General features: G+C 42.7%; 2 protein-coding genes and 1 long non-coding RNA gene across 3 annotated transcripts; all 3 read right to left on the bottom strand.

Annotated features, from left to right (window-relative positions):
• Positions 1 to 7,267: 7,267 nt before the first annotated feature.
• Positions 7,268 to 18,007, bottom strand: LOC139538007 (uncharacterized). The gene is made up of 15 exons (XM_071339932.1): positions 18,004 to 18,007; positions 17,737 to 17,796; positions 17,086 to 17,520; positions 16,866 to 16,982; positions 16,734 to 16,766; positions 16,580 to 16,636; positions 15,941 to 16,468; positions 15,435 to 15,833; positions 15,029 to 15,349; positions 14,868 to 14,900; positions 14,423 to 14,785; positions 13,695 to 13,754; positions 12,420 to 12,461; positions 11,921 to 11,986; positions 7,268 to 7,539 (listed from the first exon to the last, which is right to left on the bottom strand). Exons 1-15 carry the CDS (start codon positions 18,005 to 18,007, stop codon positions 7,493 to 7,495), a joined length of 2,565 nt encoding a protein of 854 aa, XP_071196033.1. The 3' UTR covers positions 7,268 to 7,492.
• A 5,568-nt stretch (positions 18,008 to 23,575) lies between these two features.
• Positions 23,576 to 28,197, bottom strand: LOC139536806 (uncharacterized). Its single transcript, XR_011667398.1, has 5 exons — positions 28,095 to 28,197; positions 27,725 to 27,904; positions 23,944 to 24,006; positions 23,701 to 23,766; positions 23,576 to 23,611 (listed from the first exon to the last, which is right to left on the bottom strand). It is a non-coding gene; the product is annotated as an uncharacterized lncRNA (long non-coding RNA).
• Positions 28,198 to 28,577: 380 nt separating this feature from the next.
• Positions 28,578 to 50,340, bottom strand: LOC139538006 (elastin-like). The gene is made up of 21 exons (XM_071339931.1): positions 50,079 to 50,340; positions 49,958 to 49,984; positions 49,549 to 49,794; positions 49,163 to 49,261; positions 43,926 to 44,240; positions 43,664 to 43,744; positions 43,494 to 43,541; positions 43,267 to 43,329; positions 43,126 to 43,176; positions 39,909 to 39,971; positions 38,657 to 38,707; positions 37,775 to 38,185; positions 37,337 to 37,363; positions 34,638 to 35,108; positions 34,055 to 34,087; positions 33,602 to 33,925; positions 29,904 to 29,936; positions 29,515 to 29,781; positions 29,127 to 29,213; positions 28,937 to 28,966; positions 28,578 to 28,750 (listed from the first exon to the last, which is right to left on the bottom strand). The coding sequence occupies exons 1-21, from the start codon at positions 50,338 to 50,340 to the stop codon at positions 28,578 to 28,580; spliced, it is 3,162 nt and encodes a 1,053-aa protein (XP_071196032.1).
• Positions 50,341 to 53,633: the final 3,293 nt, after the last annotated feature.

Here is a 53,633-nt window from a genome sequence, read left to right as displayed (position 1 = left end):
CCTTTTCCCTATACATTTTTAGTCGTTGTTCTGAACCCATTGCTCGCAAGTCGTCATTACATTCATATCTATTCTTCAGAACCGAAAAGCTGCGCCACGAGTCTTGATTGTTGATCAATGTCCAGTTATCAGCATTGGCGCGCAAAGGCGGGCCTATCCAGATTAGTGAACAGAAACAACTTGTTTTGTTCCCTCCAGTTTTGCCTAGCAAAACTAGAGTAGGACTACATTTATCATCCATATAAAATACAGTTTAGCAATCTACTACTGATTCATGATCATTTTCATGTTTCAGATAGGCCCAGTTTGGGTGGCTATATGTCTAAAGATAAGCAGCTGTAACATCGCACTGCCTTCAATATTATGGGATGATGATGTAACATATTCTGGCAAATGTATTATGATATTTGTGAGGACGAAAAGGGCTACCAGGCTGGCAACAAGCACTCTGCAGGCAGGTTGCCCTCCAACGTGATGGCACGCTTTCCATCCGATCCTGCAACCTCTGCTAAAAGTAGGCCATATGATTTAGCTTGCTCTGGACTCCAGAGATGTGACATCATATATCCCTACTAACATGAATGACTTTCAGTTATGACTGAAATGACAGGCAATGTTTGGAGTTGGTTTGGATATAGTAATGGTAGGCTACAGTATTTCCTGCAATCTTCTATTTTGACTGGAATTGTGTTGGTTATTGTTAAGTGGTGAATTTATTCCATTTCAAAATACTTTTTTAAAATTGCCACCATCGTTTGGTCTACCATTTATTTTACAATTCAGAAGGACTGTTTTGAGGTAAAGGCGCCGAATTTGGAACCAAGTTTATTTTATGGACCCTGGAAGATGTAGATTTGGAACCCCCACAGATTTGGCGCCTGGGGGTCGTGGCAGACTGTACCACTATTTTACAAACCATTAATCTACAAAATGTTATTGCCTTTTAAAAGTAAAATATGTATTGCCTATACTACTTGCCCTGGAACTCCTGAAAACCAAAAGATTTGACATTAACACACAGTATATTTCAGTGAGTACAGAGGGAAACACAGCAGTCATGTAGGCCACTTTTTTTATTTTTTATTCTAGGATAAGTGTAGCAGAGTCGAGTTAAAACACTCTGGTGATGAAGTAGCCCTGCATACAACTTAAAACCACCCTTGGCCAAAGACTGACTATTTCTTTGGTCTAATGGTTAAGAAGTTTGGTTCTGTTTATGTACTGTACATGTGCACCTCACTCAGGTTTCAACTCAGGTTGCATAGCCTTAACTTAGGTATGGAATACTATGTGATACGTGTGTGTGTAACAGTATATAAAGTATGCTAATGTACTGGTGTGAAGGATTTTGGGCTGTGGTCAAAAATACTTAAGTAGTAATTTAAAGTATTTTTCACTTAAGTATTTTGGGGGGGGTATCTGTACATTACTATTTATATTTGGGGAACTTTTACTTTTACTAAACTACATTCCGAAAGAAAATAATGTACTTTTTACTCCATACATTTTCCCTGACACCCAAAGGTACTCGTTACATTTTGACAGGAAAATTGTCTGATCTGGCAGACTCACTAAACACAAATACTTTGTTTGTAAATTATGTCCGAGTGTTGGAGTGTGCCCCTGGCTATCTGTCAATTGTCAAACTTGAGTAAGAGTATACATCTTTTCAAATTCCTGTTTAGCACATGACCTCATGTGAATCTTTAAAGAGATGGGTGGGGCTGGCTTAGGAGGGTGTGAACAATGCTGAATGGGTGTAGACAAAGGAGAACTCTCTAGTAGGTACCAAAACATTCAAACGCCCTTTTCTTAAAAGTGAGTTTACAAGTGTATCAATTTTCAAAGCAATACCAAGAGAATACCAAGACTGTGCAAAGCTGTCATCAAGCTAAAGTGTGGCTACTTTGAAGAATCTAAAATATATTTTGATTACCACATGATTCCATTAGTGTCATTTCATAGTTTTGATGTCTTCAGTATTATTCTACCATCTAGAAAATAATACAAATAAAGTGTGTCCAAACTTTTGACTGGTAATGTATACTGGGGTTCTGTTAATGCTACACATAGCCCCAGGCTGTAACTCAGGGTTACAGTGGTGGTATAGCATGCCAGGCCAGCAGAGGAACACTTATGGTTAATGCTGGGAGCAGAATGTCATATGCCTTGGTAGGAGGGGTGTACCTGTTTCCTCTTGTTGTGCAAAAAAAGCAGAGAGTCACTAGAGAGGTGTGTGTGTGTGCGTGTGTTGGAAAAGGTTAGACTCACAACACAACATTCAGGTAATTTCTTTATTTAAAAACCGTGTACTGTGTAAAAAAAAAAAAAAGTGCATCATTCTCTTCTAAGGTAAAACACCAATGTTGTTTGTCTGTCTGGGCTTAAGGATATAAACACTAGAGCCCATAGATGATAACTCAAGATTACAAAGTTTCATTAAACATGTAACCTCAGGTAACACTAGCATTACAGAGCATTCAAAGACAATGTAAAAAAAATTAAGCACTTCATTTTTTTAAATCAGAAGAGTAGACATTGTTGAAATTGTAGGTTAAACACTACAAAAATGTTTTAGCATTTTTTTCTTCATAATTTAAAAAGCTAAAGTAAACAAATAGTTTAAGTTCAGAGTGAAAAGACTTGAACTGCATCAGTGTTAAACCGAAGTTACAAGACGCCTGTCAACGGTGTGAAATTTGCTTGCGAGAGGCGAGCGTCAATTCACATATACTGCGTAGCGTATGCCAACGTAATCGTCATGATAATCCATAATAAACTGTTGTATTTGTTATGTTCGCTATATAGCACCTGGGAACTATTTTTGTGTGTTCCTTTTGACTCATCGTAGATGTCCTATGGGAGCCACCGTACCTGCCTGCACAGGCTAAATAATTGTTATTCATGAACATGAGGAGAGTTGTAGCTAATATACCCGAGCAGTCTATAAGGAATTTAGCTAGTCTTGTTCTTCCTACATAATATTATTCTCTCTTGAAATCATAGTTCCTCGAGTTTCCCAGCCGTAGTCTGCCAAGGCCTGGGGTCTCCAAGCAGGTCGAACATGAGCTACCAGTAGGTAGTAGCTCACCTATGAGTAGCTCACCAAACAATTCTGAAAGCATATGTAATTTTTCATGTGTTCCATCGCAAACTGCCATAAACAAATCTCCCAAGTATCCGACACTGCAAGCTCCCAGCTACTGTCTAATCAACACAATCCTGACGTTATCCCACCCCTGGTTAGCCACTATTGGCTTAAAAAAATAAAACCTTACACAATATCTGCCAATTCATTTCCGGTAGTATTGCCCGTCTGTCTACTGTATATGGTGTGGCGCGTTTGTCTATCACTCCGTGTGTAGCCAGTTGATGCGATAACCGTCTTGTGGGCTGACAGAAATGCTTTCCCTATGACGTTCTCAATTAAATGTTAACTGCAAAGTAGGCTTCCCTGGCATAAGTTTATCATACGTATATATATTGTAATGAAACAGGCAAGGAGCAGGTCTCGAACCCTCGACCTCCTAGCCCGAGGTCCGGCGCGCTATCGACTGTGCCGCAAAAGCATGCTCGAGCGGCAGAGTCGATTTCCGCGCTTATAAACCCAGGGTCGTTACACTACTCCCTCCTTTCAAAGAGCGCGTCCTCGCGCTAGCTTGCGACTTTACGTCTTACAGGAACGCGCTCACCGGCCAAGCACACGCACTGTCGTGGATGCAAGGTCCGATCACTTCTGACACCAATGTAATGAAACAGGCAAGGAGCAGGTCTCGAACCCTCGACCTCCTAGCCCGAGGTCCGGCGCGCTATCGACTGTGCCGCAAAAGCATGCTCGAGCGGCAGAGTCGATTTCCGCGCTTATAAACCCAGGGTCGTTACAATATCATTTGTATCTATTTGTTATTTACTAACTTTGCCATGAAATGAGCAGCAGCAGCAGTACACAACCATCACTAGACGGCACATTCCTTACTCGCTAGATGCACAATAAAGGGGAAATCTATTTGCCCCCCCCAAAAAAAAATAATGTGATTTAACCATTGACATGGACTCAGAACAAACAACTTTGTTGTTTCTCTATGAACAATTGTAATTTTGAGAGTAAAATCAAAAACAATCTTAAACCAGAAAACATAAAACAGAGAAAACGTATTTTGGGAAATTGAAAACATAATTTTGTAGAAAAAAAATCTGACTATAGGTCTCCCCTTAGAGTTGTTTATTAATCATTATTTTACCAGGTATATTGACAGAAAACAGTGCACTACTTTCTCTTATACACTAAGGACCTGAGGAAGAGTTGAATGGGAGAGGAGAAGAGAAGCGTCATGTTACATTGTCTTTTAAGTAACTCAGGCTAGAAAAGGTTGGAGACCCCTGGCCTAGGCTATATGCCTGTGATCGAAATCCTATGCCATTGTTTTCAAATATGTATTGGCAGTTAAACGTATCAACACTAAATAGGCACTTTTTAACTATACATTTCACATTTCCAGACATAACGATGCAAACAGTCTATTTTCTGGCAATTTATTTGCAAATTTTACCAGCATTGCTTCGTGTAGATGTGTAGAGAAATAGACTTGCTTTCTAATTTGATGTGCAATGACGCCGTTGAAGCCCATCTGTTGTCTCTCATTCACTCCCATGCATTCTGTTTCCTGCGTGAATTCACGCGCGTAAAAAACGTGTATCGTTTAATTTGGGCTTTTGTCAACAATTTAGTTTTAGTGACTTGACTAACTGAGTACTGGTAACTTACAAAAATGTGTTGCTTTAATTTAATGAGTCAAGGCAATCAGTTTTCTCAAATAATTTGAGTTAACAGAATTATGTTTTATGGTGATAGGTCTGAAAACAGGCCAATCTGTGGCGATGAGCATGATTATAATATTCGTTTTAATCAACTGCAAATGTACATGTAGGTACTGTTGCTCTCAGTAAAGACAAGATGAGGATTTTAAACAAAGAAAATATACGTTTGCACATTTTCAGTCATCTCAACTATGGCTGTACGAACACAGTCATATCGGTGTGAATAAGTATTCAAAACACTCACAGCAATTCAGTGTTATACAGCCATTCAGAAAGATGTTGATAATATTTCAGGCAAGTGGCTTATTAAAACCTTACTATATACAGTGGGGAGAACAAGTATTTGATACACTGACAATTTTGCAGGTTTTCCTACTTACAAAGCATGTAGAGGTCTGTAATTTTTATCATAGGTACACTTCAACTGTGAGAGAAGGAATCTAAAACAAAAATCCAGAAAATCACATTGTATGATTTTTAATTAATTAATTTGCATTTTATTGCATGACATAAGTATTTGATACATCAGAAAAGCAGAACTGAATATTTGGTACAGAAACCTTAGTTTGCAATTACAGAGATCATACGTTTCCTGTAGTTCTTGACCAGGTTTGCACACACTGCAGCAGGGATTTTGGCCCACTCCTCCATACAGACCTTCTCCAGATCCTTCAGGTTTCGGGGTTGTCGCTGGGCAATACGGACTTTCGGCTCCCTCCAAAGATTTTCTATTGGGTTCAGGTCTGGAGACTGGCTAGGCCACTCCAGGACCTTGAGATGCTTCTTACGGAGCCACTCCTTAGTTGCCCTGGCTGTGTGTTTCGGGTCGTTGTCATGCTGGAAGACCCAGCCACGACCCATCTTCAATGCTCTTACTGAGGGAAGGAGGTTGTTGGTCAAGATCTCGCGATACATGGCCCCATCCATCCTCCCTTCAATACGGTGCAGTCGTCCTGTCCCCTTTGCAGAAAAGCATCCCCAAAGAATGATGTTTCCACCTCCATGCTTCACGGTTGGGATGGTGTTCTTGGGGTTGTACTCATCCTTCTATTCCTCCAAACACGGCGAGTGGAGTTTAGAGCAAAAAGCTCTATTTTTGTCTCATCAGACCACATGACCTTCTCCCATTCCTCCTCTGGATCATCCAGATGGTCATTGGCAAACTTCAGACGGGCCTGAACATGCGCTGGCTTGAGCAGGGGGACCTTGCGTGCGCTGCAGGATTTTAATCCATGACGGCGTAGTGTGTTACTAATGGTTTTCTTTGAGACTGTGGTCCCAGCTCTCTTCAGGTCATTGACCAGGTCCTGCCGTGTAGTTCTGGGCTGATCCCTCACATTCCTCATGATCATTGATGCCCCACGAGGTGAGATCTTGCATGGAGCCCCAGACCGAGGGTGATTGACCGTCATCTTGAACTTCTTCCATTTTCTAATAATTGTGCCAACAGTTGTTGCCTTCTCACCAAGCTGCTTGGCTATTGTCCTGTAGCCCATCCCAGCCTTGTACAGGTCTACAATTTATCCCTGATGTCCTTACACAGCTCTCTGGTCTTGGCCATTGTGGAGAGGTTGGAGTCTGTTTGATTGAGTGTGTGGACAGGTGTCTTTTATACAGGTAACGAGTTCAAACAGGTGCAGTTAATACAGGTAATGAGTGGAGAACAGGAGGGCTTCTTAAAGAAAAACTAACAGGTCTGTGAGAGCCGGAATTCTTACTGGTTGGTAGGTGATCAAATACTTATGTCATGCAATAAAATGCTAATTAATTACTTAAAAATCATACAATGTGATTTTCTGGATTTTTGTTTTAGATTCCGTCTCTCACAGTTGAAGTGTACCTATGATAAAAATGACAGACCTCTACATGCTTTGTAAGTAGGAAAACCTGCAAAATCGGCAGTGTATCAAATACTTGTTCTCCCCACTGTATATTCTGTAAAGGCATTATAAACGACTGCATATAAGATCTTAAAACCTTTACTAATGGCTCTAAGGGCAATAAGCTCCCTTTTTTTTGAGAACTGCTGAAAGTAGAAGCAGAGTTAGAACATGAGCGTTGCTGTGGACACACACTGCTTTTGAGGGTTCAGGGTAAACACAGTTCTAAATAAAAAATGGTGGTTGTAAAATGACCACTCTAAAGATATCTCCTATGTTTTTAACTTATAGCAGCAGTGTGTGTATATATCTCAAGATGCCTTGGGCCAGATTTAGTAAATGTTTGCAACTAAACGACTTGAACAAAAACTAGGTGTGTTGAAAAGTGCAGGTGCAAATGTTGAGTAAGTCTGGGCCTGTGTGTCAATAGCATAGCGTCATAGAGGGATGTTAGTCACATTAATCAGAAAACAGACAGTTTAGTCAGCATACAGACAGGTCTAGAGGCACTCCGTTGTGGGACGCCTTAGTATCAGTGTTTTAAACAAACATGATTCGTGGGGGGGGGGTAAAGGGGTACACAGGAGGGGCTAAAGGGGTACAGGTGAGGAACAATAAACACATGATCACAGTTTCAGAATAAAAGATCAAACAGGCTCTGGTTTTGCCATTGTCCAAGATTCACACTTTAAAAGAAAAAAAGGGACATATTAGTAGTTGAAAATCAGTACATTCTGGAGTCATGCAGTAGCACCACAATGTTGTTGATGAGGTCACTTCTTTTTGCTGCTCTCTCACTTCCTCCTCCGTCCGCAGTATTTACCCTGGCAGTCGGCGCCCCCTGAAGGACCATTCACAGCACAGCATCTCAGGGCCATTTGATCAAATTACATACAATCAAATAAGAATATTTACAGTACAGCAAGGGTGGAACAACATGTATAATGCACAGTGGTGTCCGAAATTACTGACAAGGGCCCCAGGACCAGTGGAAGCAAAATAGCCCCATAACTTCAATGATCCACCACCATATTTGTCTGTTGATATGGGGTTCTTGGACAACACCTACTCATTCAAGGGTTTTTCTTTATTTTTACTATTTTCTACATTGTAGAACAATAGTGAAGACATCAAAACTATGAAATAACACACGTGGAATCATGTAGTAACCAAAAAAGTGTTAAACAAATTAAAATATATTTGAGAATCTTCAAAGTAGCCACCCTTTGCCTTGATGACAGCTTTGCACACTTTTGGCATTCTCTCAACCAGCTTCACCAGGTAGTCACCTGGAATGCATTTCAATTAACAGGTGAGCCTTGCTAAAAGTTAATTTGTGGAATTTCTTTCCTTCTTAATGTGTTTGAGCCTATCAGTTGTGTTGTGACAAGGTAGGGGTGGTATACAGAAGATAGCCCTATTTGGTAAAAGACCAAGTCCATATGTCAAGAAGAGCTCAAATTAACAAAGAGAAACGACAGTCCATCATTACTTTAAGACATGAAGGTCAGTCAATGCAGAACATTTCAAGAACTTTGAAAGTTTCTTCAAGTACATTTGCAAAACCCATCAAGCGCTATGATGAAACTGGCTCTCATGAGTACCACCACAGGAAAGCAAGACCCAGAGTTACCACTGCTGCAGAGGATAAGTTCATTAGTTACCAGCCTCAGAAATTGCAGCCCAAATAAATTCTTCATAGAGTTCAAGTAACAGACACATCTCAACATCAACAGTTCAGAGGTGACTGCGTGAAACAGGCATTTTTATTGAGCCTTTATTTAACAAGGCAGTTAAAAACAAATTCTTATTTAGAACCCTAACAACGCTGGGCCAATTGTGCGCTGTCCTATGGGACTACCAATCACGGCCAGTTGTGATACAGCCTGGAATCTAACCAGGGTCTGTAGTGACGCCTCCAGCACTGAGATAAAGAGCCTTAGATCGCTGAACCACTCGGGAGACCTTTATGGTTGAATTGCTGCAAAGAATCCACTACTAAAGGCCACCAATAAGAAGAAGTGACTTGCTTGGATAAAGAAACACAAGCAGCGGACATTAGACCGGTGGAAATCTGTCCTTTGGTCTGATGAGTCAGAATTTGAGATTTTTGGTTCCAACCGCCGTGTTTTTGTGAGACGCAGAGTAGGTGACTGGATGATCTCTGCATGTGTGGTTCCCACCATTAAGCATGGAGGAGGAAGTGTGATGGTGTGGGGGTGCTTTGCTGGTGACACTGTCAGTGATTTATTTAGAATTCGAGGCACACTTAACCAGCATGGCTACCACAGCATTCTGCAGCGATACGCCATCCCATTTGGTTTGGGCTTAGTGGGACTATCATTTGATTTTCAACAGGACAATGTCCCAACACACCTCCAGGCTGTGTAAGGGCTATTTGACCAAGAAGGATTGTGATGAGTGCTGCATCAAATGACCTGGCCTCCACAATCCCCCGACCTCAACCCAATTGAGATGGTTTGGGATGAGTTGGACCATAGAGGGAAGGAAAAGCAGCTAACAAGTGCTCAGCATATGTAGCATACCAGCTGAAGTTGGTTGAGAGAATGCCGAGTGTGCAAAGCTGTCATCAAGGCAACATTAAAATATATTTAGATTGGTTTGCTTTTTTGGTTACTACATTCCATATGTGTTATTTCATAGTTTTGTGTGTCCAAACCTTTGACTGGTACTGTACATATAAAACATTTTGTACAAAAGAAATCACTTATGTTGGCCCGCCGGCCACTTGTTGCCGACCACTGCTCTACCCTTCCCTGCCCCGCCCCTACACACCTTAGTTAAAAACAGGCAGTAGTGCGGACACATAACAGTACAGTACATTGTTTATCAACCATTTCTGTACTAGTGACTGGCGAGACATTGTCCTCATCTTTTTTTAACCAGCTCATTTTTAAAAACAAATACAATGTGCAAAAACACTACTGGCGATACAACTCACCGCTATAACTGTGCCTCGGCTCTAGCCATTTCGTTTCCCTCCCTGTTGTGCTGTCTATCTGTCTCAGCATCTTCTCTGCTGTAGCTCTGTGCTTCTTTTTGTTCTCTGTCTGTCAGCCTGTCTGCTTAAGCCGTATACGTTATAAAAGCCAAGCTAATGACTTAAGGCCGGTTTATACTTGGTCTAACGACATGTCTGTAAGACAATTAGAATGCGAGTCAAACTCTGGTGGAATGTCTGTAGGCCGTCGCTGCAACTGTCGGTTTCCTTGTCGCACAGGCATTAAAAAAGTTTATGTCTCTGTGACTGTCACAAGGTTGTTGCCATGGTTACCGGACATCCACAGCAACCAGACCAAATCCTCCTGTGACCAAACAATGCAGGAGTTCTAAAATTCTCTAAAATAATTACCTACTGTTATTTATTCACACTGTGGCAGTAAGCTATTTTCTGTAAGCTCGCCATTACCTTGTAAATAATGTTGTGGATTTATTTGCCTGTAATAACGAATAAAAAGTAGCTTAAGTCGTCAGCTATACTCATAGTCATTATTTGAACTGGCTAGCCAGCTAGCTAGCTAGCTAGCTAACTAGTTAGAAATTAACCAAAGCATTGTTTAGAAAATTGCTTTTAGTTGCCTGGCTTACATTTACATTACATTTAAGTCATTTAGCAGACGCTCTTATCCAGAGCGACTTACAAATTGGTGCATTCACCTTATGATATCCAGTGGAACAACCACTTTACAATAGTGCATCTAACTCTTTTAAGGGGGGGGGGGTTAGAAGGATTACTTTATCCTATCCTAGGTATTCCTTAAAGAGGTGGGGTTTCAGGTGTCTCCGGAAGGTGGTGATTGACTCCGCTGACCTGGCGTCGTGAGGGAGTTTGTTCCACCATTGGGGTGCCAGAGCAGCGAACAGTTTTGACTGGGCTGAGCGGGAACTGTACTTCCTCAGAGGTAGGGAGGCGAGCAGGCCAGAGGTGGATGAACGCAGTGCCCTTGTTTGGGTGTAGGGCCTGATCAGAGCCTGAAGGTACGGAGGTGCCGTTCCCCTCACAGCTCCGTAGGCAAGCACCATGGTCTTGTAGCGGATGCGAGCTTCAACTGGAAGCCAGTGGAGAGAGCGGAGGAGCGGGGTGACGTGAGAGAACTTGGCTTGCTAGGTTGACATTTACTAAATGAATTTGGTTCAGAAGTAAGTTGTTTAATCTTTTCCAGCGCGTGCGCTCCATCCATATCTCAAAGCCATATCAAATATCTTGGTTGTATTAAATTGTTATTAAGCTGAATAGTGAGAGTTGAGAAATTATACATACAGAAAGCTGAGACTCTGCTATCTTTGACAGGGAGACGAAGCTTCCAAAGGTGTGTTTTTCCCGCAATTGCATTTTGAAATGTTTTACGATCAGGACACATTTTTCTCTCAAGTGCATTGGGGAAGAGGAGAGTGGTTCGCTTATCACAGCAGCATACTCCAGCATATCAGGCACAGGGGCAGACACTTTCATTACAGGAATCATGAGGATAATGCCCTTTACTGTTAGCCATGAAGTTGAGTGAGGTTACAATATAGAATGTGCTCTTTCTACGTTTATAGGCACCCTTCCTGTTTTTTACGATTCATGATCTTGGCCGTCTAACTAATGATGGAGTCGGAGCAGGTCTCTTTGCTGATGTCGCATTTGACTTTTAATGTTAGTTTGCGTGACTTCAGCTCAGCCTATCAGAAAACCGTGCTGGTCCATCTTGGTAGGGGGGCTGGCCGTTGCCCACTGATCAGCCAAAGGCTTATTATATAAACTGAGAAATTGCAAAAAAGTTGTCAAAAGAAATGGCCCAAAAAACTGTTCCAAGGCCCACGGGCCGCCAGCCATGTCACCTTTTTTTTCTTTTTTTAGTTCACCTTTATTTAACTAGGCAAGTCAGTTAAGAACAAATTCTTATTTACAATGACGGCCTAGGAACAGTGGGTCAATTGCCTTTTTCAGGGGCAGAACGACAGATGTTTTAAATGTTGGATTTTTCTATAAAACAAATATGGTGGTGGATCTTTGAAGTTATCGGGCTATTTTGCTTCCACTGATCCTGGGGTCCTTGTTAAGGTCAACAGCATCATGAACTTTACCCAGTACCAGGACATTTTCCCCCAAAAACTTGGTCACCTCTGCCACCTCTTTATCAAGTAGGTAAATAATGTTGGACCCCACTGTATATTATTTATAACACAAGACATTGTGCTTTTGTGTTGTTGTTTACCTCTGTAGCTTCGTGCTCCCAGGAAGCCTTGCATGGCTGTGTATTTGGCTGCCTTCTGTGCCTTCGCTGGAAGAGTAAGATAAGACAAGGATGTTCATCTATTTAAACCATATGTGTCCAGTACAGCTCAGGAATGCCAGAAACATGTCTATTTCATGTATCAGGGGTTGTGCCATAAGGTCAAGTAGTTTTGACTAAATTCATCACTAAGCAAAATGAGACCAAGTCCCTAAAAGACAAAAAAATTGCAAACGATTTGCGAGTCCTTGAGCTGATCTTGTGTTTCATTTACAGTAGTAGTATGTTAATCATTCTGACTCAGTGAGGTGTCAAGCTAATCAAGATTAACATGTGTTAATTAACTGTAAGCAAGCGTGAGTGTGTGTTTGCATGCATTTAAACATCCAATCAAGCGTGTGTGCATATGCGAGCATGCATACATGTGCATTTGAGCATCAGGACAGTAATTGATTATAATATGTGAAGCGGAATGTCTTACATTTTTGCCCTGCTTGTCCCGCTTCTCCTACTCCGTAGCCTCCTAGAGGAGAAGAAAAATAACAGGAAATAGACAAACCCACATCAGTCATAATAAACAGCTGATCATTCCTACTAAACTGACTATTTAATATGTTCATTTTTTGTCAGGCATTTGTTAACATAATAAATAAAGGACTGACATCTCTGCAACATCAACGTTTATAAAACCCAAAGACTTTGACTCTCAGAAAATTGTATACTAAAGCTTTTCCAACATCTTTTTTCATACCATGGGAGAACATCGTGAATATAAAACTCATGTGAGAGGTCTCTTTGGGTGAATCTCGATAGTAAAACTCCTGAACATCTTCTAGCATACACAGTGGAGGATTATACTTAGAACTATTGAGAAAAAGTGCATTGATATGGTTTTGCAACAATGTTTTACGACACCTTGGCTGTTATTTAGATATATCACTATTGACTATTTTGAAGCAGAGATTAATTGGTATTTGTGAATTGACATTGTAGTCTCGGTCCTGATTTATGTGCTCTACATCACCTCTGGCCGCATGGCAAATGGCCCAATACAATGCCCCAAGGTCAGTCAGCCCTTCACTGTCAAGAGGCCAAATTCTCTCTCTACAGTATCCAGAGGACTTACCATTGGAATGTGTGATACAATAATACTAAGGATTAATGTTTGGTATCTATCTGAAACTTGTTCACTGAGGGTAACTCTGATGCTATATGGATGTATGATCTCTGTGGTAACTTGTATATGTTCAGTGTGCACACTCGACACCATACGCAAGGATCTCTTTTGTCCTCTCGGGAATTAGCGCTCTCCCTCACCCCCTTAGGTGATCACATATACAGTAACTTCAGAAAGTGTTCATACCCCTTGACTTATTCCACATTTTGTTGTGTTACAGCCTGAATTCAAAATTCATTCGATTTTTTTTTCTCACCCACTTACACACAATACCCCATAATGACAAAGTGAAAACATGTTTTTAGAAATGTTTGCAAATGTATTGAACATAAAATACAGAAGTCTCTCATTTACATTAGTATTCACACCCATGACTCAATACTTAGAAGCCCCTTTGGCGGCCATTACAGCTTTAAGTCGTCTTGGAAATGCCTGTATGAGCTTTGCACATCTGGATTTGGGGATTTTCTCCCATTCTTCCTTGCAGATTTTCTCAAGCTCTGTTAAGTTAGACCCCCCCTTGGTCATTCACCTTGTACCTACCAGGTACACCCTATATTTACACCCCAGGTAACTCACCTGGTACTCCTCCTCTTCGCCCGGTAGCTCCAGCTCCAGGTACCCCACCAGCTCCACCACCTGGAGAACAGGTACAGGTGTGTTAGGGTGTGTGTAAGATAGAGGGGAGTTCAACAAGGGTGCTGTTTGCAGTGAACAATTTCAGTTGAACAATTTGAATTAACATTCCAAAATGTTACGGTAAAGCTGCAAATAGCGAATCTTAGTATGGATTACTTTGACTTTTTACCAGCAATATTCAAAGTGCAAATTACTTTGCTATTATTACTGCGTAGAAACCCTACACAGCCACATTATTATTTGTATCAGCAGTTTAAACCCGAAACAGATACTTACGTTCGCCAAACATTGACCTTCCCATATCAAATACATGGTAAATATAAAGAATTGTCCCAAAAATATATTTCCAAATGTATGTATTACAAATATATTTACGTTTCAAAATTGCCAAAGAAATACCTTATTTGGCTAAATGTTTATAATTCACACGTATCCTAAAATGCATCACTGTTACATACAAAACAAATGGAATGTTTCCCTTCTTAAACGCACCTATGGACTAACACAGGTAAACTGGACACACCTGAAGAACAGCTTGATTGTAAATTCAAAAGCGCCAGAAGGCTAGTGAAAAAGGTAAGCAGGTGTCTAGTTATCATCAGTTGTAGCTATACCAAGACCCTGGACAGTTAACTACAGAGGGGATACAAGTATGTTTTCTTCCACACCTGGTCCAAAGAGAGCTCCACCGAAGGAGGAGGAGCCATAACCTGATTTGTTTGGCTTCGCTGCACCCTGTCCAGCTCCACCTGGTCCATAACCACCAGGCCCAGTCCCGTAGCCACCTGGTACGGCCCCAACTCCTCCCTGGCCAAGTCCAGTTCCAGCACCCCCTCCTGGTCCATAACCACCAACAGTTCCACCACCAGGTCCAAATCCAGCTCCAGGACCATAACCACCAGGGACTCCTCTACCTCCACCAAGCACAGATCCAGGCACTCCTCCCTGGCCTAGTCCAGTCCCTGCTCCCCCTCCTGGCACACTTCCCTGGCCAGCTGCTTGTCCTCCTCCAATGGTACCACTTAGCATACCTGTCAGTGGAAGAACTTCATCAGCAAAAAGATTATTCCTTGCGAGAATTAAATGGAACATCTAAAAATATTATATACTCACCATATTTACGAGCTTTTGCATTTGCGTCATACCCTGCAATACAAAACAGGTATCACAAATTGTTTGCTCTAAAGTTCACTTTTCTGAGTGGAGAGGTGTATAAATAAATACAAAGAGATGATCTCCATTGATCCACACTTAAAAGCAGTCATTTTCAGTACCTCTAGCTCCAGTTCCCTGTCCGGCACCAGCTCCAAGTGGTCCATAGCCAGCTGGTCCGGCCCCGGCTCTTCCCTGACCAAGTTCGGTCCCAGCACCACCTCCTGGTCCATAACCACCATGAGTTCCAATGCCAGGTCCATACCCAGCACCCGGACCACCACCACCACCAAGCCCAGATCCAGGCACTCCCCCATGGCCTAGCCCAGTACCTGCTCCCCCTCCAGGCACTCCTCCCTGACCTAGCCCAGTCCTTGCTCCCCCTCCTGGCACTCTTCCCTGGCCAGCTGCTTGTCCCCCTCCAAGGGAACCACTTAGCATACCTGTCAGTGGAAGAACTTCATCAGAACAACGATTATTATTCTTTGAAGAGAATTAATGGAACATCTAAAAAGATTATGTACTCACCATATTTATGAGATCCAGCTCCACCTGGTCCATAGCCACCAGGTCCAGCCCCATAACCTCCAGGACCAGCTCCGCCAGGACCAAGACCAGCCCCATAACCTCCAGGCCCAGCACCATAGCCACCAGGTCCAGCCCCATAACCTCCAGGACCAAGACCAGCCCCAGGCCCATAACCTCCAGGCCCAGCACCATAGCCACCAGGTCCGGCCTCTGCTCCACCTGGTCTGACCCCAGCTCCTCCCGGCACTGCTCCACCTGGTCCATAACCTTGAGGTCCGGCACCATATCCACCTTGCCCGGCCCCAGCCCCACCTAGTCCGGCCCCGGTTCCTCCTGGTCCATAACCAACTGGTCCGCCACCATAACCACCAAGCCCAGCTCCAACAGCTCTCCCATAGCCTGAAACAGAGGGGACAGTGAATTCACAGACACTAGGATACATTTTTATTTTCACACATGATGTAAATGTGACATTAAAAATGTATGTGACAATGTTTCTGCCATACTTTTAGGTGGTTTTCCAGTGCCAGTTCCTGTACCAGTTCCAGCACCTGTGGGGTATCTGCTACCAACTCCACCTGGTACATAGCCACCTGGTCCAGCTCCACCTTGACCTCCACCTAGACCTCCTCCTTGACCTCCTCCTTGACCTCCTCCTTGACCTCCACCTTGACCTCCACCTTGACCTCCACCTTGACCTCCACCTACTCCTCCTGGTCCTGCTCCTATGGCACCCAGGCTGCCAGCTCCACCCAGACCTCCACCAACACCACCGGCTCCAGCACCTCCAGTCTTGTATGGCTTGGATCCATATCCTCCAGGCCCAGTCCCAGTCCCGTAACCACCTGGCCCAGCTCCATAGCTACCTGGCCCACCTCCATAGCCGCCTGGACCAGCACCATAACCGCCTGGACCAGCACCATAACCACCGGGTCCAGTGCCATATCCTCCAGGACTAGCTCCGTATCCGCCTGGTCTGGCACCATATCCTCCAGGACCTCGTCCTCCTGCTCCAAATTGGCCAGCACCATATCCTAAGTGGAGGAGAGAGAAATGACATGGATGAGCCTGTGCAGATATTTTTTTTTAGAAGAGATACAAACACAGAAATACATGCAGACAGCTGAAAGAATGCTCAAAGGTACCTTTGCCTGGCTTCCCTGAGCCCAGTCCTTCTCTAGCCCCAGTTGGGTAACGTAGACCTGAGAAACCAAGCCTGTGATTAATGCTCTAATAAAATTAACATTGTGTGTGTGCGCGCGCGCCTTTCAGACTGACAGGGCAGTAACTTTAACATACCTCCACCTGGCAGGACTCCACCAGCTCCGTAGCCTGCAGAGAGAATAATTACCATAATGAAGACAACCAGGACAATCATCTTGTTGTGGTGTTGAGTTTAAACCAGAAGACTTGTTTGAAGTCATGGCTTACTTTTTCCTGGTTTGGGGGTTCCAGCTCCTACATCACCGGCACCACCAGTCCCAGGGACCAGAGCTGCTCCTCCAGCACCTCCTGCACCCAGACTGCCAGCTCCACCTGCTCCATAACCTAAAGTTGCAGAGACCAACAGATCATTAGTGTCATCTTAATCATCACTTCGTTGACAGTGACAGCCCTATATAGTCTTGTTATAGTAGCTTTTAAACTGTACCTTTGGGTGGTTTGTCACTCCTGCCTGGTCCTGCACCTCCTCCAACTCCTCCAGGTTCTACTCCTGCTCCTCCACCTCCTGAACCTCCAGCTCCCCCTGCACCGTTAGGACTTCCTCCCACTCTAACTGCACCAGCGTCTTTCCCCCCTGCTCCTCCCGGTCCTCCTCCTCCTTTACCATCACCATCTCTTCCTACACCACCAGATCCACTGCCTGCTCCTCCTGGTCCTCCTCCTCCTCCTCTACCATCACCATCTCTTCCTACACCACCAGATCCACTGCCTGCTCCTCCTGCACCATCAGGACCTCCACCAACACCTCTTGCTCCTCCTCCTGCATCTCCCTCTCCTTCACCAGGTGTATCTCCTCTTGGAGCCTTCAGAGGTTTAGCTCCAGGTAGAGTCCCCCCTCCAGTGATATCACCGTTAGCAGCACCTGTAGAACCAATCAGGCGACATAGGTTTCAGACCCAAACCTTGCCAGACAGATCGATGTGGAACACAGAATACCACAATCGTAACTGCTGCAATTGTCTCTTGTTAATAACCTTTCTTTTAACAGTTTCATTCAGACAGTCTTAGCTGATATTTCATGTTTTAAGTTTTACAGGAGATTGTTTTGGTGAAATCATGTACATGATGAAACCATCACCTGCTTGTCTTTCGTTAGAGGGTTTTCCGCCGGCACCAATACCGATGCCTGTTCCCGAACCTAATGAAGATAAAGGACTTAAAATGACATCACCTGTACACACAGCATAACTGTTAATCAAGCACTACTGAAGGCTACAGGGGCGGAGCTTGATTTGGCATCTACAGTACCTTCAGAAAGTATTCAAACCAATTCACTTATTCCACATTTCGGTTTTGTTACAATCTGAATTAAAATGGATTAAAAAAATCAATCAATCAATCTCACCCATCTACACACAATACCCCATAATGACAAAGTGAAAACATGTTATAAAACATGTTTCTCTTTTACATAAGTATTCACACCCCTGAGTCAATGCTTTGTAGAAGCACCTTTGGCAGCGATTACAGCTGTGAGTCTTTCTGGGTATGCCTCTTTCAACCCCTGGATTGTGCCACTTTTAACATTATTCTTTTCAAAACTCTTTAAGCTCTGTCAAATTGGTTATTGATCATTGCTAGACAACCATTTTCAGGTCTTGCCATAGATTTTCAAGTAGATTTAAGTCAAAACTGTAACTCGACTACTCAGGAACATTCACTATCTTCTTGGTAAGAAACTCCAGTGTAGATTTGGCCTTGTGTTTTGTGTTATTGTCCTACTGAAAAGTGAATTAATCTCCTAGTGTCTGGTAGAAAGCAGACTTAACCAAGTGTTCCTCTAGGATTTTGCCTGTGCTTAGCTCCATTTCCTTTCTTTTTTCCAGAAAACTCCCCAATCCTTAACGATTACAAGCATACCCATAACATGATGCAGCCACCACTAGCTTGAAAATATGTAGAGTGGTACTCAGTAATGTGTTTTGGATTTGCCCCAAACATAACACTTTGTATTCAGGAAAAAAAGTTAATTGCTTTGCCACATTTTTTGCAGTATTACTTTAGTGCCTTGTTGCAAACAGGAATATTTTATTCTGTACAGTCTGCCTTCTGTTCACTATGTCAATTAGGTTTGTATTGTGGAGTAATGTTGCTAATCTATGCTCAGTTTTCTCCTATCACAACCATTAAACTCTAACTCTTTTTAAAATCACCATTGGCTTCATGGTAAAATCCCTGAGCAGTTTCCTTCCTCTCCAGCAACTGAGTTAAGAAGTTTTCCTATATCTGTAGTAACTGGGTTGGTACACCATCCAAAGTGTAATTAATAAGTATACTATGCTCAAAAGGATACGCAATATTTTTACCCATCTACCAATAGGTGCCATTCTTTGCGAGGCATTGGAATACCTCCCTAGTCTTTGTGGTTGAATCTGTGTTTGAAATTCACTGCTCGACGGAGATCTTACAGAGATGCGGTAGTCATTTTAAAAATCATGTTAAAAACTATTATTGCTACTTTTAAGTGACTTGTTAAGCACATTTTTACTCTTAAACTTATTTAGGCTTGCCATAACAAAAGGGTTGAATAATTATTGACTCAAGATAGTTTTTCATTTTTCATTAATTTGTAAAAATGTCAAAAAACATAAATCCACGTTGACATTATGGAGTATTGTGTGTAGGCCAGTGGGGAAAAAATCTCTATGTAATCTGTTGGCTATTACATTGTAGCTACAGTGTTTAGATTATAACTGGAGGTAAATCAGACACTTGCACATATATATACTAGGATTAATTTGTTTCTAATATATGTTAATAAGTATTGGTGGTTACGTTGTACAGGTACATTGTTATTGTTTAATTTGTTTAAGAAATAACACAACTGCTTAAAGCAAGTTAGATACAGTACGCTCTTATTTGTCATGGGTAATCAGATTGTTGATTAGTTTTCGGGTGCAAGCGCAAAGTATTTTGGTTTTACAATTCCAAATGGCTGAGACAGCCATGCAGTAATAGAATCATCCAGAAATTGTACCTGCATTAGCCCTAGACCAGGCAGGGTTAGATCACAACAATCACCATGTTAAAGTCCTGGACTAAGTGTTGGACATCACTTTTAACTCTTATCTTGAACAATGATGAGCATCTGGAAAATGAATTATTAATTATGTAAGCAGAAATCTTTGATTATAAAAGGGCTTATCTTTGCACTGGCAATGTATTATTATTAGTAGTAGTTGTAGTAAAACTGCAAACAAGCAGACCATCAGCGAACCAAGCAGCTTGTTTCCTTCTTGAAGCTATTAGTGGCGAATTCCGCCCAGTTCAGGCATACCTATATCAATGTCACATACTGCACTGGACTGACATGTTATGGTTAGCCCCAGTCACTACTGTACTGGCCTGGCATGTTATGACAAGCTCCAGTCACTACTGTACTGGCCTGGCATGTTATGACAAGCTCCAGTCACATACTGTACTGGCCTGGCATGTTATGACAAGCTCCAGTCACATACTGTACTGGACTGACATGTTATGGTAAGCTCCAGTCACATACTGTACTGGCCTGGCATGTTATGACAAGCTCCAGTCACATACTGTAGTGGACTGACATGTTATGGTTAGCTCCAGTCACTACTGTACTGGCCTGGCATGTTATGGCAAGCTCCAGTCACTACTGTACTGGCCTGGCGTGTTGTGACAAGCTCCAGTAACATACTGCACTGACATGTTATGGTAAGCTCCAGTCACATACTGTACTGGACTGACATGTTATGGTTAGCTCCAGTCACATACTGTACTGGCCTGAAGTGCTATGGTAAGCTCCAGTCACATACTGTACTGGCCTGAAATGCTATGGTAAGCTCCAGTCACATACTGTACTGGACTGACATGTTATGGTAAGCTCCAGTCACATACTGTACTGACATGTTATGGTAAGCTCCAGTCACATACTGTACTGGCCTGGCATGTTATGACAAGCTCCAGTCACATACTGTACTGACATGTTATGGTTAGCTCCAGTCACATACTGTACTGGCCTGAAGTGCTATGGTAAGCTCCAGTCACATACTGTACTGGCCTGAAATGCTATGGTAAGCTCCAGTCACATACTGTACTGGACTGACATGTTATGACAAGCTCCAGTAACATACTGCACTGACATGTTATGGTAAGCTCCAGTCACATACTGTACTGGCCTGGCATGTTATGGTTAGCCCCAGTCACTACTGTACTGGCCTGGCGTGTTATGACAAGCTCCAGTAACATACTGCACTGACATGTTATGGTAAGCTCCAGTCACATACTGTACTGGACTGACATGTTATGGTAAGCTCCAGTCACATACTGTACTGGCCTGGCATGTTATGACAAGCTCCAGTCACATACTGTAGTGGACTGACATGTTATGGTTAGCTCCAGTCACTACTGTACTGGCCTGGCATGTTATGGCAAGCTCCAGTCACTACTGTACTGGCCTGGCGTGTTGTGACAAGCTCCAGTAACATACTGCACTGACATGTTATGGTAAGCTCCAGTCACATACTGTACTGGACTGACATGTTATGGTTAGCTCCAGTCACATACTGTACTGGCCTGAAGTGCTATGGTAAGCTCCAGTCACATACTGTACTGGCCTGAAATGCTATGGTAAGCTCCAGTCACATACTGTACTGGACTGACATGTTATGGTAAGCTCCAGTCACATACTGTACTGACATGTTATGGTAAGCTCCAGTCACATACTGTACTGGCCTGGCATGTTATGACAAGCTCCAGTCACATACTGTACTGACATGTTATGGTTAGCTCCAGTCACATACTGTACTGGCCTGAAATGCTATGGTAAGCTCCAGTCACATACTGTACTGGACTGACATGTTATGGTTAGCTCCAGTCACATACTGTACTGGCCTGGCATGTTATGACAAGCTCCAGTCACATACTGTACTGGCCTGAAATGCTATGGTAAGCTCCAGTCACATACTGTACTGGCCTGAAATGCTATGGTAAGCTCCAGTCACATACTGTACTGGACTGACATGTTATGGTTAGCTCCAGTCACATACTGTACTGGCCTGGCATGTTATGACAAGCTCCAGTCACATACTGTACTGGCCTGAAATGCTATGGTAAGCTCCAGTCACATACTGTACTGGCCTGAAATGCTATGGTAAGCTCCAGTCACATACTGTACTGGCCTGAAATGCTATGGTAAGCTCCAGTCACATACTGTACTGGCCTGAAATGCTATGGTAAGCTCCAGTCACATACTGTACTGGACTGACATGTTATGTCAATGTCCAGTCATATGCTAATGACAATATCATGGCAAATTATGACCAGGTTCCAGTCACATACAGTACTGGCCTGTCAAGGCACAGAGCCTTCATTCACCTCCATCTTTACCACCAGAACCGATACCCAACCCAATACCACCATCGCCACCGACGCCCGACACCAATACCCGCACCAACACCAGTACCAGAACCAAACCCCACACTAATCGCATCACCAGATAAACCTGACCCAGAACCAGCAGAACCAGAACTAGAACCAGTGGAATCAGAACCATCAGAACCTGATGAAGAGACCAAAGGTTGAAAGAGATGAACCTGTTGTCAATGAGGTCATCACTCTGGAGGTACTTTCATGCTCCTCCCATGTCTTCTGAGTGTTGTAGAAAGACAAATAATCTACATTCAGTTTCAAACAGCCAATTCGACTGGATCAAACAGACTTATTTAGCAACGCTAGTTAAAACTCCACCTTTTCTCTTTGTATATTAGACAGTATGTTAGACGAGCATCATGTCCAAAGATATCAATATACAGACACACACACAGTGGTGGAAAGAGTACAAAATTGTCATAATTGAGTAAAGTAGATACCTTAATAGCAGAATGAAATGAAAAAAATAGGTATAAGTTTACAAATATGTGGTTATTCTATTTCTCACCTCCAGAGGGAACTCCTACCCCATCTGCAGCTCAAGAGAGTGAGAGTGAGAGGGAGAGGGGGGGAGAGGGAGAGGAAGCCGGATGGAGTGAGAGACAAATAAAGAGAGAGAAAGAAAGAGAAATAATACCTTAAGTCACATATGAATGCAACAGATATCAATAATTAAAAGGCTGTTAGTACATATGTATATTGATATCACAATTAACACAAAGACAACTGATACTCACCAACTCCAGCCCCAGCTGTATAAGACAAGACATGAAAGATAGTATTAGACTTCATGTAATGGTGACACAGACATCAAGATAATATCAATGCACCACATACTCACCACTGGGTTGAACAACACCAGCCGCAGCTGTATAAGACACAAGAATTTCAGATGTTGGCCAATGAAACCACACCTTATTGAATTCAGGATTAGCATATCATACGTATAGATAACGTCAGATTCTTAAATCACTTACTTTCTGGCACTGCAACTCCACCTACGGAACCAAATGGAAACATACATTTTATAAGTGAAACAATACTATGTACTGTACATCTGTTACATAATAGTGATAAAAGTTAGCATGAAAAGGGTTGAGAGCTAGATGCATATTGCCTTACTGGGTGAATCAAGGGCTGTGTCACTAATGATAATAGCGATGCCTGTTGCCAAAAGAGACAACAAGAGAACAATGACTATGGTCCTTGCAATATGCTGTAGAAGACAAAAGGGATGCGTGCCAAATTGCTCCCTATTCCAGGGCTCTGGTCAAAGTAGTGCCTGGTCAAAAGTAGTGAACTATGGTGGGAATAGGGTGCGGAAAGCACACAAAGTATTATGGTATCATGTGTGCACATGAAGCCAGACAAAAACCAACTATTGGTACACATCACTGCCAATGAGATTGCAGAGAGGATGCAGTGTTGTTGGGGATGAAGCAAAGGTAACTTTAACACAAACAGTGCTCGTTAACAGATGCAGTAGAGACCTATTACATTCTCTCTAAAAGATCAGATGAACACACCTGGGATTGTTGTCCCTCCGAGCTCCGATTTATCTGTTAAACAGAAATGCATGTGTTCACACATACAACTAAAGCCCAAGACTGGGACTAGGGATGTTTGATCGGGTAGTTATCAGAAATACCTGGTTTTCCTCCAATGATAGGGATTCCTGTGTCTCCCACCCCTCCTCCAGCTGTGAGGCCGGTACCTGTCATGAGATGATAAAGGTGTTATAAGAATTATATAATGTCAAAAACATCACCTTAGACAGTATGCTTCTTCTCTAAAACCACTGTTGCACTGAAGTCAATGGCTAAATCTTGGTTGGCCAGAAATTGTTAGAATGGTTTTAGCAATAGGATTTGGCCTATCCCACCACACCCACCATCTCCTGGGCCACCAGAACTTCCAGATCCTTCTAGAACCCCACCGGCACCACCAGGCTCACCTGGTGGAACAAAGTAACTACAGGTAACAGCCAAAATAGAGGAAACACCAACATAAAGCGTATTAATAGGGCGTTGGGCCAGAACAGCTTCAATGCACTTTGGCATAGATTCTACAAGTGTCTGGAACTCTATTGGAGGGATTCAACACTATGGTGTTGATGGTGTTGGAAAACTCTGTCTCAGGCACCACTCTAGAATCTCCCATAAGTGTTTAATTGGGTTGAGGTCTGATGACTGAGACAGCCCTGGCATATGGTTTACATTGTTTTGATGCTCATCAAATCGTTTAGTGACTACTCATGCCCTGTGAATAGCTTTGGTAGCCAAAATAATAACCTACCCAGCATTTTTATACATGATGGGATGCTCATTGCTGAACTGATTCAAGAACCACACCTGTGTGGAACCACATACTTGCTTTCAATATACGTTGCATCCCTCATTTACTCAAGTGTTTCCATTGTTTTGGCAGTTACCTGTACTATGAAAACTGGGAATGTTTCAAATATTAATGGAACGAATGACACATGCAGTGACATTCCCAGTGTGACATAGCAAACAAAAAGGGAGAAAAGTGTTTATATTGGACATCCTAGATATTATTTAAACATCCATTGCAAAGTTATGGCATGTGTAACCATGCATTTACTGTAACTGTTAATGAAAACCTTCTCCAACAGACCAAATGTAAATATCTAAATTCCACGGAGGCACCATCCAGAGTACCTCCAATACTGTTACCTCTGTCCACATAAACCTAGGCAACATCCCAAATGGTACCCTATTCCCTACATAGCACTACTTTTGACCAGAGCTCTGTGGGCCATGGGCAAAGGTAGTGCACTATAAACTGTAGGTTCTCTCCCCAACCCTAATTTAGCGCACCTGATTCTAATAATTAGCAGTTTGATAAACTGAATCCGGTTAGTTACAACTGGGGTTGAAATGAAAACCTACAGGAAGGTAGCTTTCAAGCCCTAATATAGTGCCTTCAGAAAGTTTTCAGACATCTTTACTTTTTCCAAATTTTGTTGTTACAGTCTGAATTTAAAATGGATTAAATTGATTTGTTTGTTTTCTACATTTTTACAAATTAATTAAAAATGAAAAGCTGAAATGTCTTGAAACAATTGTATTTAACCCCTTCGTTATGGACTCGCTCTGTGTGCATTATTTTTGAATGACTACTTTTTTTTTTCTCCCTTGTCTCTCTTTGGGGAGGCAGGTAGCCTAGTGGTTAGATCGTTGGACTAGTAACCGAAAGGTTGCAAGATCGAATCCCCGAGCTGACAAGGTCAAATCTGTCATTCTGCCCCTGAACAAGGCAGTTAACCCACTGTGTAATAATCATGGTGTTTAATCAGCTGCTTGATATGCCACACCTGTCAGATGGATGGATTATCTTGGCAAATGAGAAATGCTCACTAACAGGGATGTAAACAAATTTGTGCACAATATCTGAAAGAAATAAGCTTCTGGAAAATCTATTAAATTTCTGCTGATGAAACATTGGACCAATAATTTACATTTACGTTTATATTTTTGTTCACTGTAAATAGTGTGCCAACTTTTTTTGCTAGAAATATGCAAATGTTTAATGGCAAACAGTTCAGAGGTTCTTTTCTGCCAAAAACTTGTGGCAATCATATTTAGAACCATAGAAGAAAAATATATTGGAATTGGAAACCTAGTGAACTAGCTTTCTACCAAAGTTGTGCCTGATAACTTGTTAATAAATTGTCCTAATAAACCTAAAACTCGTTAGGTATTTGATGCCTGGTTAGCATTGTCATGTTTTTATGGTATAGAGTGAAACACATTTTGTTACTGGGTAGCTACCTAACGGCTAGCGCTTAGCTAGCTAAAGTTGGCTATTATAACTAGCTAACTAATGATTCGATTGATATCTTAAAGACATATTTTTAGATGAAGACGTTGCTGTCTTTAAATACCAATATGGTAGCGTCACTGTTCAGTAACGTTAGCATGTTTATTAGCTAGCACAACAACTAAGGTAGCAACTATATGAGTTGACATCTAAACAAAACTACTATTTTGCGGGTTGGATCCCCTTTCCCTACCCATGGTGTTGGAAGAGGCTGCATTGGGAGGGGGATGCATCAACACCCTGGAAAGATTTTTGTGGTACACTAAGACTTTTTTTTATTGATAAATATGTGTATTGTCTTCAAGCTTGATAAGGTAAGAAAATGCATGTATTGTTCTCAAACGCCTATACATTCATTCTTTGTAACAATTAGATCTTTCGTTGCTTTAAACTAGGAGCTCTCTCTCTCTCTCTTTCTAGAAGCAATCCGTTACCAGGCAAAAAGACAGATTGAAGCTTTCAAACGGAGGAAAGCGAAATATGTGTGCACCAGGTCAAGACTTCCTTGATGTAACTGAAATATAATTAATTTTGGAAAAATAATATAAATAGCCATATTAGGCATAACTCAATTTTATGTTGCTTTTCTTCCACACAAGCCTTATACACCCAAATCAGGAATAAGAGACAGCTAGTAGACAACTGGCTCTTCATCACGACGTTCATTAGTTTGAATCAATTGTGTTGAGGCTTGGCTGGAGAAAAAGCTTGTATACTGTGGCTCTCTAGGAACGATTTAGCCACACATTTAAGATTTAGTAGGCCTAAGTCCCACTTTATGCTAGCTACATCGTTTGTCTATATAGAATTTATACAAGGCAGAAACATTGTTTCCTTGCTGAAAAATATTTAGAATATCTGTTTCAGTTAGAAGGAAAGCAACATCAAGGCAACTTTGTTACAGCTCAACCAGTTTTTCCAAAGCCTAACCCACCCATTAGCTGGTGAGTCTACCTCTTATTAAGATGTCAAAATATGAAATGTTTTAGGTACTTGTTTTCTATCTTAATTTTGTTTTGTGTTCTCTGATTGTTCCAGTGCATGCATTCAACAAGCTTTGGATGAAGGACTCCAAAGTTCACTTAAAAAGGCAATAGTTCTGACCTGGGTTTGATTTTGTTTTAATTGTTTAAATTGTGTTTATTCTCTTTTAAACACATTGGTTGAAAACTTATCGCTCAGTTATATACTGTCCTAAGTTTAACATCCCTACAGTGTTCACATTTCTCTCATGTAAATGTTGTAGCTATGTGAAAGCATTAAATAAACAATGTATTTGGGAAATATTCAGTCTTTGCTCTTTTCTTCATTAGCATGCTGATGATTTCAAGGTTAATATTGTAACACTTGGCATTATGTTTTAATTGTAGGATAGATAAGAATTTGATTGGATTTATTTGTATATGTTAAGACATTGAATACATGTTGTTTAGTTTACTCTATGAGAAACAAGTTCATTTAAAGCTATGTGTGGTTGGTTTTATGTAAATAAGACATTTCAATGTGAAGTCATCATAAATCTAATCTAATTTGCATATTCAGAATGAGTTTGAAACAAACTTGCAACAAACAGTGTTCTCCACAAGTTTCCCAGAATTGTTTGCCAGATGTTCACGTCGTCGCAAATTTGGCACAACAGTTTAGTGAAAATATTATTTTCTGTAAGGGCATGCAGCAGGTAAAGAGAGATGAATAGATGCCAGAACCAGTTCAAACAGGATTATTCAGTTGAAATGAATTGAAATTAAGTCGACTCAAACTTTGACCCATAAAGATTTGAAATTAAGTTAACTCAAACTTTGACCTATAACTCAGATTATGTACCCTACCTCCTGCTCCTGTGCCTGCTCCTCCTGCGCCTGTCCTGTCTCCTCCTGCTCCTGTCACATTGCCATCTCCTCCTGCTCCTGTGCCTGCTCCTCCTGCGCCTGTCCTGTCTCCTCCTGCTCCTGTCACAGTGCCATCTCCTCCTGCTCCTGTGCCAGGGCCAGGTGTAGGTCCTGCACCTCCTAAGTAACAATAGAAATAAGTCATCATCATCCTCCTCCTCGTCATCATCAGACCGGATAACGAAGGATAGACCCTCATCGTATTTATCAGGTTTGCTTCCAGCTCCACTAGGCACACCTGCAAAACAGATAAACCATAAGGTCTGCCCCTTCCTAGACTCTATCCCTAACAGTACCAACTTGACCTTACCTCCAGCACCTGTCCCAGCTCCGGTCCCAGCCCCTGTTTTTGTCTCAGCCCCTGCACCTCCAGCTGCCCCAGCACCAAGGGCCCCTCCTGCCCCACCTGGTCCTAGAAAAATAAACAAAGGCAGTTCATATGTCTGCATCTTTCCATCTGAGAGAGATGATGGGAAATGCAGCAGCAAGGTAGAGTAGGGGTAATGGGGAACAGCTTCACTTGAATGCAACAGTGCAGTATTCTGGAAAACAAAACCCATTCTCACCGTATTTGTCTGCCTTAAATCCAGATCCAGTACCGTAGCCTGCAGATCCCAACCAAACACACAGAGACCAGTGTCAGACATCAGAACATACTGATACAATACACTTACCCATTGGTCTTTCTCTATACTTATAAAGTACATTTCATGTACTTACCAACTTGTCTTCTATGTAAAGTAAAGGTCAGTGAAATGACCCAAACTAACCCATCTATATCCTCTCCACCCTCTCAGCTCTCCTCACACTTACCCCTTTTCCCCCAGGGAGAACCCCTGTACCCTCCTGGAAGCCCACCTGGCACCCTTCCTGATCCTGCTCCGCCCCCGGGTCCATAGCCACCTGGTCCGGCTCCATAGCCACCTGGTCCGGCTCCATAGCCACCTGGTCCGGCTCCATAGCCACCTTTGTATACAGAGTGTGTTAATATTTGGATGTGACGATATTGTATCATCTGTTTTGCTGGAATGTGGTGTTGCAGTGTGATTATATGTACACTTTTCAGTTGCTACTTAAATTGTGGTAGTGCAATAAGTAGCTTTGAGAGGAAAAGTCGATATTGGTGCTAAATAATAGGCAATATTTTCTCACCTGGTCCATAGCCACCTGGTACCCCTCCGACTAAGGAAGTAAGAGGTAATCCCCAGATCAAAGTTAGACATTTTCTGGACATCGATTCAACTTTATATTCCCTTAAAGGGATAGTTCACCCAAATTACAAAATACCATATTGGTTTCCTTGGACAACGTACGACCAGACTGACAAGACAAATAAACTCACATCCTTGTCCAGCTCCTCCTCCAAGGACCCCACCGGCCCCACCAGCACCTTGTCCGTATTTAGCAGCTTTTGATCCGGCTCCATATCCTGTAGAATCATAGCGACCCTTTTCACTACAGAATGTTGAACTCAAAACCAACAGAAAAAAACTGCCCAACCAATGCCATTATGTAGGAAGCTTGAAGCCCAACAAACAATGTTTTCACTGGAATACACAACAAGGATTCCCAATCAAATAATTCCCCCAAGTCCAACTATTATTAGTTGCCTTTATTTAACCAGGTAAATCATTGAGAACATAATCTCAACTAACAAGCACCGCTGCTTTGTAAATAGCCCCTATATCCCAACCTGTCCTAGGGAACCCCTGGCTCTGCTGTTGACTAACCTCTTCCAGGTCCATATCCGGCCCCAGGGACTCCTCCTGCTCCCTGACCGTACCCAGCTCCAGGCCCTGTTCCTGCTCCATACCCAGCACCAGGCCCAGCTCCGGTCCCGTATCCACCCCCAGGCACTCTTCCTCCTGCCCCTGCTTCCCCTGCTCCTAAGGCGCCTCCTGCCCCTGGTCCGTAGCCTCCTCCTGGCAGACCTCCTCCTGGGGCACCGAATCTCCCACCAAGGCCTCCACCCGGAGCTCCTCCACCTCCTCCTGGACCTGGCAGGACAACACAGGAGGGGTCAGGGGTTAGGGTTAGACAACATAAATATGGCAGCCATACTGTTTTGTTTCAAGGATTTTAACATAAATACTCTCCACAAAGAGAAAATAAGGATTACCGTATTTCAGAGACTTAGCCCCAGCAGGATATCCTGTGAGACAGAGCACATGATGGGAGACATTTAATGATGGGAGACACTTCGTTGGTCCTATACCAGTCAGTGTCAGAGGAAGGCCCTAAAAATGGTTGAAGACTCCAGCTACCCAAGTCATAGACTGTTCTCTCTGCTAACGCACGACAAGCGGTACCGATGCACCAAGTCTGGAACCAACAGGACTCTGAACAGCTTCTAGCCAAAAGACTGCTAAATAGTTAACCAATTAGCTATCCAGACTATCTGCATTGACCCTTTTTGCACTAACTCTCATCACATACACTGCAGCTGCTGCTGCTGCTTATTATCTATCCTGTTGCCTAGTCACTTTACCTCTACCTATACAGTGCCTTGCAAAAGTATTCATCCCCCTTGGTGTTTTTCCTATTTTGTTGCATTACAACCTGTATTTTAATGGATTTATATTTGGATTTCATGTAATGGACATACACAAAATATTCCAAATTGGTGAAGTGAAAAAAATGACTTGTTTCAAAAAAATAAACAACTGAAAAGTGGTGCGTGCATATGTATTCACCCCCTTTTCTATGAAGCCCCTAAATAAGATCTTGTGCAACCAATTACCTTCAGAAGTCACATACTTAGTTAAATAAAGTCCACCTGTCTGCAATCTAAGTGTCACATGATATCAGTATATATACACCTGTTCTAAAAGGCCCCAGAGTCTGCAACACCAATAAGCAAGACGCACCATGAAGACCAAGGAGCTCGCCAAACAAAAGTTGTGGAGAAGTACAGATCAGGGTTGGGTTATAAAAAAATATCTGAAACTTTGAACAACCCAGGGAGGAACATTAAATCCATTATTAAAAAATGGAAAGAATATGGCACCACAACAAACCTGCCAAGAGAGTGCCACCCACCAAAACTCACAGACCAGGCAAGGAGGGCATTAATCAGAGAGGCAACAAAGAGACCAAAGATAACCCGGAAGGAGCTGCAAAGCTCCACAGCGGAGATTGGAGAATCTGTCCATAGGACCACTTTAAGCCGTATACTCCAAAGAACTGAGCTTTACGGAAGAGTGGCCAGAAAAAAAACATTGCAAACACATTTTGTGTTCGCTAAAAGGCATGTGGGAGACTCCCCAAGCATATGGAAGCAGGTGCTCTGGTCAGATGAGACTAAAATTGAGCTTTTTGGCCATCAAGGAAAACGTTATGTCTGGCTCAAACCCAACACCTCGCATCACCCCGAGAACACCATCCCCACAGTGAAGCATGGTGGTGGCAGCATTTTCATCCACAGGGACTGGGAAACTGGTCAGAATTGAAGGAATGATGGATGGCGCTAAATACAGGGAATCTCGAGGGAAACCTGTTTCAGTCTTCCAGAGATTTGAGACTGGGACGGAGGTTCACCTTCCAGCTGGACAATGACCCTAAGCCTACAGCTAAAGCAATGCTCAAGTGGTTTGAGGGGAAACATTTAAATGTCTTGGAATGGCCTAGTCAAAGCCCAGACCTCAATCCAATTGAGAATCTGTGGTATGACTTAAAGATTGCTGTACACCAGCAGAACCCATCCAATTTGAAGAAGCTGGAGCAGTTTTGCCTTGAAGAATGGGCAAAAATCCCAGTGGCTAGATGTGCCAAGCTTATAGAGACATACCCCAAGAGACTTGCAGCTGTAATTCCTGCAAAAGGTGGCTCTACAAAGTATTGACTTAGGGGGGTGAATAGTTATGCAAGCGCAAGTTTTGTTTTTTTGTCTTATTTCTTGTTTGTTTCATAATAAAAAAGATTTAGTATCTTCAAAGTGGTAGGCATGTTGTGTAAATTAAATTATACAAACCTCCCCCAAAAAATCTATTTTAATTCCAGGTTGTAAGGCAACAAAATAGGAAAAATGCCAATGGTGGTGAATACCCTCGCAAGCCACTGTATGTACATATAAATCCAACATTGTTATCAGGAACTATTCCAAAAGTTAGAAAAACAGCTTATGTGCTGCCACTCCATAAGGCAGGGAAAGTAGTGAACTTGATAATTATCGTCCCATCTCCAGGCTTCCACGTCTAGCTAAGATTTTCAAATATTTGGTAAATATTCAACTTCACTCTTTTATATCTGAGAATGGTATTTGGAATATAAATCAATCTGGATTTAGGCCAGGGCACTGCACTATCACAGCAAGCACATTAGTTGTTAATGATATTGTCAATGCTTTAGACACTAAAATCAAATGTGCTGCTTTGTTTGTGGACCTGTCAAAAGCTTTTGATACTGTTGATCATGCTATTTTATTGAACAAGTTCTCCTAGATTGACCTGGGCTCTGATGCCTGCTCATGGTTTCATGATTAACTCAGTGACAGAACTCAGGCCATCTTGATTGATCCAAATTTCTTGAACATAAAGGTGTTCCACAGAAGTAGCTACCAGGAGCTGTTCTTTTCATCTGTAAAAAAATAAACATTTCATCAATATGCTGAATATACTACTATGTACGCAATTTCCCCGACTGCTGACCTGGCTGTGACAAGGCTACAGTTCGATTTTGTAGCTATACAGGAAGCCCTTACTGATTTTAAAACTTGCGCTTAATACGGGCAAAACTAAATGCATGCTGTTTTCAAGTTCTCGTAAGATTGTCTCTGCTGGATTACATCTTCACTCATTATCGGATGGTTCTATAAATCAAACAAGTCCCTGCATACAAATACCTTGGTGTGTCGATTGACAATGATTTAACATTAAAAAAAAACATATGAATGAGCTCGTTAAGAAGCTAAGATTAAAAGTGGGCTTTTTCTACAGAAACAGATCTTGCCTCTCTCTAGTCAGTAGGAAGCAGATTGTGCAGTCAACCTGTTCTTGATTATGGTGATACTATTTATCAAAGTGCAGCTGCCACTACTCTTAAACCCCTTGATGCACCCTTCGTTTTATCACAGGAGACAGTTTTATTACTAATCACTGCATTCTTTACCAAAGGTTGGCTGGACTGTTAAAGGTTAAAGTCACGTACAGTAGATCACATCATTACGCTCTTTTGTTTATAAAGCCCTGCTCCACAAGCTTCCAACTTACCTGCCTTTACTGTTAAGAATTAAAACTTCAAGTTATCAAACCCGTTCACAGGGTTAAATAACTCTGAAGTCTCCTTTGGTGTCTACAGAGTTAGGTAAATCAGCCTTTCATTTCCTTGTTTGGAATAATCTCCAAAATACGCTTTGATTGGATGCTTCTGTGTTCCTAGGGCAATTCAGACAACTGTCAGAGGATTTTTATAATGAAGAATGCATTTGTTTTAATTGATTGTGTTTTGTACCTTAATATGTTTTTAATGTGTATATTGTGTTTATTTATGTTAATCTATACTTGCCTATTGATACACTTGTTTTGTATGGTGCAGGGCTCACTTGTAAAAGAGACTTTAGTATCAATATGACTTCCCTGTTGAAATAAAGGTAAATAAATATATCTAACTAATTTACCTCGTACCCCGTGTATATAGACAAGTTATTGTTACTCATTGTGTATTTATTCCTTGTGTTATTATTTTTTCTATTATTTTTCTGTTTTTCTCTCTGCATTATTGGGAAGGGCCTGTAATGAAGCATTTCATTGTTAGCCTACACTTGGTTACGAAGCATGTGACAAATCATATTCGATTTTTTGACCCACTGGTTTAATGTACCTCCAGCACCAGGTCCGTAACCAGCACCACTACCAGGTAAACCAACTCCGGGTCTGTATCCACCACCAGGCACTCCACCAGCACCAAGCCCAGCTCCAGGCCCTGCTCCCTGGCCAAGTCCAGTCCCAGCACCCACTCCTGGTCCATAACCACCACCGGTTCCACGGCCAGGACCATAACCACCAGGGACACCTCCACCACCACCAAGCCCAGATCCGGGCACTCCACCCTGGCCTACTCCAGTCCCTGCTCCCCCTCCTGGTACTCCTCCAATGCTGGCTGCCTGTCCTCCTCCTGGGGTCCCAAGGACACCACTTAGCATACCTGTCAGTGGAGACATTGATTTTCCACTCTATTAAAGTATTATACCAGATGGTACTGTATGCATACAAATAAATATTTCAAAACGGAACTTTCAACTTTACAAAAGACAAGGATATTGGATTTACTCACCATATTTACGAGCTTTGGCATTTGCATCATATCCTGTAAAGGAGCACATTTATGAATTAAATATACATCCTGTTTTCTCTTTTGCAGAGCATTCTTGTCACTGAACAGGAATACAAAGGGATGCAAAGTCACTGAATACTGAATCACTTATAGCTGTGCCTCCAGCTCCTGTTCCTTGTCCTTCCCCAGCTTCACCTGGTTCATTGACTGAATGTCTATTTAATGTGTATATTTATGTTTATTTATACTTGCCTATTGATACACTTGATTTGTATGGTGCAGGGCTCATTTGTAAAAGAGACTTTAGTATCAATATGACTTCCCTGTTGAAATAAAGGTAAATAAATATATCTACATCATTTACCTCGTACCCCTGCACATTGACTTGGTATTGGTACCCCGTCTATATAGCCAAGTTATCGTTACTCATTTTGTATTTATTCCTTGTGTTATTATTTTTCTGTTTTTCTCTCTGCATTATTCTGAAGGGCCTGTAATTAAGCATTTCAGTGTTAGTCTACACCTGTTTACGAAGAATGTGACAAATCATATTCGATTTTTTTGACCCAATGGTTTAATGTACCTCCAACACCAGCACCAGGTCCGTAACCAGCACCACTACCAGGTAAACCATCTCCGGGTCTGTGCCCACCACCAGGCACTCCACCAACTCCTCCACTTGGTCCATAGCCGGCTCCACCTGGTCCATAGCCAGCTCCACCATGTCCTTCCCCAGCACCACCTGGTCCAACCCCTCCACCCGTTCCATAACTTCCAGCACTACCTGGTCCATAGCCACCAGGTCCAGCTCCACCTGGTCCATAGCCGGCCCCACCTGGTCCATAGCCGGCCCCACCTGGTCCAACTCCACCTCCAGGACCGAAGCTACCGCCAGGCCTGTAACCGCCTCCTGGTTCCCCTCCAGCCCCACCAGGCAGTCTTCCGGTTCCAATCCCAGATGCAGGTACTCCCTGGCTGAGCCCAGCACCAGCTCCCGCTGATGGACCTCCTCCTCCTAGACCACCACCAGCTCCAGTGCCTGCTCCACCCTGACCTGGAGAAAGGGAGGCAATGGTATTGTATGAAGAGTGCTTATACCTCAACAATTAGAGGACCAGTGATGGGGAGTAGTGAACTACATGTAGTTCAACTAGTAATTTAATTCCACTTTGCAGTAGCTTGGTGGTAGTTGAACTAAATTCAAATCTTGGTACTGTTTTCAGTAGTTAATAACTTTTTTTTGCCATGCAGTGGTGTACCTAACTACACACTATTCTAAATATATATATATATATATACACAGTTGAAGTCGGAAGTTTACATACGCTTTGGCTGGAGTCATTTAAACTAGTTTTTCAACCACTCCACAAATTTCTTGTAAATAAACTATAGTTTTGGCAAGTCGGTTAGGACATCTACTTTGTGCATGACACAAGTAATTTTTCCAACAATTGTTTACAGACAGATTATTTCACTTATAATTCACTGTGTCACAATTCCAGTGGGTCAGAAGTTTGCATACACTAAGTTGACTGTGCCTTTAAACAGCTTGGAAAATTCCTGAAAATTATGTCATGGCTTTAGAAGCTTCTGATAGGATAATTGACATCTTTTGAGTCAATTGGAGGTGTACCTGTGGATGTATTTCAAGGCCTACCTTCAAACTCAGTGCCTCTTTGCTTGACATCATAGGAAAATCAAAAGAAATCAGCCAAGACCTCTGAAAAATTATTGTAGACCTCCACAAGTCTGGTTAATTCTTGGGAGCAATTTCCAAACGCCTAAAGGTACCACGTTCATCTGTACAAACAATAGTATGCAAGTACTACAGCCGTCATACCGCTCAGGAAGGAGACGCATTCTGTCTCCTAGAGATGAACGCACTTTGGTGCGAAAAGAGCAAATCAATCCCAGAACAACAGCAAAGGACCTTGTTAAGATGCTGGAGGAGACAAGTACAAAAGTATCTATATCCACAGTAAAACGAGTTCTATATCGACATAACCTGAAAGCCCGCTCAGCAAGGAAGAAGCCACTGCTCCAAAACCGCCATAAAAAAGCCAGACTACGGTTTGCAACTCCACATGGGGACAAAGATCGTACTTTTTGGAGAAATGTCCTCTGGTCTGATGAAACAAAAATAGAACTGTTTGGCCATAATGACCATCGTTATGTAAGGAGGAAAAAGGGGGATGCTTGCAAGCCGAAGAACACCATCCCAACCGTGAAGCACGGTGGTGGCAGCATCATGTTGTGGGGGTGCTTTGCTGAGGGAGGGACTGGTGCACTTCAAAAAATAGATGGCATCATGAGGGAGGAAAATTATGTGGATATATTGAAGCTACATCTCAAGACATCAGTCAGGAAGTTAAAGCTTGGTCTCAAATGGGTCTTCCAAATGGACAATGACACCAAGAATACTTCCAAAGTTGTGGCAAAATGGCTTAAAGACAACAAAGTCAAGGTATTGGAGTGGCCATCACAAAGCCCTGACCTCAATCCTATAGAAAATGTGTCTGCAGAATTGAAAAAGTGTGTGCGAGCAAGGAGGCCTACAAACCTGACTCAGTTACACCAGTTCTGTCAGGAGGAATGGGCCAACATTCTTATTGTGGGAAGCTTGTGGAAGGCTACCCGAAACGTTTGACCCAAGTTAAACAATTTAAAGGCAATGCGACCAAGTACTAATTGAGTGTATGTAAACTTCTGACCCACTGGGAATGTGATGAAAGATATAAAAGCTGAAATAAATAATTCTCTCTACTATTATTCTGACATTTCACATTCTTAAAATAAAGTGGTGATCCTAATTGACCTAAGGTAGGGAATTTTTACTAAGATTAAATGTCAGGAATTGTGAAACTGAGTTTAAATGTATTTGGCTAAGGTGTATGTAAACCTCCGACTTCAACTGTATTTATAATAATAATAATAATATGGGTAAGTTTGCATTTAATAGACAAAATTACACATTCTGTTAACATCTGACTCCAGAGTGAATTATTCTTGCAATTTGTTGTCTGACATATCATATTTAGATATGATAATTTTTCCCAAAGTAGTTTGGATGTAGTGAACTACTTTTTCAAAGTAACTTTAGCTAAGTAAACTATACGTTTCTTAAGGGTAGCTTTAGTGTAGATTAACTTATTCCAGTGTAAAGTAATTGGTAGCTTGGTAAACTCTCTTTTCAGAGTTGCTTACCCAAAACTGAATAGGATGCAGACAGTTACCTTAAATAAATCATAGTTATGTGCTCTTGGTTTTGAAGCAAACTCTCACCATATTTGGCTGCCTTAGATCCAGCTCCTGTAAAATAGAGCGATGCAAGAAACTAAAATTAGCATTGGCATCAGATGAAATAACTTATCCTTCAAAAAATAAGAATATTTAAGTGGACTCCTTTTGTATTTCAAACGCCAAATGCGTAGCCATGCAGAGTGTAGGATGGGAGGTTGCCAGAAGGAGGGATCTGGTGGGGGGTAGGAGTGAGTGTACACAGATCTAGCACATTCTACACATGCATGATATGTAAGATATCATGTGGAAAGATAGGAGAATGCCTCCACACACTGTTTAGATGCTCTTAGAGTTTGTTGAGGACCAGATTCAATGTTTAAGTCAATATGGTCAAAAGTTTGCAACATCAAAACAGCTAGGAGTATTTAAAATCTTGGCAGCAAGTATTCTCCTTTCTTTTCCTTTATGTCTCTAACTCACCTCTGGGGTAGGCACCTCCTACACCTAGGCCAGCCCCTGGGTACCGCCCTCCACCTGGGTAACCCCCTGGGTATCCATACCCACCTGAGCCAGGGACGCCCCCTGCCCCAGGTACGCCTCCGGCTCCGCCCCCATAACCAGGTACGCCTCCTGCTCCGCCTCCGAATCCAGGTATGCCTCCTGCTCCACCTCCGTAACCAGGTACACCACCAGCTCCAACTCCATAACCAGGGACCCCATCTGCTCCAGGTACACCGCTAGGTACTCCTCCTGCTCCGGCCACGCCCCCTTGATGAGGTACACCACCAGCTCCAACTCCATAACCAGGGACCCCATCTGCTCCAGGAACACCGCTAGGTACTCCTCCTGCTCTGGCCATGCCACCTTGACGAAGTACACCTCCAGCTCCAGCTGGCCAAGGACAGACAGTTCTCATCTTTGACTCCAGACCACACTGAACCCCCAAACACCTAGGTCCCCCACACTACAAACACTTGAGTCCCCCCACATCACAAACTCCTGAGCCTCTCCATACCAAACACCTGAATCCCCCCAGACCACAAATACCTGAGTCTCCCCACACCACAAACAATAAAGTTTCCCTATTCCCCAAACACGTGAGTCTCCCCACACCACAAACACCTAGGTCCCCCACACCACAAACACTTGAGTCCCCCCACATCACAAACACCTGAGCCTTTCCACACCAAACACCTGAATCCCCCCCAGACCACAAACACCTGAATCATTCAATACCTGGGTAATAAAACCTGTTATGTCACCAAACGTACACTTACCATCCTAAGGACTAGTTCATATAGTCTTACCGTAAACCTACCAACTACCACCTTCCTAAAAGATGAATTATTAATTCAGTCTTACCATATTTAGCAGCAAGCTTTGCCTGGGAATTAGCTGATTTGCCTCCAGCCCCTAAAAATGGAAGAGAAGAAGAGGACAAAGAGGAGGAATGAAATAAGCAAAGAAAGAGAAATAGCAGGATAATAGATATGGATTGTGGATTGTTGTAGTAGTTTTCTAGTGTCCCAACCTGGTCTCAGAGCATTTCGTATTATTCTGTACGTAAATACGGGACCCTCAATTTATACTGAACAAAATGTCAAGTGTTGCTCCCATGTTTCATGAGCTGAAATAAAATATCTCAGAAATGTTTCATTTGCACAAAAAGCTAATTTCTCTCAAATGTTGTGCACAAATTTGTTTACATCCCTGTTAGTAATCCTTTGCCAAGATAATTCCATCCACCTGACAGGTGTGGCGCATAAAGGAGCTGATTAAACAGCATGATCATTACATTGGTGCACCTTGTGCTGGGGACAATAGATGGCCACTACAATGTGTAGTTTTGTCACAACACAATGCCACCAATGTCTCACATTTTGAGGAAGCATGCAATTGGCATGCTGACTGCAAGAATATCCACCAGAGCTTTCGCCAGGTAATTTAATGTTATTTTCTCTACCATAAGCCACCTTTAACGTAAATTTACAGAATTTGGCAGTACGTCCAACCGGCCTCACAAATGCAGACTACGTGTAACCACGCCAGCCCAGGATCTCCACATCCGGCCTCTTCACCTGTGGCATTGTCTGAGACCAGCCATCCAACTGAGTATTTCTGTCTGTAATAAAGCTGTTTTGTAGGGAAAAACTCATTCTGATTGGCTGGGCCTGGCTCCCTAGTGAGTGGGTCTGGCTCCCATGGCTGCGCCCCTGCCCAGTCATGTGAAGCTAGCTAACATTAGCTAGCTGGCTAACATTAACTAGGCTAGGGGTTAGGGTAAAGTTTATGAGTTAGGTTAAAGGGTTAGGGTTAGCTAAAAGGGTTCATGTTAGTGGTAGGGAAAGGGTTAGCTAACATGCTAAATATTTGAAAAGTTGCTAGCTAAAATGCTAAAGTTGTCCGTAACGAGATTCGAACTTGCAACTTTTGGGTTGATAGACATTCGCGTATTATGCTCACCCATCCACTCCGACCAATCACGCTACTTTCATTTTCACCTTAAGTCTCATGTAACCATACAAAACATAACATATCATACAAATTTGAATGCCCCAAATTTATGTTTACTATGTTACATCTAGTTTATGAGACCAGGCTGAGTGTCCAGTACCTCCAGATTTAGGTGATATGAGGGGATATCCACGGAACACTCCATGTAAACTCCCTCGGCCACCTGAGGAGAAAAATATACACTATGTACAATGTATTTATATATTAATGTACATGTAACTTCCAAAATAAAGGAAACACCAACATAAAGTGTCTTAATAGGGCGTTGGGCAACCACGAGCTGACAGAACAGCTTCAATGCATCTTGGCTTTGATTCTACAAGTGTCTGAATTCTATTGGAGGGATGTGACCATTCTTTCACGAGAAATTCCATCATTTTATGTTTTGTTGATGGTGGTTGAAAACGCTGTGTCAGGTGCCGCTCCAGAATCTTCCATACGTGCTCAATTGGGTGGAGATCTGAGACACACACACACTATGCTCTTATGCTCCTTAGAGACCCCTCTTTCAAAATCTCTTCTTCTAGCCATGGTAGACAAAATAATGGACAACTGGAACATTTTTATAAATGATCTTACGCATGATGGGATGTTAATTGCTTAATTAGCTCAGGTGTCACACCTGTGTGGAAGCACATGCTTTCAATATACTTTGTGTCCCTCATTTACTCAGTGTTTCCTTTATTTTGCCAGTTACCTGTATATTAATGCACAAGGTGAGTGTTTATATAGAGTACATAAGGTGAGCTACAAAAGTATTGCACTTTCGATTTGAAATGATACAATGATTTTAAGGTTCAGACTGTCAATTTTAATTTGAGGGTATTTTCATCCATAGCAGGTGGAACGTTTAGAAATTACAGCACCTTTTGTACATAGTCCCTGCATTTTAGGGGTCGGAAACTATGGGGACAAATTCACTTATATATGTATTAAAGTAGTAAAAAGTTAAGTATTTGGTCCAATATTCGTAGTACGCAACATCAAGTTTGTGACTTTACAAATTTGTTGGATGCATTTGCTGTTTGCTTTGGTTGTGTTTCAGATTATTTTGTGCCCAATACAAATTAATGGTAAATAATGTATAGTGAGAAAGTTAGACACACAAATATCATACCACCAAGACATGCTAACATCTCCCATTACAAAAACAAGGGAGATTAGCATTTTATATTGTTGGGGGGGGGGGGGTATGAAATTGTGCATCTGTAACTTTCTCACTCATCATTATTCACCATTCATCAGGACTATCCGTAATCATGCTAGCATCCACATTAATATAGAAGTGTTTAGAAACATATGATATTCTTATTACAATAAAAGTGACTCCAAAATGACACAATACATTATTTACCATTAATTTCTGTTGGAAACAAAATAATCTGAAACAACTAAAACAAACAGTAAATGCATCGAACAAAAACGTAAGTTTTGCTACTTTAATACACATATACAATGCAGTAGAAAAATATTCAGACCCCTTGTCTTTTTCCACATTTTGTTACATTACAGCCTAATTCTAAAATGGATTAAATCGTTTTCCCCCCTCATCAATCTACACACAATAGCCCATAATGACAAGCAAAAACAGGTTTTTAGAAATGTTTGCAAATTTATAAAAAAAAAAACATGAAATAATCACATTTACTTAAGCATTCAGACCTTTTACTCAGTACTTTGCTGAAGCAGCTATGGCAACGATTACAGCCTCGAGTCTTCTTAGGTATGACGCTACAAGCTTGGCATACCTGTATTTGGGGAGTTTCTCCCATTCAACTCTGCAGATCCTCTCAAGCTCTGTCAGGTTGGATGGGGAGCGTCGCTGCACGGCTATTTTCAGGTCTCTCCAGAGATGTTCGATCGGGTTCAAGTCTGAGCTCTGGCTGGGCCACTCAAGGACATTCAGAGACTTGTCCCGAAGCCACTCCTGCGTTGTCTTGGCTGTGTGCTTAGGATCGTTGTCCTGTTGGAAAGTGAACATTCACCCCAGTCTGAGGTCCTGAGCACTCTGGAGCAGGTTTTCATCGAGGATCTCTCTATACTTTGCTCCGTTCATCTTTCCCTCGATCCTGACTAGTCTCCCAGTCCCTGCCGCTGAAAAACATCCCACAACATGATGCTGCCACCACCATCCATCACCATAGGGATGGTGCCAGGTTTCCTCTGGCACCATGGGACACTTGGCATTCATGCCAAAGAGTTCAATCTTGGTTTCATCAGAACAGAGAATGTTGTTTCTCATGGTCTGAGAGTCCTTTAGGTGCCTTTTGGCAAACTCCAAGTGGGCTGTCATGTGCCTTTTACTGAGGAGTGACTTCCGTCTGGCCACTTTACCATAAAGGCCTGATTGGTGGAGTGCTGCAGATATGGCTGTTCTTCTGGAAGGATCTCCCATCTCCACAGAGGAACTCTGGAGCTCTGTCAGAGTGACCATCTGGTTCTTGGTCATCTGGTTTTCCCTGACCAAGGCCCTTCTCCCCCGATTGCTCAGTTTGGCCGGGCGGCCAGCTCTAGAAAGAGTCTTGGTGGTTCCAAACTTCTTCCATTTAGGAATGATGGAGGCCAATGCTGCAGATATTTTTTGGTACCGTTCCCCAGATCTGTGCCTCGACACAATCCTGTCTCAGAGTGCTACAGACAATTCCTTCGAGCTCATAGCTTGGTTTTTATGCACTGTCAACTGTGGGACCTTATATATATACATGTGTGTGCCTTCCAAATCATGTCCAATCAATTGAATTTACCACAGGTGGACTCCAATCAAGTTGTAGAAACCTCTCAAGGATGATCAATGGAAACAGGATGCACCTGAGCTCAATTTCGAGTATCATGGCAAAGGGTCTGAATACTTATGTAAATAATGTATTTCTGTTTTTGATTTTTAATCAATTCTTTTTTCGCTTTGTCATTATGGTGTGTTGTATGCAGATTGATGAGGACATTTTTTTATTTAATCCATTTTAGAATAAGGCTGTAACGTAGCAAGATGTGTAAAAAGATAAGGGGTCCGAATACTTTCCAAATGCACTGCAAGTGAATTTGTCCCAATAATTTTGGTCCCCTAAAATATGGGGAGGGCGATGTACAAAAGGTGCTGTTATTTATAAACGTTTCACCCGACATGGATGAAAATACCCTCAAATTAAAGCTGACAGTCTGCCCTTTAAGATTAACCTCCTATCATTTTAAGTGCTGGAGTACAGAGCCAAAACAACAACATAAATGTCACTGTTTCAATACTTGGAGCTCAATGTATATTCACGTCTTATAAAATCAATTATAACACTGTTGTCCCTCTCTGTTTGATAAACCCTTACCTCCAGCTCCAGTGCCAGCTCCAACTCCACCCTGGCCCAGCACACCTGCCCCTGTAGGAAAGACGAGACCAAGGTCAACAGGGTGCAGAATTAGGTTAGGGGTCAAAGGTCAGTAGTTCAACAGGTGGATGACAGACTCACCTGTCTGGGGAGCAAGTCCGGATCCAGTGGCAACACCTGGAAGAACCCCACGCCCTCCGAAACCTAAACACAATAATGGAGGAGAAATGAGAGAGCACCAAAGCAAAGTTTTGCGAAAAGCAGACATGTAAAGTATTGCAACGTATCTCAGCTCAGACATGTAAAGTATCTCAGCTCATCTAATCTCACAACATATCAACCAAATCAGAACATCTTGCCAGACATACCTTGACTAGGTACTATTCCACCTTGATAGAGTCCAGGTACTCCAACACCTGTGTTGATAAAGTAAGGAATATATGACAAAACAAAACTACTGTATATTGAGATAAAACTACTACCTTTACATCTGTACTGCAGTAAGATATGGAGTTGGCCTCTGGGACTTGTAGTTTACCTGGCACTTGTTTGTTGGCCTTCCAACCGCTCTTCTCTCTAGCTCCACCCCCAGGGACTCCAGTCTGTGGAAGTACTGGTGCTGCAACAATATATATCATTCATCTTAATGAGGTGTATTGTACTGCATATCTTCTCCCTTCATTTCCCACTCAGTCTAATTTATATACTTTACACAATGAAATAGTGTTCAGCCTCACTCTGTTTTTTTGCATGTTCTCTGTGGATGTAGTAGTTCTCGGGTTTGATAAACCCTTACTAACCTCCAGCTGGTACTGCTGCGCCACCAGGCCCAAAACCACCAAGGCCAACTCCACCTGCGCCACTTGGCCCAGTCCCTGCGCCACCAGGACCATATCCACCTGCGCCACCAGGTCCCGTTCCTGCGCCACCAGGCCCAGTTCCTGCACCACCAGGCCCATGTCCACCTACGCCACCAGGCCCATGTCCACCTACGCCACCATGCCCATGTCCACCTACGCCACCAGGCCCATGTCCACCTGCGCCACCAGGCCAATGTCCACCTGCGCCACCAGGCCCATATCCACCAGCACCACCAGGCCCATATCCAACTCCTCCTAGTGTACTTCCTGCTCCTAATACAGATGAAAAAGGGTGAGAGAAATGCACAGAACAATCCGGCAATAGCCAGGTGGCCATAAAGAGCTGACCAAACTCTGTATACTTATGACATATGGCTCTGGTCATTCCACCCCTAGCCCCATCCTCCCAGATCCTGTACCTGTTTTGGGAGGTTTCTGGCCTGCCCCCTCCCCTCCAGCTCCAGGGTACAGAACACCAGCAGCACCAGCGTAGCCTCCTCCAGGTCTGTATCCATCTCCTTGGCCGGCTCCAAGACCTTGGCCTGCTCCAAGTCCTCCAGCCCCCTGACCTGAACCTCTGGATCCCAGTCCCCCAGCTGCGAGGCCTCCATACCCTGATGGGAACACAGTATAGACATAATGTTTTGATGTGTTACATGAATCCAACACATGACGGCATCATTAAATTGTGGCCTCTCCCTGCCCCGAGGCCTCCATAGCCTAATGGGAACACAGGAGGAATTATGTTTTATATGAATCACATGATGGCATTTTTGCATTGTGGGCACATTTTTCTGAGGTTAATGTAAAATACATTTTAAATAACACTTCAAAAATGGAACATTGAGAATAATGTTCTAAAAACATACTGGGTATATAAGGGTTTAGTGCTTGAATTAAATCCAAGCCCGGCTCCAAGCCCTGGAGTACGAAGCACTCCCCTCCTTTGGCCACTTACATTACAGCATCCAGTTTAATTCCCAGGTGTATTACAGTGTTCAGTGTTTCCGAACTGGTTTGCCCCCGGGACCCAAATTAAACCAGGTTGTCTCAGTTTCAACCCAATAATAGCATTGCAAATTTTTTAAATAATAATCGTCAAGATACAATCTGGAAAACATTTTTCATTGTTATATTTTAAAGTATTTCAAATAGTGTTTGAACCCAGGTCTGTGGCCCACTTTCTATCTCAGGGTCTAAAGCAGGGGTCTCCAGCAGGTGGATCATGAGCTACCAGTAGCTCGCAGCCCACCTATGAGTAGCTCACCAAACAATTCTGAAAGCATATGCAATTTTTTATGTAATCCATCGCAAACTGTCATAAACAAATCACACAAGTATCTGACACTGCAAGCTCCCAGCTACTGTCTAATCAACGCAACATTGACGCAACACTGACGTTATCCCACCCCTGGTTAGCCACTATTGGCTTAAAAAGCCAAACCTATGAAAATATCTGCCCATTCATTACCAGCAATATAGCCCCTGTCTGTCTGTATGGTGTGCGCATTTGTCTATCACTCCGTGTGTAGCCAGTTGATGTTATAACCATCTTGTGGGGTGACAGAAATACTTTCCCCAAAACCTTCTCAATTAAATGTTAACTGCAAAGTCAACTCGGTCTCAGAGCATTTTGTATTATTCTGTACATAAATCTGAGACACTCCATTTAGTATGATGTTATGTTTCATATGGTATGTATTAATTTCTGGATGTCCACCACCCATTTTGTATGATATCTTACGAATTACAATTCATGTTATATGTGACAAATATTTGCAAAATGTACAATATGTTACAAATTTGCAAAACGTACTACATGTTAAGAATTTGCAAAAGGTATGACATGTTACGAATTCTAGCTAGGTGGCTAGATGGCTCACGTTAGCTAGGCTAGTCTTAGGGGTTAGGGTTAAGGTTACGTTTAGGAGTTAGGTTAAAGGCTTACGGTTAGGATTAGGGGAAGGGCTAGCTAAAAGGGTTAAGGTTAGGGTTAGGGGAAGGGTTAGCTAAAATGGTTAAGGTTAGGTTCAGGGGAAGCATTAGCTAACACGCTAAGTAGTTGCAAAGTAGCAAAAAAAAAGTAAGTACTTGAAAAGTTACTAATTAGCTAAAAATGCTAAGGTTGTCCATGATGAGATTCAAACTCACAACCTTTGGGTTGCTGGACGTACGCATTATATGCTTACCATCCACCCCAACCAACCACCTTTCTTTTGTTTTTGCGTTAAGTAACCATCTGTCTCATGTAACCATACCAAAAGTAACATATCATACTAATGTGAGTGCCGGATTTACATTTACTATGTTATGTCTAATCTGTGAGACTAGGCTGGCAAAGTAGGCTTACCTGGCAGAAGTTTATCATGAGTTAGTATACCATTTGTATCTATTATTTCTTATTTGCAAACTTTGCCATGAAATGAGCAGCAGCAGTACAGACCCGTCGCTAGACCGGCACAATACAAGGCACATTCCTCACTCGCTAGGTGCACAGTTAAAGGATCAGATGCACAATTAAAGGGAAAATCAATTCCTTCAGGCCTAAAAATGTTTTTCTTCTAATGTGATTTAAACATTTACATGGACTCAGAACATCCAATTTCATTGTTTCTCTATGAACAATTGTAATTTTGGGAGTGAAAAAAATTCTAATTATAAAACCTGAAAAAATAAATCTGCTAAAACATCATTTTGGAAAAAAATTCTAATTTTATAGGGCCCCCCTTAAAGTTGTTTTTTAAGCCTTATTTTACCAGGTATATTGACAGAAAACATGGTGCACTACTTTCTCTTATACACTAAGGACCTGAGGAAGAGTTGCATGGGAGAGGAGCAGAGAAGAATGTGCCTATTTAAAAGCTAGAAAAAAATGTACTCACAACGTTTAATTTTTTAAAGTAGCTCTCATGCTAGAAAAGGTTGGAGACCTCTGGTCTAAAGGGTGGAACATCTAACTAAAGGTTCCAAAAAGCCGGGTCATAAGCATCGAGAACTGCTCCTCGGATAACATCATCAACAATCCTCATTCTATATAAGCTGTGTGTGTGCGTGGGTGTGCGTGCATGTATGTGTGTGTGCATGTTCGGTGTGCATACAACTCAAATAACAACCCCAGACTTCAGTCGTGTCTGAGGAAATTAAATAATGGATAACTTGATCCATTTCCTGCTTTCACTTATGCAGGAAAATACAATTAAAGCATGTGATGTATCAGAAATTGTGTAATGGAATGTAATCAACCTAAAGTATTGTCATAAAATTCTAAATACAGTTTATATAGACATTTTCAGTCTAAACAGACTATAAATGTCTCAGATTTTGTTTCTCGGAAAGCTGTGTTATTATATGATATATGCATGTATATATGATATGATATACACTCAACGGCCAGTTTATTGGGTACACCACCCAGTTCACAAAAATGTAGCACTCCTACAGACAGTGGCCGTGGCTTGCTATGTAAAGCAGGCAGGCAGGCAGGCAGGCATTCAGTTACTCTTTGATTGAACATTAGAATGAGCGTGGTATGATCGTCGGTGCAAGGCGTGCCGGAACCAATAGCTCAGAAACGGCCACCCTCCTGGGCTTTTCACGCAAGACAGTGTCTAGGGTTTACCGAGAATGGTGCAACAAACCAAAAAAATCCAGTCAGCGGCAGACCTGTGAGCAAAAACAGATTGTTGATGAGACAAGTCAATGGAGAAGTATCGTGCTAGGTAACAGATGGACCACAAACAGACAAATAACGGCGCACAGTGGTGTGTAGAACACACAACTCGTCAGTCCTTGTCATGGATGGGCTATTGCAGCAGACGACCACACCGGGTTCCACTCCTATCAGCTAAAAACAAGAAGAAGCGGCTCCAGTGGGCACGCGATCACCAACACTGGACAATTAAAACAGTGCCTGGTCCAATGAACCCCGGGTTCTGTTGCGTCATGCTTATGGCAGATTCAGGATTTGGCGTAAGCAGCATCAGTCCATGGACCCATCCTGCCTGGTGTCAACGGTACAGGCTGGCAGCGGTGGTGTACTGGTGTGGAGAATGTTTTCCTGGCACACTTTGGGTCCCTTGAAACCAATTGAGCAACGATTGAACGCCACAGTGTATCTGAACATTGTTGCTGACCAAACCCAATTGAGCATCTTTGAGATGAGATGGAATGGGCTGTTCACAGCATGAATGTACCGCTGTCAAATCTACAGCATGGACCAACATCCCTGTGGAACTTTTCCAACACCTTGTAAAAGCCATGTCCCGAAGAATTCAGACTGTTCTGTAGGCAATGGGTGTACCTAATAAACTGACCATGGAGTGTATATGTATATGAGATATCATATATATGAGGAGTACTTGTTTAATTTAAAAATCTAAGTCCTACAGATGTAGGATCTTAATTTGAGACAGTTTGCTACAGCAGGAAAATAATCCTGCAGCAACAGGATATTTGAATTATTACGTGAATTATAATTAATATAACTTTTTGTAGGGGTCGATACATTTTCCATTAGGGCAAAACAAGTCTGAAATTTCAAAGTTGAAATTACAAACTTTAGAAGCCCTTTTAAAACTCCTGTGCAGGAAAATGATCAGCAACAAAACAGTGAGCAAATGAAGATCCTACAGTACATCTGTATCATCAACTGATTTCAGCCAATGTATGGCTGTGGATTGACTGCATTGCTTGAATGGAATGTTGGCGTATTGGCAATTCATTTGAAAAATTTATGGAATCATTACTCTAAAACTGTGGTTCCCTAGCTAACACACATACAATGCAGATCAATTATTAACATTCATTGTTTTACACAATATCTTATCTCAGCACTGGCAAACCATGGTTAACAAACTCCCTGACCAACATGGCTGACCTTTGGACCATCATAAGAAGGTTCATGTCCATTCTAATAATCTAATTCCTAATTCTATGGATGCTAGTGCATAAAGATGGTCACATGGCTTTGGCTTTACTCCATTACAGCAGCCACAGACTTTGTCATCATTAATAGCACCCAAAGACGCACCTAGTAGCAAGTTACAGCATATCAGACTCATGGGCTAAACGAGTTAGGCCATACACCCTACCAGCTCCAAGTGCGTCTCCTTGTCCGCCAGCTCCAAGACCACCACTAAAACCACCTGGACCAGCTCCACCTTGGCCAACACCAGAACCAGGCCCATATCCTCCTGGTCCAGCTCCACCTGGTCCATAGCCTCCAGCTCCTAATCCAGCCCCCTGTCCCCCAGGACTGCGACCTACATAGCCAGGTCCTGGGGATTAAACACAAGAAATACAGACTCAAACAGACAAAAACACACACATCTCAAAGGTCTACTGTACATAGAGACAAGATCCACACACATCTGTTTTGGAAGGCATCCCACTGGCTCCTGTAGAAAGATGGAGAAACAGCAGAGGTATACCAGAGGCCATAAGATCAGGTTGTACTGCATGAGTTAGTGTGACTCCCAAAACGCACCCAGCTATGGGCAAAAGTAGTGCACTATTTAGGGAATATGGTGCCCTTTGGGAACACGGCCGGTATCTTTGACTGTACTCCATCTGTAAACCTCAGGGTTCTTTACCTGTTCCATCGGGTCCATAACCACCAGCAAAAACTCCAGGACCAGCTCCCCCAGGACCAAGACCAACACCAAGCCCATAGCCACCTGGTCCAGCACCAGCTCCACCTGGTCCATAGCCACCTGGTCCAAAACCTCCAACACCCAGTCCAGCCCCCTGTCCTCCAGGATCTCTACCACCGTAGCCAGCTCCTGGAGATCAAGATTGACTGCATCATCCTCTTGATAACAACAAACAGGCTTAAAAGCTTGAGGAGGGTCTTTGTCATGTGTAGTGTTCATTTAGATATACGGAGGAAATAGACTGCCATTGAAAAAGCAAGTCAATAGTTTGTGAGCCCTAAAAGAAGTCTAGGGCAGACCTGAACTGTCTATGTCGCTCACCTGCCTTCTCTGGCTTTCCTCCAGCTCCTGTGGAAACACAACAATCATCAAAAATACATTTCTGTAAAATTAACTGAAATGAGTAATAATTGATCAGATGATCAAATCAAGAACCTCATACCTGCTCCAAGGCCTCCGGCACCTAGACCACCGCCAAGTCCGTAACCACCACCAAGACCTCCAGCCACAGCTCCGCCCTGACTAAGACCAGCACCAGGCCCATAACCACCTGGTCCAGCCCCAGCTCCACCTGGTCCATAACCTCCTGGTCTGACTCCTGGTCTAAGACCTCCTCCTCCCAGACCTCCAGCTCCTAGTCCAGCCCCCTGTCCTCCAGGACCCCAACCTCCATTGCCAGCTCCTGGAGAGGAAGACTCAAGCATCAGTACCACAGCTGAATCTGTCCATTACATCCAGGGCCGGATTACAGAAGGGGCACGCAGGGCACGGGCCCCCAGATACCATATGATAGCAACATTTGTAGAATTGCAGGAAATTACCTTTAAAACTATAAAAAAAACTCTCTCAGCATTATGGAAAAATGTTTAGTATAGCAGGAAATTTGCTTTAAATCTGCCCTAGCCCACTCCCCCCACAAATATCCCTGGGGCCCCAAATGCAGTAGTTCGGCCCTGATTACAGCTCTAAGCCAAGAAAATACCAATATAACAAACACAAACAGGGAGTAGCTCATACCATACCTGCTCCAAGGCCTCCAGCTCCTAAACCACCGCCATGTCCATAACCTCCTGGCCCGGCCCCAGCTCCTTCTGGTCTAACTCTTCCTTCCCCCAGACCTCCAGTCCCCAGTCCTCCTTGGCCTTGGCCTACAACCTGACCACCATAGCCAGCTGCAAGATACAATGGTCATATCAACAGAATTACATCCCAACAAATGAAAACACAGATATTTGTTTAATCGAAGGGTTAGTAGGGTTAATTTTTTCTTAAAGTTAACAAAGGGTTGGTAACAGGTTGATTGGTCGGCTATTTGAGCCAGTAAAGAGGGCTTTTCTATCCTTAGGTAGGGGAATAACTTTTGCTTCCCTCCAGGCCTGAGGGCACACACCTTCTAGTAGGCTTAAATTGAAGATATGGCAAATAGCAGTTGATAGTTTAATGTTCTCCCTTACCTCCCGTCTTCCCTGGCTTGGTGTAACCTCCACCGGCTCCAGGGCCAAAGCCTGCACCACCTGGACCAGCGCCAGCTCCACCTACACCTCCTGGTCCAACTCCAGCTCCGCCACCAGCCTCATATCCGGTTCTTGCTCCACCTGGCCCATATCCAGTGCCTGCACCACCAGGCCCAAAACCTGTGCCAGCTCCACCTGGTCCAAATCCAGCTCTGACTCCTGCTCCAGCTCCTAATCCAGCCCCAGCTCCTTCACCTACACCAGCAGGTATGTACACACCTGGAACACAGCACAACCATGTTAAACCACTGTATACACACAACTAAAGCACACACCTGAAACATAGCATAACCAGTACTGGTCCTGGAGAGTTACAGGGAGTCCAGGCTTTTGTTCCAGTCCAGCACCAAAATCAATCATCAAGTGAGGTATGGGATTGAGTTTGTGTTCAGGGACATTTCTGTATTGTGATAAAAAAAAAAATAGATTGTGTGTTTGATTGCCAGATTGATTGGTTGACTGGTGGGTTGATTGATTGTCTGTGAGAGCATGACACATTGTAAGACTTTAATAGGAATATGATAAACATTGCCCTTGGCAGCAACACTGATGACCAATAAGAAAAATAGAGGAAGGACTTTCTCTTCTGGCTCAGTTCCTTCTTCCCATTCTTCATTCCTTCAGTCCACAGTGGACGGCTGATTTCATAACCATGTACATCTTAAATACAAAGGGCTTGGCCTTAAATGGTTCTGTCTGCGTTTACACAGACAGAACAATTCTGATATTTTTTACACTAATTGGTCTTTTTACCAATCAGATCAGCTCTGAAAAAGAGCTGATGTGAAATCATCTGATGCGATTGGTCAAAAAAGATCAGAATTGGGCTGTCTGTGTAAACACAGGCTGTATTAAATCTGTCATCATTTATAAAGCATAGTTTAATTTCCTCATTGCCTGTGCTGTTCAGTATAGTTCTGATAGTTTACTCTAACTTGTTCCATTGCACACTTTTGTGCATTATGCAAATTTACACACACAATACCCCATATTAACAAAGATAAAAGTGAGTTTTTTAACATTTTTGCAAATAATAATACAAATTTAATAAAAACACACATTTACATAAGTAATCAGACCCTTTACTCAGTACTTTGTTGAAGCACCTTTGGCAGTGATTACAGCCTTGAGTCTTCTTTGGATGACGCTACAAGCTTGGCACACCTGTATTTGGGGAGTTTCTCTCATTCAACTCTGCAGATCCTCTCAAGCTCTGTCAGGTTAGATGGCGAATGTTGCTGCACAGCTATTTTCAGGTCTCTTCAGAGATGTTAGATTGGGTTCAAGTCCAGGCTCTGGCTGGGCCACTCAAGGACATTCAAAGACTTGTCCCGAAGCCACTCCTGTATTGTCTTGGCTGTGTGCTTAGGGTTGTTGTCCTGTTGGAAGGTGAACCTTCGCCCCAGTCTGAGGTCCTGAGTGCTCTGGAGACGATTTTCTTCAAAGATCTCTCTGTACTTTGCGCCATTCATCTTTCCCTCGATCCTGACTAGTCCCCCAGTTCCTACCGCTGAAAAACATCCCCACAGCATGATGCTGCCACCACCATGCTTCATCGTAGGGATGGTACCAGGTTTCCTCCAGATGTGACACTTGGCATTCAGGCCAAATAGTTAAATCTGAGTTTCATCAGACCAGAGATTCTTATTTCTCATGGTCTGAGAGTCCTTTAAGTGCCTTTTGGCAAACTCCAAGCAGGCTGTCATGTGCCTTTTACTGAGAAGCAGCTTATGTCTGGCCACTACCGTCAAGGCCTGATTGGTGGAGTGTTGCAGAGATAGTTGTCCTTCTGGAAGGGATCGCCCATCTCCACAGAGGATCTCTGGAGCTCTGTCAGCATGACTATCGGGTTCTTGGTCACCTCCGTAACCAAGGTCCTTCTCCCAGGATTGCTCAGCTTGGCCGGGTGGCCAGTTCTAGAAAGAGTCTTGGTGGTTACAAACTTCTTCCATTTAAGAATGATGGAAGCCATTGTGGTCTTGGGGACCTTCAATGCTGCAGACATGTTTTGGTACCATTCGCCAGTTCTGTGCCTCGACACAATCCTGTCTCGGTGCTCTGTGGACAATTCCTTAGACCTCATGGCTTGGTTTTTGCTCTGACATGCACTGTCAACTGTGGGACCTTATATATACAGGTGTGTAGCTTTCCAAATCATGTCCAATCTATTGAATTTGCCACAGGTGGACTCCAATCAAGTTGTGGAAACGTCTCAAGGATGATTAATGGAAACCGGATGCACCTGTGCTAAATTTCTAGTCTCATAGCAAAGTGTCTGAAAACGTATGTAAACAAGGTATTTCTGTTTAGTTTTTTATAAATTAGCAAACATTTCTATGAACCTGTTTTAGCTTTGTCATTATGGGGTATCGTGTGTAGATTGATGATGACATTTTTTTATTTAATCAATTTTGGAATAAGGCTGTAACGTAACAAAGTGTGGAAATGCTTATTCCTGTCATTGTCTTGAATAATGCTTGGTT

The sequence above is a fragment of the Salvelinus alpinus genome, chromosome 13, assembly GCF_045679555.1.
Source record: "Salvelinus alpinus chromosome 13, SLU_Salpinus.1, whole genome shotgun sequence".
NCBI classification, from domain to species: Eukaryota; Metazoa; Chordata; class Actinopteri; order Salmoniformes; family Salmonidae; genus Salvelinus; species Salvelinus alpinus.
The sequence above is the reverse complement of the archived record's forward strand: the minus strand, read 5'-3'. Positions and strand labels throughout refer to the sequence as shown.

What these genes read in the sequence shown, in the direction of transcription:
- LOC139538006 (XM_071339931.1), bottom strand. Translation starts at nt 50,340, where the DNA reads ATGCTTGAGTCTTCCTCTCCAGGAGCTGGCAATGGAGGTTGGGGTCCT. An exon ending in AGGAAAGCCAGAGAAGGCAG is followed by an intron (nt 49,795 to 49,957) that starts GTGAGCGACATA and finishes GTTGTTATCAAG; the next exon opens with AGGATGATGCAGTCAATCTT. An exon ending in ACCTGGTGCTGGTGTTGGAG is followed by an intron (nt 34,088 to 34,637) that starts GTACATTAAACC and finishes GCTCCTTTACAG; the next exon opens with GATATGATGCAAATGCCAAA.
- LOC139538007 (XM_071339932.1), bottom strand. An exon ending in TGGAGTCCTGCCAGGTGGAG is followed by an intron (nt 16,637 to 16,733) that starts GTATGTTAAAGT and finishes TTGGTTTCTCAG; the next exon opens with GTCTACGTTACCCAACTGGG. An exon ending in CTCAGGGAAGCCAGGCAAAG is followed by an intron (nt 16,469 to 16,579) that starts GTACCTTTGAGC and finishes TCCTCCACTTAG; the next exon opens with GATATGGTGCTGGCCAATTT.